Consider the following 68,727-nt stretch of genomic DNA (forward strand, 5'->3'; position numbering starts at 1 on the left):
GGTCGACCTCGTCCTTATCTGCTGGTGCAGAAAGGCAACTTACTCACATGAGTGTTTTCCACTCTGGACGGGTACCTTAGTGCACCAAATGCTCTTTATTTGGCTTCCTTTATATTTTACTTTGAGGTTTTCATAGTGAAAGCAAGCTGGAAATACACTCTAAAAACTAATATTGTAATAAATTTGGCAAAAATAATCTCTAAATGGGTCAAAAATGTAATAAAGCTGCATCTGTTATAGACTTAAAGTTAGTCTAGTGTACCTAGTGATGGTATTTCAAAAGCAGTTATGCAGTCAAACACAGTGAATTACATTTTTCAAACAGAGTCATCATTTTATAAAAGTGTGATTCATTGGTATTAGTCAACAGTTTACAGCCCATTTGATGTAACAATATGTTTATTCATCCTCCCTCAACATATTAAGATCTGCTTTATTGATTCCAGTATTCAACTGGTTTTGTTTAGCAATCATGGTCCTATTGTTCAGATTCGTCCAGTAAAACAAAAAAAGTGTTGCAATAACATTTAATAGCAGTTAAACTCTACTCGACAAAATGCTAACTTTTAGAAAGTCATTGGAGATAAACTGGAGGAGAGATTTGTGCAGCTAGTATCTATAGATCAGTGAGAGTCAGAGTGAAACAAATGTAAATCTGCGATTCCCTGCACAGAAGTGGCAGCTCTTTAATTTGTACTTTGTGAAACAGAACCAGACTAAATGAAAATAAACCTAAAGTATAATTTAGTCTCTGATTGGGAAAACCAAACCGGCTTTGGCTTGTGAAACGCTTTTAGATGCAACTGGATTAACCTTCATAGGATTCAGCATCTCACCTCAGATGTTTTCAGAAAACACAATTAGGAACTTTTAATAATTAATAATTTCTCTAATTGTAAAAGTGAGCGTCTCATCCATTCTCCACATCACAATCAGGTTAAATCTGCTACTTTCTGTAAGAAGACATCCTCCAAATGTGTGTTTTTAAGATGCTGTGTGACTATCTGTCACTAAAGCCAGAGTTTGGAGGATAAACCGTCCTTTAAATGACCTGCAGAGAGAGAGAGAGAGGAGAGTTCTGGGTAGAGAGGTCGGTGAGAGTTCTGGACTCCCAGTCAGCCTCGCGTCCGACTGCAGAAAACCTCCTCCGGCCTAACAAAAACCCGCTATCAGAGGATGACACCAAACGCCAACCCGCCAGACATCTTCCTCCTCCTCCTCCTCCTCCTCCTCCCTTTCTTCCTCCTTCCTCCACAAACGCACCAGTGAGCTTCACTTTAGCTTGTTTGCGGCCATGTTGAAGGCAAGGTGACAAGAGCAATACAAGAGAAACATTCCTGTAATTTCCCCCCAAAAAGAGCTTAAGGTGGAATTGTTCTCCAAGGGGGGAAGCTGCCACCTCTCTTTCTTCTCCCCCTCAGTTTATCTAACTCACCAAGAAAAAGAGGGGAGATTAATCCACACACACACACACACACACACACACAACACACAACACACACACAAACACTCACACAACCCTCCTGAGGAATGGCTGGCGAGCAGAGAAGAAATGCGCCCTGACAATCTCCTCTTCCCTCCGGCGGCTGGATGCCAGAAACGAGCGCCGTTTCTTCTGAGAGATCTTTTACCGAAGATGCCAGGGATTAAGAAAGAAAAGACTGCAGGACAGTGCTGTGTCACCTAGCATTAAACAGCCCTAAACTCTCCGGTTATGAGATACTCTGTGCAAAATAGGCCAGAAGAGAGAGAAGGAAAAAAGAGAGGTTTTGATTTCTTATCTTTTTTTTTTTTTCTCGCGTCGTTTTCCTCCGAGCCCTGATGCCCCTGGTCTCTACTCTTGGTTGGTGCCTTCACACACACACACACACACACACACACACACACACACACACACACACACACACACACACACACACACACACACACACACACACACACACACAGTCATGCACATGCAAATCAGAGTGAGCTTTACTGGCAAACTACTCATAATAGATCATTTTATGAGGAAAGATGGAGGAAATAGTTCAACAACGTATGTGCATAAGACCGATAACAAATTAAGGTGCCGAAGAAATGTCTTCAAATTTAAAGATCGGGATCTAAAGTAAAAAAAAAAGATGCAAAAAGGTTTGATTAATATAAACCGTAGAACTGAAAGATTATGATGTGGATATTTAAGAGCTAGAATACATTTGAGTGTGTGAAATGTTTGACATAAAGAATGAGATCAGCAGACAAACAGGATTCTAGGTAAGAGAAGGAAAAGAGTAAGCTTTAGATTTAAATGAAGGGCTGATGTTATTAACTGCAGTGTTCTACATCTTAGATTGACTTCCTGTTTGTAAGCGTAAAACATCTTCACTGGATACAGCTCATACATCAGGTATTTATAGATTAATATTCATCAGGTCTGGTGACAAACGGCTCCTTTTTAAAATCAGCGTATCGCATAAATTTGATTTGTTGGTTGAAATGTAATATTTCAGGTTCTGCAGGTTGATTTAAACAAAAGGAACAGTACCAAGTCTCTTACATTAGCAGCTTATACAAATATAAGAAGAAAAAATTCAGTGCTCGCCCTTTTCGCACGTGTGTTTACTGTCGTTGAATTCAAGTTTTGTTGGACTAACTGTTAAACCGGTTTTAAAAGTGCAACTTTAAAATGCATTCTTGCTTATTGTTGTTTCGAAAATTCAAGTTTCCTTTTCTGTTTTCTGCTCCAAGGCTGCAAACAATGATTATCTTCTCTATCTATTCATTTGCGTATACGTGAGTATTTTCTGACTTGAAAAATAAATTCATTGATGGTCTTGAAAAACGCCAGAAAACAGTGAGAAAGGCCGTAGTTTCCTGCATCCAACGGTAACGTCATCAAATGTTGTGCTTATTCAAACCGTCGATATCCAAAGAATCCTTTTGTTAGAATGCAAGACGATGAAAAGACGCCAATGCTCACATTTCAGAACCTCGAGCCATCAAATTTCAGCATTTTTCGAGTTATCGGCCAGTCGATACTGCTTCTCTTCTTAAACTGACACCAGGAGACAGCTTTCTGGATTTAGCTACAGCCATTCTGACTCTTTGCATTTTATATATTTTGGTATTTCCGGGTTGGGTCCAAAATTGAACAAAAATGTGGGTTTAATTTTTCCCTCATTTAATGGATGAATGGAGGGTTGAAGTCCAGGTTTTTGCAGTGTCTGCATGCAGCTTTGCCTGAGAAGTAACACGAGTGAAGATTGAAAAACTTTTTTCTTTTATTAGCTAGTTTTGAGTTTTGAGACAGCCTGGAGTCGTGTGGCTAATAGAGCGGTGCGTCGTGCACAGAAGGTCCCCGGCGGCGGGCATCAAACTGCAGCAGATACACTGTAGGCCACCAGGACGCCCGAAAATAAAGTTGGTCGTCACAGACGTCGTCGCTCTTTCAAGAAGTGTCTGGTCTGACATTCTGAAAGAAAAGCGGCCAAAAGTTTCCCGTCGTCTTTGTCATCTTTTTTTCGAAGCTTGCTCGGCCCGCTCTGAATAATTCAGCGGCTGCCTGGTCGAATGCAAACAAACGGAATAAAACATAGATAGTTATGAGGCATAAATATGAACAAACAGCATCTAAAAGCATTAAGGAAACGCAGAGCGTCTGGGGTTTGGAGCGACAGATGAGGACAGTGTGTTTGACTGGCTGGACGGAGCCGTTACCCCCCCACATCTCGTTCACCCCCCTAATGATGTGTGGCCTGTCAGAGAGACGCAGCCAAATTACATTCAGGACTACAAAGCCTCCGTCCGAGGTTTTCTCTCTCTGTGCAACACCCTGCAAAACAATAACTGGGATTCAGCAGCTGCAAATTGCACTAAAATTTCCCATTCTCTCTCTGTGAATTATTAATGAGAGCCAAACCAAAAAAGACAAAAAAAAAAGAAAAGGAAGGGGGGAGAGGAATATCTACAGCATGCCCGAGCAGTGGAGAATGCTATAAAGCCGTAATTATGCCAGAGAATGAGAAATGGAACAAAGTTGTTGGAGCCAGAAAAAGGCGAGGCAGAAACTGAAACTAAGAGCTCAGAGGGTGAAAAGAAAAGTACTTTTATTACATATGCAAAACGCCAAAGCTGCAGGATCGACACACAATTAAAACGGGGATGAACAACAGCATTTGCATCGGGTCCGTTCTGTGAGAAAGTGGTACCTCAGAGTAAACAGGATCCGTTTGGGAATGAAAACAATTTCATAAACTACAGCGTGGTACATCAAATGTGAACCAGAATCTACTGCTTATGGGATTTCTCTTGAGATTTGCAACATATTGCCTACCTTTTGTTACGACATTAACATTTTTAATGGTCTCGTATCATAAAACATGTTGCAGCTTAAAGCAAGACAAGGCGGCTTCACACCACACATTTATTTAATGTAGTAAATGTACATTAAAGTGCATCCAGCAGCAAGTAGCATACAAAAATCTAATATCAAAATCAGTAATTAATAATGAATGATAGATGGACAGACAGTTAGTCAACAGACCGATCATGTATTTTATTAGATATCCGTTAGTGTCGTACTCACATCTTTTACTATTAATAACTGAATTATAAAAGTGCTTTTAAAATATCAGCAGTAAAAGTGTTCATTGTGCAGAAAACGTTTATTATCATGTTTTACGTTATTGGTTATATTCTTAATAATGCACTAATGTGAAAATAATTATGTTTTTCATAAGTTTTCTGCAGCGTTGTGTAATATTTTAAAAGCTGATTTTAATTATTTAAGATAACAATTAAAGTTTTGCACCAAAGATGCTCGGTATACGTAGCAAGTAAAGCAATAAATACAAGTTAGTAAATATATACATAGCGTATGCATCCTATCTATACATACATGGAGAATAAAATAAAAATGAATTTGAGAAAGTCTGCTATTAAGTAAATGTAAAAATGAGTATTTCCCTCTCAGTCGTAATGAAGTGTAAAGTAGCATAATAGTACAGGTATTGAGTACATTTACATTTATATATATATATATATATATATATATATATATATATATATATATATATATATATACCTGTCATTCGTGGTAGAAATGAACTAATATAAATTGTATATAATAATATGATTCAGGTTCCAGCTCTGAGATACCTTAATTTCAGATTTGTTATCTTATCAATTGATTCTTAGGCTTTAAAGAGCAACTCTTTACTGAATTTATAAGTTGTATAAGCTTAAGTTTCATATAAATGATGCTTTGAATGTAAAAACATGATTTTATGAGTTTTACAAACCATGATAAAGGAAAATTCAGCAAAAAGTAAACATTCAGAGAAAAAAGAGTTGAGGCTCCATAGTTTTAGAAATTATTAACCTCAAAATATATATATATATTATTTTTTATGCAGTAAAAAAACTATATGTTAGGATTGGTCCTGTGCTTTGACACCAAATATCAAACCTGTTCAATAACTATAAACTTATTGTATCTGATGGATCACAGCTTCACAAAACCAGTCAAACTTTTAGTAGATATTGTCCAATAGATGAACTATGTCTGCTTCAAGGAAAGTGTGTAAACTCTGTCCCAAACACCGAATATTTGTCAATCTTTTCCAACTTCAAAATGCTCAGATTCCCGGAAGAATCTCTTTTCATACAGTGTTTGTGTTGTTTTGAACAGACACCACACACATCATCCCTGTTGTGGTCTTTTACCGAATGTTTGAGAAAGTGCCAGCCAGAGAATGTCTCTCTCACACACACACACACACACACACACACACACACACACACACACACACACACACACACACACACACACACGTGGTTCGATCGAGGACCTGGCATGGATCCTCTGCTCACAGGAGGCAGCAGCGTCCCTCAGGGATCCATAACCGACCACATAGCTCTGAGAGAGAACATCTAGCTCGCCCAGCTGGGCCTCTGCACTCTCTCTCTCTCACTCGTGTGTGTGTGTGTTTTTGTCGTGTGTGTGTGTGTGTGTGTGTGTGTGTGTGTGTGTGTGTGTGTGTGTGTGTGTGTGTGTGTGTGTGTGTGTGTGTGTGTGTGTGTGTGTGTGTGTTAGGGGGGAGGAGGATGGTGGACCAGATGACACTGTGGTTGATGTGATCATCTGATCTGGAGAGAGGCAGCTCAGGAGTTGATGAATATATGTACACAAGTGTATGTATCATATAAAAATATGTATCTATAATACATATTATATAATATATATTATGTATATATACATATATAACATTCCTGATGATAACAACCTCAACTCTTCTGGTTTCAGGCGCTCCACCAGATGTTGGAACCTGGTTCTGTGCTCCGGTTCATCCCAACCGTGTCGGGTGGAGTTGAGGTCAAGTTTTTTTATTGAAAGTGACTTTGTAGAATGGAATGCCTTATGGTTTTTTATGAAGTGTTGACGAGGATATTTTTGTGTTTTTGCACAAAGAACAGGCCGCAAAGACAATAAATGGCGTTTATTTTTGATGAGTCAAAAAAACATATTTAATGAAACAGTTTTTATCATCAGTATTATCACACAGAACGTGAATATTGCTTATATTATTATAAATGAATCAACCAGTCATGTTGTGCAGAGCGAGTCCAGTTGCGTCTATATTTATAAAACAACAACACTGAGGCTCCAAAACCAAGACGTCAAACTTTATTACTCCCACCACACACCAAATCAAATGCAGTTCTTACCTTTCACAATAAAAGCCCTGGGTATATGGTATTCACAGCTGAGTATTTCATATTTTTGCAGGCCTTTAGATGATCAACTTTTTTGTTTTCCTTAATATGACTCTAGAATAACCTTTTACATGAATTGATAGTGAAAATAACTTGAATTTCATGTTAATGCAGAGCAACATGTCTCATCAGTTTTATCAAATGAAGACAGCACAGTTTAAAAAGAAGAGACGCAGCCAGACACTATGGTTTGATTTTAGGAATAAATTAGGTTTTCATGGTTCAAACTGAGCTTTTTGTTTAACAGCTAAAACCATTTTTTGTCAGTACGTTTATTTAAATGACGTTATTGTCAGGATTATAATATATAAGGAGTTTTAGTATTTGAGGCCGACAGTAATCGTCTTTACAAACCAGTGACTCCTTCATGAAGGCTCCTTTCCATCGTTTCCTTTTCTATAATCTGTCTCATGACTCTCTTAGCTCAGTCTGTTGAACAGGTGAGAGTGTTAACGCCACCTGGTCGGGGTTAAAGGTCATGTGTGTGTTTGTGACTTGGGATTGAAGAGGATTTATGGTGGATGATGATGCTGGTTGCGGTGGATTAATGTGTTTCGTGGTGCTGTGCTGCCCTCTGCTGGCTGCTGAGAGGAAGTTACTGCAGGACGTTTGGAGTAAAGAAATGCTCCTTTAAAACAGGAAATGTTCAAAACCAGGTCTCTTATTTTTAACACATTCTTGCTTGTGTGTCTTTAACTATGCCTGCTTATACATATGGTATACATATAATATTCATGCTATTTACTGCGGTTGTTTCATGTTGCTTTTGGGGTATTTCAGTTTTTTTGTGTAGAAAAACCTTGAAAAAAGATGTTTAGATTTTTTTATCTCCAATATAAGGTCCTCTGTGTATGCATGAACCGGTGTACACTCTGTGTCTGTGTGTGTTTGAGAGCTCCCATCACTCCCGTCTCCTCCTCCTCCTCCTCTTTGGAGTTCAAGGTCGCCGTGCGTGGTTATTTCCAGCTCGTCTTCACTTTGATCCGTGTCGCAAAATGACAAGGTAACGCAACTCGGGGGGTCAGCTGTGTTACAGGAAAGCTTCCACGGATCGGGAAAGAGGAAATCAATCCTGCCTGACAGTGTCTTCGGGATACTCCGACCTGACTGGACCATGACAACTGCACTCTCACACACACACACACACACATACACACACAGAGGAAAGTGGATGGATAAACACTAAAACTCACACAAACAAACACTCGTAGTGCACACAAACACCACCAAATATAGCACACACACACATGCGCTCCAGCTGCCTCTCTGTCTGACACGACGACCTCTGTCAGCACCGGTTTGTCTGGCGTCTTGTCAAGGTGCATCAGAGAGTCGAGCCGACAAAAAGTTCATCAAACACAAAAGTTTGGAGGATAGATGGAGATCGAGGTTGGTATAAAGTCCAAAGTCCCTCACCCCCATGAGAAACCCACCGGCAGCCGCTTGGCCTCCAACGTTCTCTGCCACCTTTTACCTGGTGGTGTCCATATGAGAGGATGCCTCCATGTTTGTCACATCTTGACCAGGTGGCAATGACAGAGTCTGAAAAGTAAAGCAAATGAGCATGTGTCTGAAAGCTGCATTCTCTCTAGTGTCCATCAGGGGGCGACTCCTCTGGTTGTATAGAAGTCTATGAGAAAATGACTCTACTTCTCTCTTGATTTATTCCCTCAGTAAACATTGTAAACATGAGTTTATGGTCTCAATCTCTAGTTTCAAGTCTTCTTCAATACAGCATGATGTTCATTTAGTAAATGATGACCGGGGCGGGGCTACACACTGATTGACAGGTCTCTACCACGCTGCTGTCTGCTCTGGGAGTTCCAACTTTAAGCCTTTCACAGTGTGTTTTCAGTTCATGAAAGATCATTTCCACTTCCTTTTTAAAGTCTTTGGTCGGGACTGCTTTTGAATTTCATTCTTACCTCTTGAATCTAAGTCATTTTAAATTGAAATAGAAAAGAACCTGATGGTGGAGACGGGTGCAACTGCCACAATACAGAGGATGTAATGTCTGCTGTTCTGTGGCCAAACAATGCCTGTAAGCACTCCTCATCACAACGGGGCCTGAAGTATCTGCACTGCTGCCCCCCTTCCCTCCCTCTGCTGTCTGGAAGCTAACGGGCGTCTGTGGAGGACGGTGGGAGGGTCACACAGGGGTTGGGAGGGAGACATATTTCTGACGAATGTGCCATCTCAATAATTAGCTCAGAAGCAACATATGAAACGTTAAACACGCCAGGCGCCGACGACAATCAAAACATTTCATTTGTTGTCAATTATTCATTACTTTGAAGGTTCTGAAGGGGTCGTTAATATGGAAATAAGCTGGCGATGCTAACAAGGTTGTAGTATCTGATTCCAAATCATCTGAGCACAGACCACCCTATTTATTTTTTGATTTTTTTCTTTTAATAATATTCTGCTTTTTCTTGTCTTTTCTGTCCTTTTTTTATTGTGATTTATTTTCCTATTTCATAGCGCCTGGTCTTCAAACAACCATTTTCCGACTTAAAAACAAGCTGCCATTGTCCACATGTATTTGATGGAATTCTTTGATAGCTTCATGTTCAGCTCGGCCTCAAATCAAGTTAAACCACCCAAAACTGTCCCTTTGATCTTTTCATTTTTAACGTTTCCTTTTTGCACCTGGTATAAATACCTGCCAAGAGAGCAGAGTGGCCACTAAAGTTCCTTCTCTGTAGGTTTTTTATAATTAATTAACAGGATGAAAGATCTCATGCAGCACCTGACTGCTGCAGCTACCCTTGCCAGCAAATTTGTTATTATATATATATATATATATATATATATATATATATATATATATATATATATATATATATATATATATATACACACAGCCTTTTATATGAAAGCCATTTAACACTTTACTTTATTCCAAACACAATTTTGAGTCAATTTAAATGCTCCAGTTAGTATGTAACGAGCTGTAATAATAGTAAGAGAGATTCTGCCACCTAGTGGTTGATTACTGGAAATATTGACTGGCAGAACAAAACTTACAATTTAACTTTGAATACAACTTTTATTATAAGAAAAATCTCAATGCATTGAACCACAAGCATAATGTATACCTATTCTTTATGCTATTCAATTCCAACAAACAATTCTTAAACAGTTATATGAAGCCTCAGGACAACATAATTGTATTCAAATTATTAAAAATAATTATTGACAAAATCAACGGGAATTTGATTAAATGAAAGGTAATTTATCAGCGCAGTACATATTTCTTTATTTTTTTTTATTTCATAAAGGTGAGGAGAGATTGACTTGAAAAACAGTACCATCTGTACACAGCTAAAATTACCTATTATTATTATTTTAATTATTGTGTGTCTGTCTGTTTTATACCATTAATAGTAGTAGTAGTTTAATAATGGTGGATAATAGTATGAAATACAAATGTTATAAAATTATTGATGATTATTGATGATTATTATAGTATGTCAAAGTCATAACATGTCATAAAAATATAGTATAGTATGCCATTAATAGTTATAGTATATGATGGATATATAATGGTTAAATAGTCAAAGTATAGCTTGTCAAAATATGAATATTAATAACGAATATAGTATAAGTAAGTAAAAACAAATTATAGTATATCCCAAAAATCCATGGTCTCTTTTGTTGAAAAAAGGTTTTAAAAATACTTTTTCGACATACTACACTATGACTTTTTTTTCCTACTTTTTTTTTACTTTTTTGAAATACTTTACCATAACTTTTTTTTTTACTTTTTCGACATACTATAGTATGACTTTTTTTCGACTTTTTTTTTTAAATACTATATCATGACTTTCTTTTTTTTCACATGACTTTTTTTTTAACCGTTTTTTTTTTTACTTTTATCGAAATACTATACCATGACTATTTTTCGACTTTTTTTAAATACTATACCGTGACTTTTTTTTACCTTTTTCGAAATACTATAGTATGACTTTTCTTCGACTTTTTTTTAAATACTATACCATGACTTTTTTTTTTTTTTTTACATACTATGTTGACTTTTTTCGACTTTTTTTAAATACTATACCATGACTATTTTTTGACTTTTTTGAAAAATACTGAAATACTTAGACTTTTTTTTGCCTTTTTGAAATACTTTGACCGTAACTTACTTTTTTTTTTTCTTCTATTTTTTTGAAATACTTTACCATAACTTATTTTTTTTACTTTTTTTGAAATACTATAGAATTACTTTTTGTGGATTTTTTAAAATACTATACTATGGCTTTTTTCGACATACTATAGTGTGACTTTTTTTCGACTTTCTTCGACATACTTTAGTTGGGGAAGCATAATTAGGTCTCTTTTTCTCAAGTACAAGTACATCAAATTTGTGCTACTTTATGCGTCTACTGCAGAGAGAAATATTTCCCTTTTTACCTCATTTAATGTGTCAGCTTTAGTTACTTGTTGCTTTAAGATTTTTCAGAGAAAACGTGATGAGATAATATAAGTTGTTAAAACAAGTGTATTTTAAAGGAAAGTCTATGTAATTAACAAAAATTATAAGGAAAGTAAAGACAATATTCTGGGTCAGTAATTTGCTTTTAATTAGTTGTGTTGGGTTCATGAAGAGTCATTGACTTGTTAAAGGAACTTCCATGAACATAAACTATAAATAATGAGTCTTATACAGACTCTTCTTCACCTTCAGATGAATTACAGTAACTTTCTAGGAATTACAGGAAAGTTAAATCGTCCCAGGATAAACTACAGGACATGTATTTACAAAAACCTTGCCAAGCACTAGTGGCATCCAGACCGCTCCGTCTGTATCTCCGTCCGCTCATCATACACCATCCATCTGATCCGGATCTGCTCCGCGTTGTGGTTCTGCTGGGAGACAAAGGCCCGTTTCAGAGGAAGCGTCTGGCCGTGCATGTTAATGAAGACGCTCTTTTCAGCGGTGGAGTTGGCCAGACGTGTGCCCTCTGCAGCCTGAAGAGAGCTGCTCACACTAACAACCACATCTGATCCGGCCAAACAGGCAGAAGAGGAGACGTTCTGATGCCAGGTTTCTGCTCCCAACAGGCTGTAAACAAACTCTTCTCAGAATGTGCAGCATCCTCTAACTCCTTACAAAAGACATATAAATAGACTGAAAGGAGAGGAGACTTAAAGCTGCTAAAATATAGAGAATATAACACAAAGTTCTGACGTTATAACAGGTATTTATATTGTTAATATGACGGGAAAGATCTCAACAACGTCCCAGATGACCTCCCTGACCTTTGACCTCCCCTGGGACCCGTGTCTTACATGATAAACTGCGTCTTTGTCTCGGTGATAAATACACTCACTCACGTGGACGACGACAAACCGCCTCATTGTTCGCTTCAAACACTGAAACTCTGTGAGGAATAAAAGCAAAGATCCTGGAAGTCATCCATCATTTCTCTCTCTGTTCTTCTGACTTCTGTTTGTCTGCTCAACACACCTCAGGAGTGAGACCTCATTGTTTCTGTGTGTAAAATATTCATCATTTTGACTTCTGTTCACATAGTTTTAACTTACTATCTCAAAATGATGACTATACAAATGTATCTTGAGCCATTGTTTCTTTGTTGTCTCATCATATATGTGAAATAATACAGTAAATCAATATTTTCCTCATAATTTGGAATTATTTTTGTGCAAAAGAAAGAAAAAATAAACCGTCTTATTTTAATTAAATTTAATTCATTATTTTGTGGTTAATACAATTTTTGTCATGTTTGAACTTTTTTGAATTATTAGCCTAAAGTATACACATCTTTATTTTCATGTCATAATTTACACTTAATACGCAAATATTAGGAATTGTACAGCAATTGTTTTAGTTATTATCTAATCATTTGTGTAGAGTTATAAAATATATTGTTTCTTTCTCTGGCAGAATATCTGTTCAGATATTTGGAAGATGAGGGTTTGTAAATAAATAACAAAATAAATAATAATAACAAAAAATAGAGAATAATAATAATAATATATATATATAAAATATATATATTAAAAATTATAAATAAAAAAAAAAAATAAATATATAGATAAATAAAAAATGTTTTTGGTGTATTTAATTTACAGCTTTTAAGTGTTGGATGTTGTTTTTCTGATTGTCATATGACATATATTCAATATATTATTATTAAAAACTGTATTCAGACAGCTTTTACTTTTAGAACCTTCTTTCTTTCTTTCTTTCTTTCTTTCGTCTCCTCTGTTGTGTCTCTTTCACCTTTTTCTGTGTCTCCCGGGAGACGGCGTCCTCAGATGTCCGAGGCGTCCTCACAGCGGGCCCCGGGGACCCTGAGCTGAGCTGTCGCTGTGGCAACCTCTGAAAGGCTTTGCCAGGCCGCTGAGTCATCGGCTGGCAGCCGGTGTTTAACCTGAGATATACACGTTTGCTTTGGGGCCTTTTCATTTCTCTCTTTAAGGGCTTTTTCATTACATTTTATTATTTTTATTGATTGTTTGGTCTGTTCTTAAAATCAAAGACGTTGCTGCATTTACAGTCAACCTACTCTGACCTCTGACCTTTAAGTATTCAACCTATTTTTCTAGAAGTGAGGAGAGGAGGCGAGGAAAAGGAATCAAGTATGTTAAAAGTAAGAAGAGAGTAAATCTCTGTGGGAGGAAAAAACAATGTTAACGCCTTAAAGTAACTTGTAATGCTCATAAATCACCACAAGAGGGCAGCAGTTCATCATTTAACCTCATCTCAGATCTATATCCATTTTAATGTCTTTAAACATATCAATAATCCATATCACCATGAAGCAAAACACTTTTTTCTCTTTGACTTTATCAAAAAGTCACATTTAAAACAATAAGCTTTAAATGTTTTATTATAGAGAAGAAATACAGGGGTCTTATGCACCTCTTGATAATGATTTACAGGTTTATTAAGGTTTAAAATGACTGACACTCCAAAAGGTTTATACATTAATGCCGTCTAGAAGGATTCAACTATAATATTATTTGGAAATTAGCATTAATTAGGAGAAAATATATGTTTTGTTGTTGTTGTTGCTTGTTTCAACCTCTAGGGGGTCAAATCTGTTCAATTATCTCATCTATTGGTCGCATTGATTCCTTTTAGTCTCCCAGGAAGCATTCAGATGCTTTACTGCAGTAAAAGTACTACTACCACTGTGTCAAAGTACTACTACCACTGTGTCAAAGTACTACTACCACTGTGTCAAAGTACTACTACCACAGTGTAAAAGTACCTCAAAGGTAAGATTCATCTTTGCGGACAGCATGAATTCATAAAGTTAAAGATGAATATCTCCTCCAAAGTCAAACCAATGCTGCTGGAGACAAAAAACTACAAAGATGGTGGATCAAACATCCCCCAACAATCTGCTGCCGAAGGAAGAACATCCCGTCTTTCTCTTGGCGTTGAAACCAGGTTTGGCGTTCCGCTGGATTACTTCCTGGCGTTGGTGTCCGTTCGCCTGGCGTACGATCACAGCGTAATCTGGGCAGATCCTCAATCTGTCCAATCCCATCTGGCTCATTTTGGTTGATCACACGGCGGCGTCGGACCATAAACCTGGTATATAGGAAGGAGGAAAGTGTGTTTCTGGAGGGTCAGGGCCACTCTGAGCGTTAGCGACCCGAGTTATGGCGGCAAGCAAACCTCAAGGTCGGCGGTTATCTCCACAACCGCTATCTGCAGAAAAACATCTGTTTTTATCAAATCTAGAAAATCTTTTTAATGCAAATATTATGCTTTTATTTCAGCTATTTAAACCACTTCATCATTTTGGATTATGTATTTTGTCACCACTTTTGTCTCGTATCAATGCACATCATTTAAAACATGAGTGGATTTGAACCTCTCCGCTCAGTAATGCAGCTGCAGAGTGGCCATCTCATGTCGCGTCTAATCCCATAATCCTCTCCTGTCACCACTCTCACCCCCCCGTCTGTCCATCGGATTAGAGGCTCCTGGATCAGAGCGCCGTTTCCCCGCCACACGGCCTACCTGATGGCCTACTTCCTCTTTCCAGTTCTGGCTAATCAGACTGACGGGAAAAAAGAGAGACAATAAAACGGAGCAGATTGAGGACTGAAGGTCAGCGATGAATCAGATCCCACTGCTGGTGGAAGGAAGCGTTCTGGTCTGGTTTATCCGTTTAACCGGAGCAGACGGGCTTCTCGGGTCCCAGAGACGAAGGTGTCTGATTACATTTATCATGAATTCACAGATGATTTCCGTCTGATTTCCTCCTGGAAACGTTCATCAAAGTCAAGAGAAGAAGACAGCTTTCAAAATAGTTCCAGCAGAACCAGAGAGAACATTTTATTCCATGCGTCATGTATTCTTCCTTGTTATAAACTGCATTACCCACAATGCAACTTGATGGCACATAGTTAAACTGGAGATTCAGGTGTGTCATGCTAGCAGCAGCTAATCATGGATGGATTATGCAAAAGGCCTCTTCTGCAGAGAGGAGAGAGACTCAGACTTTCTCGTTGATAAGCCTCTTTGTGTTGTTTGTCTCTTTGTAGGCATCATGCATCTTTTTGTGTGACCATCTGTGTCTCTTTAGGCTTATTTAGTCTCTTTTTGGGTGTTTTTTTGTATCTTTTAAGTCATTTCATGTCTCTTTTTATCGGTTTTGTGTATTATTGGTCTTTGTACTCTTTTTGTGTGGCTTTGTAGCCAATTCGTGTCTCTTTGACATCGTTTGGTGTCTCTTGGTTGTCTTTTTGTCTCTTTGAGGAAATATTACGTCTCTTTTGTTGTTTTGAGTCTCTTTGTAGTAGTTTTGCGTTTCTCTGAGGTCAGTTTGTATCTCTTCCTCTTCCCTGACCCCCACGTCTTTGTAACTCTTAAAAAGTGAAACATCAGGAGAATCGAGAGCTGAATGATAACGATCACTCTCTAATTTCTTGTCTCCGTCCAACAATCCATCACCATCAATCTCTGCTTTTGTTTGCATCAAACTAAACTACAGGAAGTCTTTGAATGCAGCAGTGAAGGCGTCTTCTCGCTCCGTGTTTTGACAGTTTAGCGGCGAGCTCCCAGCGTGACGGCGACCACACAGAGCTAATCTTTCCCCCCACGCACACACAAAAACAGCTCCTCACAACCACAACACCATATGGTGAAACGCTAAGCTGGTCATAACAGCAAGGCTTCAAACTCCGAGTGCACCGGAGCCGTCAGAGGGGGATTACTGGTGTCGAGCTGCACTTCATCCAGCTGAATAAAATACGGTACAAGAGCCGGAAGACGTGATCCTATTTCTGAAAGGATCCGGGGTCAAATCAGGAAACGTTAGGAATTTTTATATTTCATCCTTTCCCATGAATTTAGATTTGACGTAATGATGTAGTCTTTGGTTGCCAAAACACCAGTAAGGTGAATATTTAGTGGGTGAAAGTAAAACGACTCATGCTGTGACTCAATTCATTGATTTGATGCTGAAATTAGACAGGAAGTGTTTCGCCGCCTCGCTCAAGGACGCGAGGATGAATCGTGACCCTTCATCAACAGGAAGTGGCCTCCGTCCTCTGATGTGAGCGTTCAAACGTCTGCGGCGTCGAGATGAGAGAGCTCATTATGATAATAGGAATCTGCCGAGTGGGGGGGCTTTTCAACCAGATTAAAAACAGTCACGCAGACAAACCGTGAGCCGCTTTCAGATCCTGAGAGTGAATGAGAATCATCAGATAGCAGCTCCGTGAGGAAACGAGCCTCTTAATAACTGACTTTATGTTTTTAAAAATCCTGAGAATACAAACCATGATGTCCATTTAATAATCATCTCTCCTGCAATGCAATTTTGCATTAAAACTTCAAATCTCACCTTCATTTCTTTAAATCATTTCATAGACATTTGTGGATTCTCTCATAATTTGGATTCCCAACTTAATCTAAAATAAAAAGGGTTTCCACAATGTTTGTAAGCGCTGAAACAGCACTCGGTTTGAAGAAGTTTTTAAAAAGATTATTCAGTATTTCTTTATGACTCGGTGGCGTATAAATGACACACGAAAAGCCTGAAATAATGTCACCCAGAAATTTTTGAAATGTCGTGCAATTCACATAAACTCTCGTGGGATCGCAAACGAAGCGAAAGCTTTCCGTTTGATATTTTTTTAATGATTAGGAATCATTGTTTGGGATTAAATTATGAGTTTGATTTCACCCTCCAAACAGATTGAATATGGAGTGAAAAAGATCTCTAACAACACTTCTAGAGGAGTTTATTCATTTAACATTTTATGCACTAAATGGCTCAAAGTGTGTCGATACTTCTGCTCTTCCGGTAGCCTCCATCCAATCGTATCTAAAAGTGGAAAACTTCCAGACCCTTGTTCTACTTCCTCTCGTTAAGTCCTAATCTCCATCTATCAGCCGTGCTGCTCGCTCAGTCAGGGTACACGGTTCCAGAGGTGAAACAGCCATTTAACCTTTTTATGGAGCTTTAACTCTCATTCGGTCTTCCAGCGGGTTTCCACGCTTCACCAGATTTATACGACTTCAGGAAGGCCTGCAAACTGTCACAAGCCCAGTTCGATGACTTCAATCACGTCAGGTGATCGTGATCGATGGGGGAGGAGCTCGGGGTAAATGAAGGCCGAAAAAACATTTAGCCGAGCACGGCGAGGAGGTGTGAGATAAACGCTGACGGAGGCGGGTGGAGGTGCACCGTGAAGCTTTTCAACTTCAGTAAATCATCGTCACGTCAACACTGAGACGTCAGAGAGGGCCGCGTGACACCGAGCAGCAGACTCTGCATCATGTGAAACCTGCTGCATTGCTCGTGGTGGAAGAAGTATTCAGATCCTTACATGCAGAAGTACTAATACAACAGTTTACCACAGTGCATTACAAAACTCAATGATGTAAAAGTATTCTTAGCTTAGAAAAAACTCATCGTAAAGTCACGATATTCTCTCAAAAAACTCACAAATTTGCAAGATTAAAGCGTCGTAAATTTACAAGAATAAAGTGGAAGAATTTACTTCATTTTTCTCATAAATGTATGACTTTATAATCTCTCATATTTGTGATGTTTTTCTGTTACTTTCATAGAATATCTGAGTTTCTTCTCATTAAATTACCAGCCTCCCCGGCTCAGTAATTATTATTTTTCACCTATAGGACGATGGCTTAAATACCATGTGTCAGCTAAATGTACTTGAAGTACTTAAAGTGCAGTAAAATGTTCCCTGTCAGTGTCTCTGGATTAATGTTACTGTGTGTGCAAATGTTTTTCCACTTTATCAGTGAGTTAATCAACATTTCTGTCTTATCCTCCTTCTTTCCTGTTAAATCCTCTTTATGGTGCTGCTGCTCCCCTGCAGCTCAGCGACTCTCTGCTAAAAACTAAAAGAGAGAGAAAGGCTTTTGATTAACTGTCTTCAGATTAACTTTGTAGATGATCTTAAATCAACAAGACTTTTATATTTGTTTCTTTTATGTAAAGCTTTTTATGTCTTCTTGTTAAAGTAAAGGGTGATGTGTAAATGTGTCTCCCTGTGATTCACACATTTAAATCAGACTGTACAATAAACCGGTGTTAATGAAGACACGCTCAACCTTTCTTAAAAGTCTCCCGTTGCCATGGGGACCCTGTGGACAGAGGGGTTTGTGGGTAATTGCGGTTGAGCTGAAGTGGGCGACAGCGAGGGTTCAGAGATAATGATTTCTTTTACCAGAGGAGACCTTGTAGAGAGGATCCAGCTCCGGTTCAGAATGACATTACTGGGCAGACCTGCTGGATCCATCTGTGCATTGATCGATCGCTGGCCGTCTTTGTGGAGCCCAGGATCAGATTTAGCTCCCAGCTGTAAGGCTGCACCCAAAGTAATCACCTCAGACGGGAGTGGAGCTCTCAGTCCAACACGTGCACGTCTTAAAGCTGAAGCAACTCAGATGTTTCATGTAGAACTGAACTTAAAGCCGCGTTCCTTCAGTTCCAAAAGACATTTACAAACTGATTCTGTTTTCAGTCGTGTTTTCATTTGAAGCTGAACATGTCATCTCATTACATTTGCTTTCTTTTCACTTTATAAAGAACCAGAGAATCTTTCCATGCACCGAATTACGTCTTGCAAATTTATTTCCTTTTTGTTCTGTTGTTTTTTATACCTTCTTCCTACGTAAAGAAACTATTTTTTTAAAAGAGACAGTTTTCTTGCTGCTAAATGGACAAATACATATTTTTAATAAACTGTTTTTTGTTGCACTAACAAGTGTTTTTATTTGCCTGAACCTGGGAGAGTTAGGTGATATTTAGGAGTTTAGTTTTGAGCATTTTTTTTCAGAAAATATAGATTTAGGAGAGAACTCTAACGAAGACAAACAAAGATCATGTAAAGCTTCACTCTGCTGCAGAAACAGTGAGTTATTAATAAAAGCTGTTTATCCATCAAACACATTAAAACTCGTGCATCTAAAAATGTCCATTCACAAGGTTATTGTGTCTATTTTCAGAGTGTAATTTGAATTTAGTGAGCTATAAATCACTCGACCTGATCAATGACAGACATCCCTCATTTTCATTTTACAAGATGAATTTGCATCATCTGCCAAAACACTGATCTGTGAAGGAAAGACATCATCGCCCTCCGCTGATCATCCTGCATCTCCGTCCTTGACGCTAAAGCCCTCCTCGCTCTCTTTGTTGGTTTCTCTGGATGGAGCAGCAGCAGATGATGCGGAGGATGCAGGCGGTGGAGTGCTGATCATCTAGAAACCAGGGGTTTGAGGGTTTGAGGACTGGAAGGCCGTTCTTCAGAGAGCAGCGAGTATCTTCAGCTGCACGAACGTGAAAGAAAACAAAGCTTTTTCCTAAAACTGACCAAACCTTCATAAGATTTATGGTTTGCACAAATGCAAATTTTATACATTTATCATCAGGAATTAACAGGAACCCCTAAAACACTGCCTCAGGGCAGAAGAGACTTCAGGTGTGTTTGCCTGAAGATACAGCCGGCTAATCCGTGGCCTTTTTCCCGCTGCTGCAGCCGAGAAAATGATGAATAAGTCATTTTCCTGTGAACAGGTTGGGGAGCCTCAAGTGTGGAGATGAAGTGAACGGACAGATGGAGGCGAGAGGAAGAGGAGGAAGAGGGGAGAAGAGGAAGAAGAAGTCTCCTGTTCTGTCTGCAAAACTCCTGCAGCTTCATCTGAACATTAATGCTCTTTTCGACCTTTGACCTTTGCTCCAATGAAGCAGTCCTTTAACGGTTCAAAATAAGAGAACCTTTTCAGACTTTTGTGAATATTTGTTTTTTGAGAAAAGGACATGATTGCATTGTGATTCCAGTCTTATTTTCTGCCAAATTACAGTTGTATTTGTTTGGAGAGTATTTTGATGACATTTAACAAAGTATTTTACTTTTTGAGTGAATACATAAGTTGGAAAAATGTGAAACTTGAAGTTCCATTAATAGAAAACTGTTGATTTAAAAGCAATCAGATTATAAATTACATCCGATTTAAGTCATTTGTGTTCATCTCACTTGTTAAATATTGTCTTTTCACAAATGCTGCAAATTCTCTTCCTCATCTGACAAGAAAGTTGTTTTAAAGAGCAAAAATAATTCTCACCACCTTCTCTAAAATTCCCCTATTTGCATTCAGGCCACATCTGAGATACATTCCTTGCGTCTCTTCCCATAACCAACCTGGCTGACAAGCGGACGCTCAGTTATTCTGATGCAAAGCGGGCCGGGCTGATAGCGAGGGTCCTTGGTAAAGCGCTGAATAGAAGGGCTTCTTTTCAGACCCCACAGTTCCCATTCAGCCCGGATGAATAGAAGCGTAGAATCCAGTCTGAGCCTCCAACAAGAGCTGAACTTCGGGGCAGCAACGGCTCCGAACATTTACCTCTTTATACAAACCGTCTGCTTCTCCTGTTCTCAGGAGGCGTCTGCATTCCAGACTTTACCTCTTTGTCTCTTTTTCTCGAGATATGGTCAAAGTGCACGTATAAAATAGCATTAAACAGCATCTTCTGCAGAGACATCGACGCACAAAATAAATATCTTCTTCTGTGGTAGGATGATTAAAACATGATTACCACTTGGCTCAACATTCCAACTCTTATAGCAACAGCTATTGGATGGATTGCCATGAAATGTGGTGTAAATACTCTCGGTCTTCAGAGGATGAATCCCTCTGACTTCAGGGATCGTCCGACTTTTCCTGCAGCGCCAACATCCGTTCAAAACAGTCAGAAAAGCAGCAAATCTTCACAGAGAATATTTTCCATTTCCTTTTGATTAATACTCAACCAACACTTCCAGGGAAGGAAAAGCAAATAAATAAAGGAGGAAGTTTGACAACTTTTACCAACTATTAACAGCATCTTGTGTTCTTCTTTACAGATGGAGATCGTATGATAATAAACGTGTGTTTTTAATGGGAGAACACCAGTTTTCAGAGGACGTTTTGGAGTAAACATACAAAACAATCCTACAAATAAAGACGTAGCTGACTAATGCATTGTGCAGACGCATCGTTCAGCCTCAGTCTGTTGAACGGCATCGGGCTCTTCTTCATGTGGAATAAATGAAAACTTCAGCCTGTGTGATTGAGCTGCTGGTCTCTGCAGCCTGAGAAGGCGACAACAGTTGAGAAATCCTTTTTCTAAAAGCGCAGGTCCAAGGTGACTCCGCACTGCTGGATGGATATCAGAGCCCTGCGCTGATCTCCAGTCAGTTCATAAGTCGCCTTGATATCCATCATAGGAGCATGTGCAGGGCCGTCGGGTAAATCACTAGCTTTCACTTTTCCTGTAGCATTCATCATGCAGGAGGAGAAAGGTGGAGAGATGCCTGAAGCTTTTTATGAAACTTTTGACTGAACCGTCTGAGGCCAAAACACACAAGCATGAGCTGCATAAGATAATCATGAATTGACAACAAAAAGCGAGAGAAGAGGAGACTTTTTCACCCTTGATGTCCAACTTTTAAAAGCATATATTAGAAGTAAAATGCAGGAAAAGTTGTCGAACTGAATTGATCCAAGTTGATGAGCCGAAGCTGCACTGGCACCTGTTTAGAACGTGATGAAGTAGGACGAGGTTTTAATTAGAGCTGTAAAAGGAGTTACTCCTCTCCTGTTGGTTCTCTCCAGCTGTTACAGTCGGTCTAATTAGTCGCCATGTTGGAAACTTTGGTTGCTGCCTTTAAAAGCGCCCTGAGGCGTCGCTGAGAGGGAGAATCAACGGCAGCATGTGTTGCAGACGTTTGGATTTTTACAACTTCCACGAGTAGAGCAGAGAGTAACGTTTCTTTCAGCTTCTTGATGTCTTTCAGGTCATTGCATTCGGGAAGTGTTTTTCCAAACAGACAATCCGACTTTCTTTCTCAAGCTCTCTTTTTTATATTTGAGAGATTTGGGAAGAATGCAGCCAAGCGGATTTTAGTTTCCGACTTCTGCACACATCCAAATCAGAATCAAGAGTGGGAAACGTTTTTGCGGCCGACTGTGCAGAGTTTAAAAAGACAAATGCAAAGTAACAGAGGTCAGAGGTCAGGACTTTTTTGACTTTGCAGGGTGACAGCTGCAAAGCTCGAGCTCTGCTGCTGTCACATACCTGGACATAAGCCCTTCCACTTAAACAGCAGATGCATAAATCTGAAATCTCTTTGTAGTAAACAGTCATGGAGTCGTCTCTCCGGGCCCCTCTTTCGGAGCTTATTTGGAGACATTTGGTCTCCATCTTGTCGTCTTTTAGTCGAGTCGTCGTCAGCTCCAGAACAAGTTCCCCGCTCTGCACTGACAGCAGCTTACACAGCGGTGAGGACAAATAGTCTGGTTTCATCAACGCGGTGAAAGAGGAAGGTCTGTTAGACTGAAGCAAGCTGGGTTCTTTTTGAGCGTTGAAGAAAGAAAATACTCTCTTTGAAATAGTCATTTAAAGTGAATAAATCTCCATCAGATACCAGAGCTGTAGAAATATGATATATTCAAGCATTTAGAAAGATTCTAGGATAGTTTTATTGTGAAATTGACATCCTTTCTGCAAAACATTTTCATAAATATCTCCTGTTTTTATTCATATTGTATTAATAATGGTTCAGCCCAGGTCACAGTGGTCGCAGAGGCATTTAATCACCAAACCTTCCTTAATGAGCGCCTCATTAGCAGAACACCGACCTTGTACGAGTCATGTCCCCTCAGCTTTGTTTACAGGGCCACGATGCGGTGAGCGTTACGCAGGTTTATTGTGTTTATTTGCTGCTTTAATGCTCCGTTTGTGTCCGTAGCTTCTTTATTGATTATGCAACAATAAGAAGCAACAAAAAGGGTTTGAAACTTGACTTTATTGTCTGTGTTTTTCTCTAAAGGAAAGTAAAGGAGTGAATTTAATGACTAAAATAGTGCAAGATATCGACAAGTAGAAGAAGAAATGGGATCAAGAGGACAGTCAGGAAAGGAGCCAGTTTGACCTTTGAACTTTGTCACGCAAATTCCCTCCGTTGACCTTTTAAAAGGAGGGAAAGACATAGAGTCCAAAATAGTGGCAGCTGTTGTTGCTGCACTATTTACTGCTGCGTGGCTTAACCCCTAATAATGCATGTGATTTATATTTTGTATTAATAATTACATTACATTACAGTCATGTAGCAGACGCTTTTATCCAAAGCGACTTACAGGAAGTGTATTCAACATAGGTATTCAAGAGAACTACTAGTCACCAGAAGTCATAAGTGCATCTCCTTTCTTAAACAAGCATCTTAAAGCATAAACCAGAGCAAAAGTATAGTGCAGAGGCAAGTTACTACGAAAACAATAATTGTAACAAACTAATACGAATACAATAAGTGCTACAAACTACTACGAATAGGATAAGTGCAGTAAACAAATATGAATGCAATAAGTGCTACGAGGAAGGCTCAGGGTAGTACTAATCTAAATCTGCAGAGTAATACCAGATAAATGCATTAAAAAGTGCAGTTTTCAGTGTTTAAGTAAATGAACTTAGCTGTAAGTTGTGTTTACTCCCAGTGATGGACACTGGGAGTAAACACATGGAGGTGTGTGTGTGTGTGTGTGTGTGTGTGTGTGTGTGTGTGTGTGTGTGTGTGTGTGTGTGTGTGTGTGTGTGTGTGTGTGTGTGTGGCCACGCCCCCTCCCAGTGACGACACTCCTCCATCAGAGCAGCCCTCCTCCAGCCCTCCTCCAGTCCTCCGGCAGACCGGAGCAGAGGAGGAGGCAGCGGCTTGTCTGTGCGTCTGTCCCCGTTAAAACAAACTTCTCTGACTGAGGATCTATAATCTTATTTTAAACCTTTTTATTACTTATTTTTCTTCCTGTGAGCTTTGAGGAAAAAGAGGAATAATAGAATAAATGTCTCCATCAGCTGCTCATCTTATTCCCTCAGAGCATCCTTCCAGCAGCAGCAGGTCAGTGCACATCACAGCCCATCTCTTAAAACAGGCATTTCATTATTCTGTTGGCTAATTTGGCAGATAAATGTGTGGGAATGAATTTGGCTACTCTAAAAATATATAAATAAATAAATCATATCTCCAGTATGTATGAGATATTTCTACATTTACTACTCTGTTGTGATTATTCACACTCTGCTGCTCTACACTGTGTTTATTGATACATTTATTCAACCTTTTATAAGTATTTCATGACATTTAGAGGTTTTCTGTATTAGTCCAGGTTTATGGTTATGTTTTAGTGTTTTATGGGGCATTAAATGAAAAGCCTTTCTGCTCCCTTTTACATTCTTCTCCTCTTTTTATTCATCTGTTGTATCTAACTACTAATAACTAGTCATATTTATTGAATAATTAAATGCAAACATTGAGCAGGAAAGTAGGAAAAAAAGACAAGTTTGACAATTAGCTCTAAATTGTCACGTGTGCCTCCTCAGCCAGTAAGGTCATCTGATAAGCTGAACCCCCCCCCTTTCCTTTCCACTATCAGGCAGCCTCAGGTTTGAAGCACAAACTCCTCTTCCTCCTTTTCTTCTTCCTCTTTCTCCTCTTATCCCCTCCTCTTCCTCCCCTTTCTGCTGCCTCCTCTCCTCTTCTTTTCCTCCCTTACTCCTCTTCTCCTCGCTTGCTTCCTCTTCCTTCCTTCTTCTTTTCCTTTCCCTTGTTCATAATCCTTCCTCCTACTCTTCATCTTCTCACCTCCTCCCTTTTCTGTGTTTGTCCTCCTCCTACCTCCCTTATCTGCTATCTCCTCTCTGTCTCCTCCCCTCCTTCTTCCTCCTCTTCCTTTGCTTCCAATGCTTTTTTACTCCTCTTCTTCACACACACACTCTCTGTTGTCCCCCCCACCTCGAGGCTAAGCCTGAAAACTAGCATGTCATCGTTTTCAAGCTCCGCGTGAAGGTGCGCTCCATTTTGTAATTAATGGCTGCTCAGCACACACACACTGGCCACACAAACAAACACACACACACACTGGCCACACAAACAAACACACACACACACACACACACACACACACACACACACACACACACACACACACACACACACACACACACACACACTAAGTCTGCACACACATTTTTTGCAAATGTATAGACTTGAATCACCATTCTGTCCTTTACACACCTTTTGCACGCTGCATTGATATAAAACCCATCAACAAATAACATCTTGATTACATAATTAAAGTACAGAATATTTATGTTTTATGAGTATTTATACGTCCGGGCTTCCAGCCAGCAGGAGGTCGGTTCATATAACAATTACATTTACACTGAATTCTTTTAAACCAACCGTGTGCTCCTTTTATTCACTTATTTAGCAGAACAATGTGCAGAAACCAATTTGGCTTCACTCAAATTAAATATCTCGACAGTTTTCATGTTGTTATTCCTTCATCTTTATTTTTTGGGCGTCCAATTTTCTGAAGTTTGCGTTCAGTCTTTTCAAAGGGAGCATTGATGCTTTCAAGGACTGTAGGAAAAGGATGCTGTCTTCTCTAGATTGCATTTGATCAATCTTTATGGTCTGCATGTTGGTTTTCATAAGTAACACATTGACACAAACTAAAAACAAACAGATGAAAGTAGATAATCCAAAAACTTTGTTTGGAAAAAGATAGGAATGTAAAACATCACTGAAACACACTGAAAACTTTCGCTTCTTCAGTTCAAGTCCATCTGTTAAATGCTTTATGAATCAAATTAAAAATAGATGTAAATCACAGCATTCAAAACACAAAATGAACTTCTTGCTGTTGATGCGTCCTCTTTCTCTTCGCTCGAGGAGTCTGGGAGGAAGAAGCGACACTAAAGCGACGTATTCGGCTCATTAACCTGGGAATTCATCCTGAGAGGAGAGAGAGGAGCGATTGTAATGTTTTCACAGATTTGGCCGTCGACGAATGTGCTTGACCACATGCCAAGCCGAGAATTTATTTATTTATTTCTGCTGGTCTGCAGGGTGAAAACTAAAACCATGAACGTGTCACAAAGCTGCAGCAGGACACCAAGAGAGAGAGAGAGAGAGAGAGAGAGAGAGAGAGAGAGAGAGCATGGCGGCACATGACACATCTTGTGTAATCTAAAAATCTAAAATACTTTCAGAGCAATTAAATGCCACTCACAGAACTCCTAAAAAAAGAGAGGAAACTTGTCAGATTCATAGGAAAAACTCAGCATTAATGTTTCATAATTCACCATAAATGAATAACTCGACGGCCCATCAGTGAGCGAGGCCATCCCTCTCACACAACTTGATTGTTTCATCGCCAAAATTAGAAACTTAGTGCATATTCTCATTGTTTTAAGCATGCAGGCTGCATTAACTCATAAAGGTATGTATTTGCAAAGCTTGTTTTGAACATTGAGTGAGTTGACACATTCTTAAATCCAACAAAAAACATCCTCTCGACAATCGATGCATCTTTAAGTGAAAACACGGACGTTTGTTTGATTGTAAGACACGTTTAAAACTGCGTCAATAACAAACTTCCAAGGACGTTCTGCATCACAGTTCTAAACACATGCCCAAATGCATGCTGGGAGCAGAGCTGCATTGCCGCGGGCCACAACAGGGCAGCCAGCTACTGTAGGAGCCCTAATGCTTTTCTGTCCCTGAGGTCGGGACTCAATTAAAGCCGCTCTCAGGTTCCTGCAGAATGGAAGAAAGCGCTGACCTTTAACGGCCGTTAAAGGCAAATGAAGTCTCTGGTGTTGGTGCAGCTTGCATTGTCACATTTAGGGTCATTTATTTTGTCTCTCGAGGGACTGTACAGAGAAAGACAGAGAGCCCATGCAGATCTAAATAACCAATAATCACAAGACCTTATAGAATCCCATGATGCAGTAGATAAAGCATGCACCAGCATGCAGCATTTTAAATATTAGGGGAGGTGTTTATTCCTACTTCTGTAGAATCAGCCAACAATCCTTTAAAGTTGTTTTAATTTCCTTCTACTAAAGTGATAGCGATGAGTCTGTCTTTGGTTTGATGATTTAAGAGACTTTAAGCCCTTCAGCCTCCTCCTTTGAACTGGGATCATACTGCCTGTTTGAATGCTCCCACAGGGAATTCAACAAGTCTGAATATCACACACTACCGGTGAAGTTTTCCAGCCCGACACTAACAGAGTCCTCTAATCTGCTCATTTTAAACAGCTGCGATGGAGAAGAGATAAACTCTCCACCAACATATGGCAGCTGGAAATGGTTATTACAGGTTATTACAGCGACATTCATCCGGGGATTAGGACCGGCCGACTCTCGGCTAATTAAACTTCCGACTCACTGCTCTGTCAGCCCGACTGAGGTGAGGTAATAACGCAGAGTATTTCACAGACTCGGATATTAACGCACCATACTGCTGTTTCCAATTTTGAAGACGGGTAACCCACAAGCCCTGCAGCAGTGTGCCGAGATCTCCTGAGAGCTTCTCCTTTTTAGCGCTTCCTCTCCGTCTGTAAATAGAAATTCATCTGCCAACATGAAGTTAAAACAAAATAAAATAATTTCGCCAAATGCTTTCTTTACTTTCTGTTGTTATTCTCTAAAATAGAAAGAATCTAGTCTGTAACAGAGGTCACATTGGGTCGTTCTGAGGAATCCATTACCTCCCGCTGAGTTTCAGCAGCTCCCAATTCCTCTTCTCTTTTCTCCCCCCCGCCTGTATCTGTCAGATACCTCCTGCTGCACTCAGCGGGGATCTCCTCCATGTTATATCAAAGCCAGCGACTGTGTCTTTGTCCACTGGGCGGTTTGTTATTGATGGTGGTGCTCATTATTGAGCGGGGGGGAGGGCTTTCATCGACGGGCGCCACGCTCCCCGATGAGAGGGTTCAGAAAATGAAACGTTTGACCGGCCTTAAGCACCAGCTCCCATTTCAAGAGATGTTCAACAAGCCCATGCTCTGCGTCCCAGAGTGCACCTCTGCTCTGCAACAATCCCAGTCACTTTGAGGCACGAGAGACTAAATATATCTGCTGTTCAAAAAACTGCAAACTGAAGCTGCAGAGGTTTAAATAAAGACTGAAGTTCTGTCGTGCACTAAAGAAAGCAAGAAAAATCAAGCAACTGTGTCATTTTGGATCATAGTGTTCAAACTGAAAATGGTGAAAGGTGTCATATAGATGAACCAGGAGTTGCCACTGTTTAAAGACGTTGTGATAGTGTGAGGAACATGCAAATAATGCACACTAATACTGACAAATGACAATACCCTCGATGTGATAAGGGTCATGCAAACATCTCGATTGTTCTTGTGCATAATCGCATAAAGAAAAGCTTGAAGAGCTCAGTTTTGCAAAAGACGGATTCACCACTGGAGCTACAAGACTGCAGCTGGAAAATGAAAGTTATTTAAAGCGCCTTGCCGGAGGATGTACATCATGGGATTGTTTGTGTTATTTAGAGTATGCACGGCTGCATGTAAACAGGGATATTAGTGGAATATTGTATTTGCATTAGCCATGAAGACAGCACAATGTGAATATTGTCTTTTTCGAAATAAGGGCAAAAGAATGAATATTTTGTGCATGTAAACAGGATTGAAAACTGCATTTCCTCTATTTATTTTCAGATATTTGTATTATATGTGCAGAAAGAGTTAGTTTAACACTGTTATGAAGGAAGTTCTGACCATCTTTAGACAGAGAGCTCTGCATTTAATGCCTGTCATCTCCTTGCTACTTATTGCTAATGTTCTGTTTGTTATTGAAAAAGAAGGTGCAGTAACATAGTGAAGTGATGTGTTTTATGAAAGCAAACATCTGAATCAATATCCCCAGTGTTTAATTCAGCTCCGAACATCACAGCTCTAATGAAGATAATCAGCGAAAAAGTCATTTATATGGCAGCTTCTGCATTCTGCGTTGCTTTAATCAGATTATTACGCCATCATTAGTGTGGAAATGTTCCCACTGTCGCTGCAGGAATAATAAAAAGTCTGTTGCGAGTGAAGGACATCGTTCGGCTGCAGGAGAATTTCTAGCTGCTTCATTTATCAGACTGCATTCCTCTGATGTCTGTGTGTTGGTTGTGATTTCACACACAAATTGAATCTCAATTCCGACAAGGAAATGGGAGACTTGCTTGTCACAATCAGAATACTAAAAACACACAGAGCAGTCCAAATACTTGGGCCTGGGCTCTTAACTAAAATGACGAAGATTTGAATAAAATATTCACTATATTCTGATAGAAAAGTACATTTGACAGGAAAAAAATGAAAGATCTCTGCCAGAAATTAAAAGAGGAAACACTTGACTAAAAGTTGACAAAAATGTTGCGAGTTGTTGTTGACTAAAAGGATAAAGTTAATTATATAACTTAAAATATTTTTGTTTTGTTTCTTTATTGCTTATCAATTTCTATCTTTCTATCTCTATTTCTCCTTCTCTCTTTGTTCAGCCAAGAATCATTTCATTTCCCTGCTCATCCTTTTAAAAAGCAGTGAGATTTGTCAAGCTTATTTTCAGCTGCTGCAGCTTTGACCTTTGTAGCCTTTAACTGTGTTAATGATCTAGCAAATGATCATTACGCATCAGCTAAATGCCTTGATGATGTTTTTTTAATTTTATTTAAATGTGGCTGGTTGCTCCCTTCCTGAAAGGCTTTGTTTGTTTCCCATCCAGATGAAAAGCTGCCAATGAGCGAATCGTATTTCAAGCACTGGCAATGGCTGCCCATCGCATCATCAGAGTGACGAACAACAATCACGTCCTCCCTCGCTGCAAGTCTGAGGGGACGCTCATCGACCTCAGCGAAGGGGTCACCGGGGCCAGTCTCAACGATGTTAAAGGTCAGTGTTTCACTGCATCCACTCACCTTCATCTGATTACCTGATTGGTCAAAGTTCCCTCAATATCTCCAGAATCTGTTGTCCTTATTTTGTGCTTTTCCTCATTTCTAATTCAGTCATATGTTGGATATTATCATTCTTTTTCTGGCTCTTTCACTTCACTGGCTGCGCTTCATTACAGCTATGTTTACATGCTCTATATACGCTAATGATCCAAACTAAAAATAGAAAATTATGCAGTGAATTATGCCGTTCATCTCCTCGTACGTCGACTCAGTGATCTGAACATTATGTCGTCGCTTTCGGAATGATTTAAGGTAATTTTGAGGGCTATTTGGGCTACCTTCCTTTTTTTTCCAGCATTGAGCACATCCTGTATAGTTTTAATGCAGAACCACTTCCCATCACCTCATTATTCCTACTGACCCATTACATCTGTGTCTGACTATGAGATAAGCGCTCTTAACAGCAGTATTTGGAGTAATCAGCCATTGAGTGATTACCGTGAGTGCACTTATCTAAAATAGTGAACAACCAGTTGCAAAACCACTTTGCAATCAGCGTCAGATGAGCACCACTAATAGATTTAAGAGATTCTCTGACATCTTTTTCCTTTTTCAGTGCCTTCTCCCAGTGCCTTGAGGCTGGACACGTCAGCCTCCTACGGAGATGCGCAGGAAGTGGTCGCCATTAAGGATTATTGCCCCAGCAGCTTCACCACGCTGAAGTTCTCCAAAGGCGACCGCCTCTATGTGTTGGACACGTCGGGGGGAGAGTGGTGGTACGCCCACAACAACACGGAAATGGGATACATCCCATCCGCCTACGTCCAGCCGGTCAACTTCAGGAACTCCTCGCTTAGCGACAGTGGGATGATTGACAGTCTTGGGGAAGGATACGAGGACGGGTCGAAGGAGTTCGGAGGTTTGGGGGAGTGGACAGGAATGACCCTTAGGCCTTCACCAATTTACAACAACAGCCCCTTCTCTGCCGACCCCTTTATCCGTCCGTTAGATCAAAACTGCAAAGATGTAAGTGTAAGGAACTCAACAGACCTTATTCTGTTTGATGCACTGGCGTCTCCATCGTCTTGCTCGAACTTTAACACAAGTACAATCATGACCAATGGGTTCAGCAGCTGCCACATTAACGCCACCACCCCCAGCAGCCCAAACAAAGAGGTTGCACCTAACCTCCACAGGGATAACCCGTTCTTCAGGAGTAAACGTTCCCACAGTCTCTCAGAACTGTCAGTGCTGCAGGCACAGTCGAATTCAACCTTACCTTCTTCGGGATTCTTCACAGGCCTTAAGGCTCCTTCGCCGGAGCAGTTTCAGAGCAGGGAGGACTTCAGGACTGCGTGGTTGAACCACAGAAAGCTAGCCAGGTCTTGCCATGACCTGGACTCCCTGGGCCAGAGTCCTGGATGGGGCCAAACACAGCCGGTGGAGACCAACATCGTGTGCAGGTTGGACAGTAGCGGAGGAGTTGTTCAGCTCCCGGACACCCAAATCAGCATCCACATTCCCGAGGGCCACGTCAGCCAAGGAGACCACCAGCAGATCTCCATGAAAGCCTTACTAGACCCTCCTCTGGAGCTCAATGGTGACCACTGCTCCACTGTTAGCCCCGTGGTGGAGATCAAGCTGAGCAACATGGAGACCAAGTCCTTCATCACGTTGGAGATGAAGGTGTTGGTCGCTGTCAAGAAGGAGAATTGTCACACCGCGGAGGTGCTTTGTGTTCGAAGTGACTGCAAAGAAGGGCCTTACACGCCCATCCCCAATGCTTACCTTTACAATGACACAGTCCAGGTGCAGCTGGATAGTCTAGAGCCTTGTATGTATGTGGCTGTTGTGGTTCAGTCTCAGTACATCAGCCACAATACCACAGTTTGGGACCATGTGCATAGGAAGGTAACTCTGGGCGTCTACGGACCAAAGCACATTCACCCTTCTTTCAAGATAGTCGTGGCCATGTTTGGGCACGACTGCACCCCAAATACCTTGTTGGTAAACGAGGTGGGCCGACAGGCTAGCTCCAGCCCTCCAGTGGCCCTGCAGCTGTGGGGGAAGCACCAGTTTGCGCTGAAGTTCCCTCAGGACCTGCAGGTGGGGTTGTACTCCAACATGTCCAACTACCAGGTGAAGACGAACGAGGGTGCGGGGGTGATCCGGGGATTTCAGGTCAAACTGGGGAAGGTCAGCAGGCTCCTGTACATGATCACATCGCACAACCCTGACGGCATTTCGGACTTCACTCTCAGGGTCCAAGTCAAGGACGGTCTTGACTGCATCCTCACCCAGTTCTGCGTCCAAACGCCGCCACCGCCGCCGACAACCGGAGCGAGAATAACAGGCCAGAGGAGGTTTCTGAAAAAGAAAGAGGTGGATAAGATCGTCCTCTCCCCGCTGGCCGTCACTTCCAAATACCCAAAGTTTCAGGACCGGTGCATCACCAACCTTAAATTCGGCAAGTTGATCAAAACAGTGATCAGGCAGCACAAGAGCACTTATCTGTTGGAGTACAAAAAGGGGGATGTTATCGCTTTGCTTAGCGAGGAGAAGATCAAACTGCGAGGGCAGCTGAGGACCAAAGAGTGGTACATTGGATACTATCAGGGGAAGGTGGGCCTTGTCCACGCCAAGAACGTTTTAGTTCTGGGTAAGGTCAAGCCCATTTATTGGTGTGGGCCGGACCTAACGACCACCATGCTGCTGGAGCAGATCCTGAAGCCTTGCAAATTTCTCACTTACATCTACGCGACAGTGAGGACGGTTTTAATGGAGAATGTGGGCAGCTGGAGGGCGTTCGCAGACGCCCTGGGGAACGGGAATTTGCCACTGGACTACTTTTGCCGGACGGAGCTGGACAACGAGCCGGAGAAGGTGGCGTCGGTTCTGGAGAAACTCAAAGAGGAGTGTACGAACGGGGAGAGCAGGGAGAGGAAGTCCTTCCAGAGGGAACTCATGATGGTGAGACCAATCATGTTTTTATTTCTCATTGATTTCTATTACTAACTTTGACTTGATCCTATTCGCCATCCCACCAATGTTGTGTTTTCTGGAGAAACAAACCAGTCCTGTTGGATTGTGGAATGAAAATATGTCACTGCCCTTTAGAAAAAGGATGCAATGCTGCCCAAATGAGGTCTTAATTTCCATCCCTAAAAACAGCTAAAAGGTCTAAATCAAGTTCTTAGAGCCTGAAGATGATCTCTTCAGATAGCTTGTGTTAGCTGACCAACAGTCCAAGTCCAAATATATTGGATTTGATGATAGAGAACAGAAAAAAGCCGTAGATTCTCACATTTTAGAAATCCAAAACAGACAATATATTGCATTTTTTATTTCCAAAATGACTTAATTTTATTTTAATTAGTTTGACAGCTCATTGGGGGTGTTTTTCTTTGTATTCTAGGAAAGGGAAATTTTAATTTCCTATCACTGATTTGCACTTGAACAGAGGAATAAATTGCCATTTGTCCTTGTCTGCCAACTGTTACGTTGCTGCAAAAACAGTCAAGCATTACCGTAACACTGCTGCAAAAGCTATTATGTTCAAATGATGAACAATACAAACAAGAGAAGACGTTTGTCCCTCTGATGGTTGCTGCATCGTTAGTTAAGCTTTGTCGAAGACAAAACGACAAAAATGTAATATCCCAAACAGTCAGACGTCGATCGCCGTCTTCCATTTGATTTCTTTCCACTTCAGCCTGTGTTGAGTGTGAACTGGAAGCATTGGAGTCCTTATGCTCAGTCACATGAATGGTAAACAAATTGTCTCATAGCCTGAGGTGGCTCACAGCGGGAACATGAAAAATGAAAGGAGGTTTTTGGAGGAGAAAATCCTGTAAAGGGAAGCATAGAAATAAAACGTAACATCTGCGGTTTGAGCGAAAACAACTCTGTCAAGCAGACGCACGCCTGCCTTGATGTGTTTTTCTCCACCAGCAGCGACGGCTCCCTGGGGGGGGCGGACAAAATAGTCCTGAGACATTTCCCTCACCAGACGCCATTATTCAAAAAAAGTACTTTCTCCAACTGCTGTTTATCCAGGCAGAGTTGATGAAGCGTGCATGCGACATGCTCGTTGCGGCCACCGGAGCAGCTGGCGGTAAAGTGCCTTGCTAAATGGAACTTTGACAGTCACTGTTAAGGTAAAGGAGTGTTGCTCTTTTGCTGTGCATGCTTTTTGACCTTGCACTGTTATCCAGAAAAACTCACCTAGAAAATAACTTTGCCTGTTCGGCTGTACGTCATGTGACACCGCCCATAATCTCTAAAGGTCTAAAGGAGGCATGCTTTTATGTTTTATGAAAGGCTTTTATTCTGGCGGGTATACCTCCAACTCCTGCTGAGTCTTTTAAACTTACTGTGTGCACAAAGAGCGCCTTGGCTTTCTTATCTCTCAACCAGGCTCCATCCCTCTGACTCCTCTGAGCTCCTTTCTTTTTATATATTTACTGGAAAAAATTCAACCAGCACACACTCCGATGTCCAGAACAAATCAAATTTAAAGTTATTTTTTGCTGAAAGTGAACCGTGTTGACAAAACCAGCAGGTGACAGTGACTTTCTCTATATGTTACAACGGAGCCTACATTTATGATTGCCCAAGTGTGTTTTTCAGATGTGTATCTATTTATTTTTGCTGAGTCAGGCCAGTATTTTCTTTTTTTATCAGTTTTCCCTGAAAAGTAGATGGATTTTTTAAAAGATCAGGTTTTCTCCTGGATATTTTTGTGCAGACGCATCTAAAACTTGCTCCCTGCTACAGAAAAGCAATGCTCTGTTTGCTGCTGCACTACACCATGTTGTAAAGCACTCCAGAAATGTGCGTGAATGCCTGTTTGTCCCCTGCAACATTTTCCCCCAGAGAGTGGTAAATTGTCATCGGGCTGCAGGGAACAAAGTCCAGTGAGCCACACAGGCCTGAATGACTAAATCTTCTCCTCAAAGAAAGAAAGAAAAAGCCTTTCTTATATAACTGTTACTCAATAAAACATTCCTACGTTGAGAACCTCTGGCTACAAAATCCTCAATTAGCAAACAAGGCATTCATTCTCTTCATAATGAGGCTTTTATCCAGTCAAGACCTGCTCTTTGTTTCCGGACAAAAATACACACAAATCTGAGAAATGTTGCAAATAAAAGTTTCTTATTCAGGCATCACAAGGAAACGTTGCACACAACATGTTGGTCTAGTCTGAGACCACAACGCTTACCAATGCAGATTAGTTGATTGGAAAGCAGGGTTAAGAAAGGACAGGATGAAATATTGATCAGGAATGGAAGAGGAGTGTAAACTGGAAGTTGTCATGAGACTTAAAGTGGCGGCATTTTCTCAACAAGAATGCTTCATTTTCACCCTGTGGGTTCTGTAATGAGAGAGGAGGCAGAGGAAATGGGTTTGGTGGGAGGGTTGTGAGAACTGAAGTGGAACAGAAAGAGTTTAGAAACACTCGATATACTGTTGGTAATATGAGCAAGGTGTGGTCTTTGTTTCCCTGACTCTTTACACTCACTTTTGTTCGTTTCTTCAAACGTAGATACTTTGAAAGTCAAAGTTTCTGAACCTAAATTAGGTAAATACATTTCACCGTGGTCAGACTCATCACTCCTGCAAAACCCACAATGCTACGTGGTTCTGAAAGTCCTGTGTTTGTTTTACCCGACTTACCCGACTTTCTAAAGGGCAGCATGTACCTGCAGCACGTCCAAACCACTGCGCTTATTGTCTTCCTGCTGCTTTTCAGAATTGAAACGACACTTCAGGGTATGCCACAGCGTTATTTCTAAGTGTCACTGTGAGAACATAACCTTTTCATAGTCGAGATCATTATAGGCTATAACACGGAGTAAAAGAGAGAGAAGGAAAGTTCCCTTTATATATTGTTTCTTTTTGATTCAGTCTGTTCAATATAGGGCAATTTATCACTTTATCCATAAAGCTCACTTCCTAAAGTAGTTTTTCATTGAGCCAGGTAAATAGTACACAGCAGCAGCTTACAGGCTTCATAATAAAAGATGTCCAGGTTTATTTCATTTGTCTCCTGGATCAGTACATCCTGTCCGCCATACCTCGACCTTTTGTCTAAATAATAGTGCAGGAAGACGTGTTCTTTTAGCTTGATGGTCTGCACAAATCTACATCTTACCAGTTCACATTTGATTTCTCTTTGCAATAATAAAAGCCATATCTTAATTGTTACGGAGCTGTAGCACCAACAAAGCTCCGCTAATCTTCAGCTAGTCTGCAGCACAACCTCACATGAGCTGAGCTGATCAGTTTGGCAGCAGAAGCTTTTTTTTTTTTTCAGATAAAAGCTTAAATTCCTGCTTCTGCAAAAGTGGAAGCTGTAACCCTGCCGGCTTTAGTTGCAGCTCTGGACAGTGTGAAACATAGAAAGTGTTGCAGCAGGAACAAGCGCTCATGGTTTTGTCTCCCCCTCTCTCGTCCACACTAGCCGACAGGTGTTGTCATGAAATGTGAGCATGCATTGATCAGGACGGAGATGGAGGACTCGGGGAGCATCCGACACCGCCCCGGGCAGATCTTTTAACGCCGGGGCTTCGAGTTACAGAGGCAGAGGACAAACGAGAGAGCCAGTCTGTCGGTGCCTGAAAGGCCTGGAGACTGTTGTTAAATTATAGATCTGTGCAGGGAGACGTCCTGCAGGGGACGTAATCAATCCCCTGCTTGTAGACTCCCATCTTAAAGCAAAGGTCTTTAGTCGTCAGCAGGCTCAGGAAATAAAATTTCGATATCAACGTACAGATAGTAGAAATCAGCATCAGAGCTCTTGATCAGATGAACTGTTTGAAGCAGCTGGAATAGTTCCAGATCCTGCAGGGACGTCTGCTCCTCAAAGTGATTGATCTAAAAGGAATCCAAAAGTGTTTTCTCAACAAGTGAGAAAGCTGGAATCACCTTCTTCCTTCCAAACGCCCCTTTATGGGACATTTAAACCAGCTAGGAACCAAACTCGTGAACAAATCAGGAAACCTTGAAGAGAAAATGCCTCTATCATGTGGCTTAATTGTACTTTTAAAGGTCAAATGGGAGATTAAAAATACCAGAAGGGTTGTTTTTCTTCTTTTGCACATAAAAAATGTGCCAATTTAGGTGTGCTTTTACCTTTTCCTGCTTTTTTAGACAATGCATTGTTGAAACATGAAGAATGTACTATTCTAACGTTGGTGCAAACCTTTCAGAAAGTTCTCCTTTGGGACATTTTGGGACGGATCTTTTGACGTTTTCTCTGGTAAAAACGCAGGTCATTGGTTTTTGATATAATATCTCAGCTCCCAACATATGCAATGTAAGTTTCAGGAGCTGTATTTTTATATTTCACACTAAAGGGATGTGTTATCTTTCACTCTTTCTTCTGCCATTTTGTTTATCATTTCCATCTTTTTTATCTGTCCCTCTTTCTCTTTTCTACCTGTCGGTATTATCATCTGCCCTCCTCCCTCCTCCCTCCTTCCCTTCCTTCCTTTTGGAAGTGAAGCTCATTTAGTTGACAGCCGCCTGGTCAGCTGTCAGCTCCGTCTGTCCGTCTGCTTCGGGGCTTCCTGCAGGTCGCCGCCATCCCTTATTTTTTAGACACTTTGGTCTCTCGCGGTGTAGGCTGTTTTCTATTTTTAGAGCAGAAGCATAATGGTGGTTAATAATGTGGAAACATAGACCAAAGCCAGGCTGGAAACAGAAACATTGTGTTGTGGTGAATTCATGTCTTCTTTTCACAAAGTATAAAAGTATTCAAGATAAATAAACCGTAAAAAAAAAATATATATTAAAGTGCAAGTGAGTCTCCACCTGTGTGTAAAGGATGAAGTCCCAATTAATGAAAGTGAGAAATGTAAATGACTCAAGCTGCAACAGAGACCTTTGACCTGCTGCAGTTTGATGATGCGATATGTCGTTCTTCCCACACTGACAGGATTAAAACCCTACAGACCAGTTTAATATCTTTTTTGGAAAATCACACTGAAACAAAATACACAAACATTAATATTATCCTAGTCTCTGTTTAATCACAAACATATTAAATAAATAATTTCCTGTGGCTTGAAATAGTTACAATTTCCAATTACAAAATAAAACCAAAATGACAACATGTAGAACGTTCATAGATACATAGATTAAATAATGTGCTCATCTCCTTTTAAACTAACTATTTGGAACTTCTAAAATCAAACTGTTTCAAAACATTCAAATAAACGATAATGATAAGTCAGTAACATGACAGCAAGGGTTCAACAATCAATTATTGTGAAAATATTCCCAACTGACCTCAAAATCTTTCCTTCCTAGCTTTTCGGGAGGCAAATATTTAGACTGAAGTCCACTTAATCTTTCCTGAGCCATCGATGATCTCAGGTGAAGCCTGACTCACGTCACAGGCGAAGGTCACAGTGCAGAGTGCAGGCTATCGGGCCAGGTGCTACCCAAAAAGAGTAAACCTCACACATCTCGAGGAGGATGTGAGCAGCTCAAGGGTGTCATGGTTTGGGGAAATTCAGGAAGACCAAGTAATCCAAAGAAATTGTTCCCTACCTTTGATCGAGCTCCTTAAAATTGAGCAGCACTCCAAAGTTTTCTTTGTTAGAGAATGAAATCTATCCTCCAATGACTGAATGCTACAGCAGACACTGCCTCTTCATTGCAGCGGTTCAGCCTGCTTCTCTTTTAGACGCCCTGCTCCAGACCTTTATTTTGAATCACAAACTCCTTCCTGTCGTGCTTTAAGAAATAGACGTAGACTCCACATTGTGCTCATCTCCAGATAGATGAACCCTGACCTTATATTTAGACTGAACCCTGTGTGAAGCCTGACTCACGTCACAGGCGAAGGTCAAAGTGCCGATCGGCCAGGTGGGAAAGAGAGAGGAGGAGGAGGGAGGTGAAGGGTGTCAAAAACCAAGTAATCCAAGAGAAACTTGCACGCCAAGAGTTTGGCATAAAAGGTTCTTCTGGAAAGTACAATAATGTTAAAATACTCCATTACATGTAAAAGTCCCTCATTAAAAATTCAAAAAACGTATTTGAACTTGAATACATAAATTATTTGAATCATAAATAATAATATTTGCTCGTGCATCTGGTAAACTCATGTTTACAATGTTTACTGAGGGAATAAATCAAGAGAGAAGTAGAGTCATTTTCTCATAGACTTCTATACAACCAGAGGAGTCGCCCCCTGGTGGACACTAGGGAGAATGCACGTTTTTTGTTATTGTGGCAAAATACTGTTACTTAATGGGAATTTTAATGTGAGTGTGAAAGAGAAATTGTGTCTTTTTTATTCAGATTAGAGCGTTCTGGTGATTGTGTAATCGAGCTCCATGAGATTAAGTCGAGGCTCCACAGTTTAAAGATGTAAAGATATTTCCTCAGAGAGCATCTGGGAAGTCTCTGACATGATTTCTATGAAAGCACAGAACCTGAAATACATTTTTATTTGTATATTCTCGTGGCTGTGAGTAATCGGCAGCCAGATGATGAATCACATCATGTGACATCCAGGGTGCTGCTGTTCTGTCTGTCTGAAGGCCATTAAGACAGATCTGTCCTGAAGAGCTTCATGCATCTGATCTGATCTTATAAAGCCATTAATAGACTTTTTGAGTTGGAAAGACAAGAGCAGAGACATAGTTGTTCTTTTTTCATACAGCAGCACACAACTAAGGAGTTCCATTACAAAGTTGATTAACGCTATAATACACAGCAGAAGTACTTTTTCCACAGGACAGCATGGTGCAGTCAGGAGATGCAGATCATGATTGTATTGTTTCATTCATACTGCCCTTTGTGGTCTTGCGTGTGCATTTCCAGATCCCAACTCCGTTCCAGTTGGAAATGCACGATGACGTTGTTTGCCAGGAGTTCTTCACCATTTGACTGTCTTTGTATTACTGTAAGGACGAAATAGCCAATCCTTTCGCTTCTATTTAAGTTCACACGTGTGAACGTGGAATCCTCCACTCAATGCATCTTCTTAAACCCTCATTGCTGTTGGACGTAACGCCTTGAGTCGTGGTTGATATTTATCTGTAACCTCTTTTGAGTTGAATTAATATCTTAAAGTAAAATCCCTCAAAAAGTTTTAGCTGCACCCCTGTTAGAGCTTGTTCTGGTCACACATATGGCTTTCTGTGGCCGGCAGCAAAGACAAACCTCCCTGCAAAGAGCCGGAAAGGTCAGAGCATCACTTTGAAGTGTGTGTGTGTGTGTGTGTGTGTGTGTGTGTGTGTGTGTGTGTGTGTGTGTGTGTGTGTGTGTGTGTGTGTGTGTGTGTGTGTGTGTGTGTGTGTGTGTGTGTGTGTGTGTGTGTAAGACGCCTGATCCCTGCTTATCTCTGCATGGACACACACACACATTCACACAATGCATTTTTTGGTCTTGATAAAAAGAGAATAAGAAAAGCAGGTAAGACGAAAAAAATAAAATCTTTCCTGCTGTGTGTTTTCACCTCGGCTGCTTTTATTGATGCTCAGTGTTTTCTAACCTTCATATAAGCGGGTGAGCCGAGTGAGAACGTATTCACAGCCGGAGGTTCACGACTACTTAGAGGAGGGGGTTTAGGATTATCTCTTTAGAAACATTCAGCCCCTGTGGCCAATTTAAAGACAAACTGTAACAGTGGTTTCCAACCAGATGCATCATGTGATGATCAACAGAGACTTCTCAATACTTATTCTATTTCTGGTGAAATAGTGGATGTTTTTAACCCACTAAGCTTTTTAAAATAAATTAAATTAAACTGTCTGAGAAGAAAAAATCACACGATAGATGTTAAACCGGTGAAGACTTATAACACATAGATACTTTGTTGTTTTAAAGGAATTTAAGACAGAAAGGTTGGAGAATAGAAAAGGAAATCGAAGTTGTAGCAGGATGGGTCTAGATGTGTGATTCACATGGCTCCTGTGCAGATTTTCATTCATATCTTTACTGATTAATGGCTTTATTGGGTTGAAAGGATCAACTTTTTTTAAACTATGCTGTTTTTAGCCATAACGTAACGATTGAACTCCACTTTGTGGGTAATGAATGAAAGACTGAAATGAAACAATGAAAGCATCAAAGCTGATTGATTGAATCAAAGAGTAAATGGTTGAAAACACAAGTGAGTTTCAAGTCGTTTATTTAAGCAGTAAACTGTGGTTTACAGTTTTAATTTGACAGCTAATGTGTCTTTAATTTAATACTGACCTTCCTATAAAAGTACCACATGAAAAATAATTATTTATGCTGCGTTTTGGAGAAAGTTAAGAAACAAAATCAAAAAATGTAATGTAACGGCACATTATTCTTATTCTGAAACACATTTTATCTTTGATAAACAGTTTTAAATCTGTGATAAACAGTTTTAAATTTTGAAAAATACTGGATGCACTCATAATAAATATAATTAAAACATAGGCAGGTAAAGCCCTTGAAATTTTGTCTTTTCGTCAAAGTCAGAACATTTCATACATAAATGTTTCTGCTCGTGATTCAAAAAAAATTCTACATACTTCCTTTATGATTGAAACCCCCATTCAGGCGCTGCTGAAGATGGACTGCCAGGGTCTGGTTGCCAGGCTGGTCCTGGACTTCATCTTGCTGACCACGGCGGTGGAGGTGGCGTTCCGGTGGAGGGAACTGGCCGAGAAGCTGGCTCGAGTGTCCAGACAGCAGATGGAGGCTTACGAGGCTCCGCACCGCGACAAGAACGGACTGCTGGACAACGAGGTGAGAGAGCCGGCGTCTTTACGTCCACAGGAATAAAAGAACCACCACTGAAAGGTTTCCCTTCATTCCTCTTCTTCTCTTTGACCCCTTCAGTCCATGTGGAAGCCGGCCTACGACTTCCTCCTGACGTGGGCCGCCCATGTCGGGGACAGCTACCGAGACGTGATCCAGGAGCTCCACCTGGGCCTGGACAAGATGAGGAACCCCATCACCAAGAGGTGGAAGCACCTGACCGGCACGCTGATCCTCGTCAACTGCCTGGACACGCTCCGCGGCGCCGCCTTCTGCCCCACCGGATACGGAGACTTTGCTGTGTGAACTTCGTCGTGACATCGTCACATCTGGACTTCCCGTCTCTTGTTTGGCGCCTTCGGTGGCCAGATAACGTCGATGTGAAACTGGAGGATCTGCCTCGTTTGTTTTTTTTACTCCTGCTTTCTTCTTCATCTCTTTTTGTTCTGTCTTTGTCTCTTTAGAGACATATCTTTAACGACGTATATATCTTCTCTATTTTGCTTCACATTGTAACTTCCTGTCTCTCACTTTTATGTTTGCTCTAATCGATAGAGTTTTTTGTGATTTTGTTCATCTTCCTCAGGACAACATCAGAGACCTCAACCACTGCAGTACATAACCACACATGCTGTGAACTTTGACCTTTCCGCCATCTTTAAAGCCGATTTGACTCCCCGTCCAAACTGAACAGAACCTTTTGTCTGCAAGCCAAAAACAAAAACGACTTTTCCCTCCATTTCTGACTCAGATTTTATTCCTTCATGGAAAAGAAGGCGGAGCAGATGATTAGATAAACATTAAGTCAGTAATCAGCTCGCCAAAAGCAGTTAGCCCAATGCTAACTACACAGGTGACTCAGTGTCGTTCATGCAGTAAAGGCACATCATATTTGTTCATGCAAGATATACTTCTATTTTTGTAATGCTTGCAGAACAATACAGACAATGTTTTATCACCAGTGTTGTTCTTTCTTTCATTGGTTTGGTTCCATATGCTACATGTAAATCCAATTTCTTTTTCAAGCATGAAATCTTGCATTTATTATAAGAGCATCCGGCATTTTCCAAATTTTAAAACTGTTTCACAGAAAAAAGTGTTTATCAAAGATGATGAGATGAAGATTGACTTTAATTTAGTTTCAGAATAATAATAATGTGCAGTTACGTCACATTTTTCATTTTATTTCTTATCTTTCTCCAAAGTACAGCATAAATATAATTAATTTCCTGTTCTACATTTTACTGGAAGGTTAGTATTAAAATAAAAAAAAACATCAGTTGTCAAATTAAACCTGTAAACCACAGTTTACTGCTAAAATAAATGACTTGAAACTGTGAAACTGTTTTTGTTAAATTTATATTTAAAGAAGCTTTTTGTCTTTGATTTGTGATCTCAGCAAATATAATCAATCGACTTTGAAGCTTTCATTGTTTCATTTCAGTCTTTCATTCGGTGTTTGTTCCTGTTTTGTTTCAGTATGTTTTGTGACTGCTGCAGTGTTTATTTGTCTGTTTTGGAATATGAACATGCTCTGAACAGAAAATGCGCGAGGACTTTATATATTTATATACACGTTCTGTTTCTGTTCAGATGGTTTCAATAAAACTGAAAATTTAAAACAACTTGTGTGTGCAGAAAAAATATGATTTTCATTTGAGAATGTTTGACATTAAAACACTTTTGGGATATTTACTTGTTTGCCATCAAACCCAGAGTCAAATGAAATAATCTAGAATTCATATTCTTGCAAGAGAACCAAGAAGGGTTGTTGGATAATTATATTATTGATAAATGACTTTCACTAGAATTATAATCCCAAAACTATGATTATATTGTCTTATTCTTGAATCCAAAAACAAAGAAAATATGTTTTTTTAATATAACTTATTTGCATTGTTCGTTGGCTTGCATACACTTTGTGTATTGTTTTGCAAAGAAATATTTTGACATTATTGTTGTACATTAGCACATTTAACAACAATTACTCGATTGTAGCTTCGCTAAGTTAAAAGTTAAAATGCATGTCCAAAATCTCCAGAACACGAAGCCACAATGTCTCGTTATTTGTCGCCCAAACTGTGATTCTTTCTAAACATGCAAACTCATAAATTAAATCCTAAAACAAGGCATATAGCTGCAGTTTGGTGTTACACTTTCTAAAAATTGACTAAAGAAAATTAAAGTGCAGTAAGGAAAAAAACATTTTGACCGTCCATTCAAACAGCCAGGGGCGTGCACGACATTTTGGAGGGTTATTGCTCTAAGTCGAAGAAAAAAAGCCCTAATTCAGTTAATTTCTATATAAAAAAAGCTTTTATTCCTCTCAGGGGAACAATAAGTCGCTTGGCATACTAAATAAAAAAGGACTGGAAATAGTCAACATAATAAAAACAGCATAATGAGTAAAGTGCAAGGACTGAAAGCAGCAGATAAAGGGAAAAAGTAATGAGAGGTCATCCCATTCGTTGTACAATTCACCACAATACAAAAATATGTTTTATTATGAACAACGTGTCTGCTTTACACCAGACTCCATGGCAGTTTCCCCTCTTTTGGCCTCAGTTGAAGTGAGGCAGCACCTGCTTGTAAAGAAGCCTGTCTTGTTTTCTTCTAACCTCTCTCGCCATCTGGCAGTCTGCTGGTCGTCTGTTACATCAGAGGCAAATCAGTGAAGGAGGCTCTTGTTTTATGGATGAGAAGACTGTGTGGGTGGCGGGCCAGAGGCATTCAGGTGACTTGTTAGAGAGAGGGAGAAAGTCAGGTTGTGTATGTATGTGTGTCTATACCCTGTTTATCATTGATGTCACACACACACACACACACTCATTAGCAGGGAAATCAATGGAGGAGGACGGCAGAGAGAACAGTTAGTGAGGTCTTGATGACTCAGTGTTGCTGTGTGTTCGGTTTAATGCTTCTTAAAGGCCCTGTAAATATCCACGCAGGTGTTTTAATTCATTCTGGCCAATTAGACCTCGTCACAAGTTTGATTTGTGTATTTGGAGCTCGGTTGGTAGTTTGCTGAGGTCACCAAATGTAATGAAAATGGCTGCAAGGACAGTGGATCCAGCTGAAATGGAGACATTGCACTATAAACATGTCTTTGTGTGCAGCCATCTTTGCAGAGGGAGTATAGTGCATTTACTTTGTTTGGATCATAATGAGTCGTGTTTTCTGGTGTGTGCTTTTTATATTTTGTTTAGTGACATTGACTTGGCGTGAGAGCAATATGACATCAAAAAAAATATATGGCTTCAACACGGTGTTGATGGTTGCTTTCCTCCCACAATGCAATGCACAAAAGAAAACTTACAAGTAGCTCGCAGCTGGAATAAAAAACGTATCTAATGCATTTTTGTAAAAAGATTCAGCTGTCTTTGTGTTAAGTTTTACTGGCAATGTGACTCATTTCCTGTTATAAAACGGTTAGTGTGTTGATTTCTTATTGTGAAAGCAACAAACAATCTACTATAAAGATTAATATAAAGCGTACTGTATGGAATTCTGTTTCTGTTGAACCTCAAACCCCAAAGGAAACATTATTCAACACCTGCTGGTTGCAGATGCATAACATGAGCTGTCAATCAAGCCTGGTCTGACCACGCCCACATAGTCAATCAGCCAAAGAAGAAAACACCTGTGTGTCAGGTTAATGTCATTGTTTGGCCTCAGAGGTCTTTAGAATGCCTCCATCCTCTGATCTGGATGAGGACTGGAGGAGAAAGCTTCAGAGCTGCAGAGGAGGATTACATGTGCTGTATGTGCTGAACTCATTCACAGAGTCTCCCCAGCAGGCTGTTGAGTTGTGTTGAAACTCTAAACTGTGACCTTTAGTTTGTTGTGATTGCAGAGGAACACTTTGCTGCCATCTTGTGGCAGTTTTTTTAAAGGCACATGCCTCTGATGATGCTTGGCTTAGCTGCATTATTTGATTTTTTTGCGTTTACCCTTTTCATAATCATGCAGATTTAATCCCCATCCTTTCTTTGTTGAGATGTTGTTTTTTGTTGTTGCATGCAACCATGCCTTGTAGCTGGTCCAAACAGCATATTCAAGTTAATGTTTTCCCCAAAACAGTTTTTAAATGATATTTGCAGAACAATTAATGACAAATAAAACCCCTCCATGCCCTGTTATTCTCTCCGAAATGTGCAGAGGGCATACAAACACCTATGGAAATACCCAGTATCTGTAAGAGCATAGCTCATATTCATGGACCATTTTTTATTTTTTATTTTTTACAAAATTACCTTTACAAGCCCTTTTTAAAAACACGTCAAGTATTAAATGCATTTTAAAGAAACAAAGGTGTACTATCTTGTAAACTATTTGATTTGGCTTCAAAATATTAACTTTAATGTAGACTGTTAAGACCTCCTGTTTCTAAAGCATGTAAAAGTGAATCAGCTTTCCTTCTATATATATATATATATATATATATAATGTTTATAGTGTTTTATCAGTGAGTTATTTATGACACACGTTCAACTGAATGTGGTGCATTTTTAACTCTTTCATTAATATTTGATAACTTTGTTAATTTTCTGCTCCAACATTTTTTACCTGTAGTTGCAGTTTAGAGTTTTATGTAATTAATGACAAAATGGAATTCTGAATTCCACTGAAAATGTATTAATAATAGATGATTTAATTAAAATGTATTCGACCTGAATGCCTTTCTCTTTTGGAAGTACAGAATGTTCTAGGAACATAACTCTGCTCTGCATATTAGCTTTCTGAAAGATAGTGACAGGTTGTTTGTCACAAACCTGTTTTAAAGCATCTGATAATTCCAGGACAGAATGCTGAGGAACCTGCTCAAAAGAAATCAGGTTTTATTCAAATCAGCATGTCTCTTATATGTGTGAATACCTCAATAAAGCATCATATCCAATAACCACCTCATAGGGAACTTGAGACAATAGTTACATTTAATGGGAGGCTTCCTGTTTGATGGAGTGAGAGAAGACTTCTCTCAGAGAAACATTTGCATATAAGGGAGGAATCTTTGGCACGCTAACTTCACCCATACGTGCACCCGAAACCCCCTCAGGATGAAAAGCTGCTCTTTTTTATTATTATTATATAAGAATCTAGTCAAGGAAGATTTCTGTAGCTTTTGATTGACATTTGAAAATGGAAAGACAACATGGAAGTTTGAATTTAACAGATTATTTATTAAAAAAAGATGAATTAACATGAATTTCTTTACGTTGAACTTTTTAGAGCGATTACCTGCTCTCTTCTCAGTGCTAAAGTGTCTTTGTAGGTACACAGAATGTGATTAAAGGGTATTGTAAGAGTCATTTTGTCATTGTTTTGTCTTGTAAACCTCCCACCACTTGGGGGCGTAGTTCTGCTCTCAATTAGGCCAGAGGTCAATCTAATCAGTGAGGTCACCTGAGGCAGGTGCTGCTGAAAGGGGAAGGCAGATCCTGAAGGAGGATGAACAGTGTGATTTCTTTTCACTGTGATTTAGCAAAGAAACTTCTGACACAGAAGCTGGCTGTGCTCTGTATGTTTTATGAAACCCTGTGTTTGTAAGTAATACATTTATATTGGAAGCTGAACATTTCTTCAGTTGTTGGCACGCGTCTGAACAAACCAATCAGCAGCCCTAGTGTCCTTCATTGAGGACAACGGGACGTCAGAACACCTGAATGCCGGCCAACACCAAGGTATGTGCAGCACTGCCTCCAACAAAGGACTGCACACTGTTTGAAATGTTTGAAATGTGTGCACACATGACTTTGCACATAAAATCCATCGGTGGTGACTGTATGAACGAACTGAGCGCATATTTGAATATGCCTAACTGACTATGAAAAAAGGACTTCCGATGCTGAACTCTTACATTTGGCTTGGAATAGAGGTAGAGATTACATTTGAAAATACTCCAGTAAAGTGCAATAACCTCAAAACTGCACTCCGTTCTTAAAAAACTAAAATATAATCTACAATTGTTTCTAATAATTTATCTTGTGGAGCAAAAAAATAGAGCCGAGCTAAAACCAACAAAACATCCATATTCTTCACCAAATCTGAAGATTGTGTAAACTTTATTGTAATTGGTGGGGGTGGACGGTTTAACTTCAGATGCATGTTGACAAAGACATATAAAAGAAGGATAAAACGAACATGATTCAATCCAGTTGAATAGCAGATTGTTTTTCAAGTAAAAAATCCCCCTATTTTAACGGTTTCACAAGTTTTCATTAAAGCAAAGTTTGCAGCAGTCAGTCAGAGTAAACGACCCTCTCCTCGCTCACTGGCTGTTGGCAGTGAGAGCTGATCCCAGGGTTTCTATGAAGCGATGAACGTCGCTGAAGGAGTTGTAGAGCGGCACCGGAGCGACTCGCAGCACACTGGGCTCCCTCATGTCACACTGAACAACACAAACAAAGTTCATCAGCAGATAAATCTATCATGTTTTATGTTGTATGCCCATCGATATATAATACATCCAAAAATGTGTTTGCAGTTCAAATGATGTGTATTTCAAACATTTTCTTTATTATACGTATAGATAAAATGAGTGCTTTCTTGTGCGTTCTCTATTTTTTAGTTTTCAAGCCTACACATGTCACTCTACTATGCAGATCAGGGTCTTTTTGTGATAGGAAACTGGTCTTTTTGATTCATATGGACATAAAATAGCACGTCCCATCCTTTATCTTACTATGTATATTAGGACCGTTATGCACCAAATATGTACGTAAAAACCTACTTGGAAGTTTCTTAAGATCAGTGTTTTGTTTTGTTTTTGTAGTTGCTGTATCACATGAATAAAACGGTATGATTTAATATACTGTAGAGGTCACGTAGCACTGCTTCTCATCTCAGATTGGGTTTTCCTTCCTGTTGGTGCTCTTCCATCACAATAACTCTCCTCGACTAAAAGCTGTTTGATACTCACAGCGACGCCCCTCTTCTCCAGCTCCTGGAAGATCTTTTTGATGGGGATGGAGAAGCGGAGTGAGAGCTGACAGCCTCTCTGCTGGGGGTCCGAGGGCGTGATGATGTGGACGTGAGGTTTGTGAGGCTGAGTTGGGTCCTCGGCGTAGTAATGCTGGATCAGATACTCCAGGTAGCCCGTCAACAGGACGGACTTCCTGCGCAACGCCTGCATGCTGGTCATCTTAAACACCTGGAAAAGTATTGAAAATCACTACTCACGTTGTTGACGTGACGGAAATAATTGGGGGATTTTTTACACAAACTTAAAGTTTTTCTTAGTGGGTCGAATGAAAATTAGTAAACCATATAAAACACATTTAATAATCCTAAATGAAATGCATCGTTAGAAAGCTGAAAACGGCTCATCTTCTTGAAAAGATGACATTTTGGAGATTTTCACAAGATTTAAAAAGAAATTATGGAGCAAATTTCTAAATCTGCTCCATAATCTGCTATGAAACCATTCAATCTGGGCATAAATGAACGCACTGCAGTACCTCCAGACTGGCCTGCAGCGGGCAGACCAGCAGGATGGGCTGGTTTGACAGTCTGAAGCCGTTCACTCCAGGCTGCAGCTCCAACACTGAGATCAAACACACCCAAAAAAACACAGTCGCAGTTTGTATTTAAGGCATTTAAGAACAGACAAATGTTGAGATGCATGTATCTGTATTTGCAATGCAAAGTATATGAATTATAGATGTAATGCTCATTAGAAAATTACAACTTTGAAATCTCATCAGCGGCTTCAGAAAGGTGAAGCTTATTGTCGTATACAATCATGACAGGTTAAGTGGGAATTGGTAAAAACTAATATTTTCTTTACCGTTATTCATCTGGAACCGAGTTTTAAGGTCATGACCCCACCATCCCAACAACCTGCAGGAAACCGAAGATGTAAATGATTTAAAAATCATATTTGTATATTTAGAGACATTAACTGCTCGCTTCTTTTAGTGTTAGACAGTCCACAGAATGTGATCAAGCAGTTTTGGGAAAAGACATTTCTCAGCAAATCTTTCAGAGAATGTTGGTAAGAAAAGATTGACATCATTTTTGTTCGTTAGTGAGAGCACAAAATGATATTTAACATATATTTAAAATGATAAATATAAGTATATACAGAAAAAAACAATAAATATATAAAAATGGAAAGTAAAAAGAGAAATAAATAAAATAATAAATTACCCAATGAAACATGGAAATATAAAGAGAAATAAATAATTAATAAGTATTTTAATTTTATTAATTATAAAATTGTTTTTTTTTTGCATATACGTTCCTAAATCTTTTTCTGTATATCTTCTAAAATGTATTACATTTTTTCAATTTCATTTATATTTGCTTCCATGCCCATTACTTCATTCTATTAATTTTTTCTTTATATTTCCACATTTATTTAATCGTTCTTTTGCAGATTCATTGTTTTTTTTCTATGATTCCATTTACATCAATTAGCCTAAGGTTATGCTTTAGCTGGTTCCTGAATATTATTGTATTTTTTCTAACCATTAAATAACCCTGACTGAGAGTAACAGTGTAAGTACTCACGCAGGTTTGATGGTGTATTTGTGTTTCTCGTGGATAAACGCCCCGGCTAGTCCTCCAGCACCTGAGTTTACATACTGTGAAAAGACAGTCAGTCGTCTCAGTGTGCAGTCCAAATGATTTTTGTTCTCATATTCAGTCTTGTGTGGAGAATTCCCTCAGTACACATTTGATAACGCAACACAGTCTCACTGCAATTCGTGAAATAGTCACAAAATTAAATCTATTGGTTTTGTGTTCGTTTAGGCAACAAAACCAGGATTGGTTAGGTTGAGGCAACAAATCCACGACCGTGAATCCTAAACGTGGAGTCGAACACCGGTCTCCTGGTTGACAGTCTTGTTATTGGTTATTGGACCCACCACATCCCCTCCAATGCATCTCCACTGTGAATTAACATCCTAATTCTATTTCCATTGGCATTATTTCCGTGCTGTGCGACATGGAACAGACAATTCCTGTCCCTGGACACGAACCAACACATTGCATTTGGTGAGTATTTACTGAACTTCTGGGCTGCATAACCTACTGACCTTGTAGGAGCACCAGCAGGCGAAGTCGACTCCCCAGTCGTGCAGCTTCAGCTCGACGTTCCCGACAGCGTGGGCGCAATCAAAACCCACAAAACAGCCCTGACAGACAGAAAGGGATAGTCTAAGTCTGAATAGTTTTAAGGATCAAGACTTTCAATGTGAGAGGGGATGAGACTAAAACATACATTTTAGAACAATTCATTTCTGAGCAATTTGAAACGTCTGATTTTTAAGCAAAGTAAAACAGTGTTTACATGCAAATGAGCATGTAAAAAAACACTAGTCAAACAAAAGTCCTGCATTTAAACTTTTCATTCACAAAATGATGAGCATGAAAGTAAACTAAGTGTTATTAATGCATCCATCTGTATCACTTTAAGTTGCAGCTTGTAAAGGTGGAGCTAATTTCATCATATTCTGATGGATACCTTAATATGTGATTATATCATATCATATGTATATTTTCTATTCATAATCTGATCTAATCTGCAAAGTAACTAAATGCCTAGCTAAATCTGTCAAAATAAATAATAAATACAGCCCTGTAATAAAACGAAGTAAAACTTCAATATATCCCTCTGAGACATAGTGCAGTATAAAGTAAAATAAAATAGAAATACTCGAGTAAATGTACATTCCACACCTGATGAACCTTTGCAGGGAAATTGTATTTCTTGAATGTATGTTTGAGCGAATGATTACTACGATATTTAAAGTATGAAATAACAAAACACTATAATAATAGAATCTAGAATAGATGTGTCTGTTTGTTACCTTCCTCTGGCCGGCCTCAGTGATGGCGGCCATGTTGAAGAGCTGGCCGGTGTAGTACTGAACCCCGCTGAACATCACCACAGCAATGGAGTCGCCCTCCTTCTCGATCACCTCCAGGATGTCCTCCGTTCTCAGAGTCTCTTCTCCCTGATCAGACACATTATTTCACTCTTCCTCCTCAGTTATTACATGAAAATATAAAAAACATTAAAGCACTTTGTTTTCCCAAAAAATCATGAAACAGTACCAGTCTGGGTTGAAGCATCAGCATGCTCTTCTGAGGGTCGAATCCTCGCAGCCGGATCTGAGACTCTACAGCATACTGAGAGCGCAGAGAAGAAACATTAACATTCAGTTTTCTACTTGACACAAGAGGTGATATCTTATAATATATCCTTCATATGAGCATCACAATAAACCATTTATCTTCTTTTATTCTTATGGTTTGCAGAAAATGCATTCCAAAGTAAATAAATGTGATCTGGGGTAAATTCTGGATTTGCTTAGACCATATATCCTCTACTTTTGATATCTTACATCCTTGTTCTATATTCGCATTGAAGAAGCCTTCCTCTGCGTTTTCGTCTCTTTCTCAGATGTTACATTTGCACTAGCGTTTAAACATCCAATTCATGTTTTTCTTTGAGCCGCTGGGGTCAGAAGTGCAGCAGTAGTACAACCATGTAAAGACATTTATCTACATTCCAGCAGCAAAGGAAGGATTTTCAATAAAACTGGTGTTTTAGTGTCGACGTGTGGGACCTTGACCCGTGCAGAACCTCTGCATGTTTGCTCACATGGTCTGACGGAAAGGCCTTGTCCTCCAGAAGGATTTTGTGCCGAGCTGCTGTGGGTTTGTAGAAGGAAAGCTGCAGAATAATGACATGAAAGGACAGTTAGTACTGAACTTCATTAAATGTCCACAGTGGATTCAAATTAATTCATACGACACATTTGCATGGCAATGTTTCAAAATGTTGTTCTCCCTTTTTTAATTTGTAATTTTCAATCATCACTTTTGGAGATAAAAACAGTTTTGGTGAATGTAAAACGTTACCAGTAGAAGGTGTAAATTAACTGTCAGGCCGTTCATCAGCGCCACCTCCTCGGTTTTAGCTCCTGTAAGAAACATTTCATGTTTTTTTTCATTATATGATCATTTTTGTTAAAAATGTCCATCTCCTCAGGTATTTCTGAAAAAGTTTTATTTTCAATGTCATGTTATCCTGTATGTCAGAAGATGACACATTTTTCACCACTACAACAGTATTATGGGTGTTTATGTCCATGTTGGCTGTACTGATCTATAAACTGTTTGTGCAAGACACAGTACAGAATATGGTAAATGGTAAATGGACTGTACTTGTATAGCGCTTTTCTAGTCTTCCGACCACTCAAAGCGCTTTTACATTACTAATCATTCACCCTTTCATACCCATTCATACACTGATGACAGGGGCTACCATGCAAGGTGCCACCTGCCCATCAGGGTCTCTCTAATCATTCACACCCATTCATACACCGATGGCACAGCCTTCGGGAGCAACTCAGGGTTAAGTGTCTTGCCCAAGGACACATCGACATGGACTGCCGGAGCCAGGGATCGAACCGCCGATCCTCTGATTGGAGGACGACCCTGCTCTCCACTGAGCCACAGCCGCCCAATATAGATAACCAGTTTACCCTGCACAAAACTTTTACACATTCAACATTTGTATTTTCTTGTTTTGGATTATGGAACCATAGGAGTGCCATAAAAGAGAATAAATCCGGAAAATACATGTGGAAAAATAGAGAGAAATTATTAAAAGGGGAAAAGGGAATGCATATACAGTATATATGTTTTATCAGTGAATTATTTGTGAGTCACGTGACGCACGTTCAACTGAATGTGGTGCATTTTTACAAACTCTTTCATTAATATTTGATAACTTTGTTAATTTTCTGCTCCAACATTTTTTACATGTAGTTGCAGTTTAGAGTTTTATGTACTAAGTGACAAAATGGAATTCTGAATTTCACAGAAAATGTATTAATAATAGATGATTTAATAAATATGTATTCGACCTGAATGCTTTTCTCCTTTTGGAATTACTCAAATCTGCATGTCTCTTATATTTGTGAACACTTCAATCAAGCATCATATTCAATAACAGCCTCATATGGAACTTGAGACAATAGTTACATTTAATGGGAGGCTTCCTGTTTGATGGAGTGAGAGAAGACTTCTGCTCCGGCTACATATTATTTTTATTATTGATAATATCATTTTGTAATTGTTGTTTTCCTGTAATCCTTTGAGGTAGAAACATATGACTTTTCTCAGAGATTCGGCCAGCGGTTTCCATGGGAACCGGGAAAAACGGCGAGAAATGTCCCCATAGAGATGAATACGTTTTGGGCGTGGAGAGAGAAAACACTCAACTTTGGGCCCAGACTGAATAGTCATACTTTAACGTAAAAAAATGATTCGAGGTTTAAAACGTGAACAAAACTCTGGACTATATTGGGCCAAATGGGCATTTTGATAGCTAGCACAGATTTCATGACATCAGAGTTTAAGTTTTCAGGAAAACTTAAATTAAAGTTTGGTAATTTTCTATATTTTTCTTCCTGTCCGCAAATCTCATGTTTGAGTCCAAACAAATAATGACCTGATGATGAACAACGGAAGCCTGACATATATATTATTCCTCTATTCTGTACAGATCGGTAATTGGTCAAAAACTGAGACAAGAGAGTGTCACTGGGGGGAAACACATGGGTGTCGACCACAGACTGTATATAAGAACTGGACTCAGACATTGTGATGTCACCCATTGGTTTGTGGCATGCCGTTTTGAAGTCTTGAGATCGGCGAATTGGCCGTCGCAATCTTGGATAGCGGTCGTCGCCATCTTGGCTTTTAGCAACCAGAGAATGAAAGTTTCCATATTTTGAATGCGGAGGATTGATGTACAGACACCGTATGCAGCTCTGGTAGTGGCAGCGAACCATCAATCACAGTATGCCCTAAAGCATATTTTGCTTTATGGTCTATTTTACTCTAAAAGGCACCATAATCTACCAAATGAAAGACTTGAAACTAGGGGTTGAGACCATAAACTCAAGTTTACAATGTTTACTGAGGTAATATATCAAGTTAGAAGTAGGGTAATTTTCTCATAGACTTCTATACAATCAGACTTCTTTTTGCAACCAGAGGAGTCGCCCCCTGCTTGTCAGTAGAGAGAATGCAGATTTTAAGAAAGTTCTGCATCACATCAGAACCGTAGGTTGCCACCTAGTGTGCGGACACCAACCCAGAGCAGCAGAGGGGTCTACATCACTGGTGAATACAGGTTAAAACGCTTCAAACTCTTTTTTCCACTTCTAACCTTCATAACTTCCTTTATTCTAGAGCCAGTACCTCTTAGTAGCATATCAAAGAAGAGTTTTTCTTATTTTTAATTTATGCCGTACCTCTTATGGCACCAACACCATGGATCAAAGCATTAGTTCTGTGATATATGATTCGATTTGAACTTAATTGAACCAGGGCTCTAGACTGCAGTTACTCTGAGAGGAAAGACCATTCATCTTTAGACTACTGCTGGACTTCAACAGCCACTTTTAAACCAAGCTCTTAAAGGAAGATCACACATTGTCCTATTCTCATAAGTCTTTATTATGGGAAAGAACCAACTGTCACAATCACAAACACAAAAATCTTTGACACCAAAGTTACTTAACACTTCGTCATCTTCACACTTTGAAGAATACACAATAGAAATCTATCATTCAGTAAGACACTCAACAGAACTCATGAGTTGTCCTTAAACAGTAAATAAACACCAGCTGATCCGTTCCAAGGCCTCAGATGTTTAGAATGTATGTTAACAGCTGAAAGGGTTCTTGGAGCAGATGAAGCGGTAAGCAGAGCCACACTGGGTGTTACCCCAACCATCTGAAATTTCATTTAAAAAAAGAGAAAAATAAGTAACACATTTTTGAGTAACAAATGATAAACCATAATGTTTATGGTACTATCACTCGTACTCCAGGCTCCTGAAGTACAAGTCAGTGACCCATATCAAGATAAAAATCAATATAAATACAGTCCCTGAGACCAAGACAGAAATCCAGGTTCAAGTATTGAAAAGCTGAACTAGTAAAGCTAGGCAGCCAAAGCAAACAGGAGGACTTACAGGAGCTGCGTAGGTGGATGCAGGGGTAGCTGCTGGAGGAGGACTGGGAGTACCAGTTGGTGTAATAGAAACCCTCACGGTCAATCCACATCCACCGGCCCTGAGAGACAAAGAGCACGAGAGTAAGGAAGTGTTGTCTTAGTCTCTTCATTAGCTCTTGTGTGATTCTGGACGCCCTTTGGACCAGGTCCTGGGCTTGATCTGGGCCGGCTACCGGTATTTCTTTATAAATTCAGACCTGCAGGCTGAAGCCTCCCATCCATGCGATGCTCTGACCAGCTGTCTGTGTCATCTGCTGGAGGAAGCTGTACTCTCTGGGGTTGGTGGCCGAGGCCAGGTGGCCACCCAGATTGTTGCAGTGCTCCTGTCGGTCAGAGGAAGAACATAAATAGTTAGGTAAATTAATTTCTTCATGTTGCATTCATCATTTGCGTTGACGGTAAGTTCTAAAGTAGCTAACTTATTGAGCTGCTCATAATAACAACACAGAAGTGTAAAGGTGGAAGTACCTCAGCGCTGTACCAGGTCATGGGAGTACTGACGAACAGGAAGCAGCGAGAGCCATGGCTGAACCAGCCGTTTGGACAGAAGTTATAACGAGCTACAGACAGACAGACAGAGCAGAGAGAATGTTGCCTTCAACAGAGCATTTTGACTAAAACACACTGATAATAGGTCCTTTCTAATCTCCCTTCTTACAGCCTCCTACAGCAGAAACAGCTGCTCTAATGACACCAACATCTGTCTGTATGTATCCGACATATTTTGGAGAATAGTTCTCAGAGGAGTAAATCTAGACAGGTTATAGTAAATAGCCTAAGAGCTGCAAAAATACTGCTACGTCATCTAAGCACGTCATGCTTATATTTTCTCCATGACATTTGTGATATTTGGAAACAGGAGTTTGACTTTTATTCTACTGTCTCTCTCATTGTTATTGCCATGAGGACCTCACTAATGAAGACACATAAAGGAAATATTAAAACAGTGATGTGGCACTTACATTCAGGTGCTGCTGCCTCCTCAGGTGCTGCACAAACAGCAACAAACAGTCAACACAATGGTTAGTATATGTATCCATGTTATATAATGTATATACTGTATATATGTATATATTGCAGTACCAAAATGTGTCAATATGTGTGTGCTAAGTCTTATCATTGTGCGCATAACAATTGTTTAAAAATGTCTTTAATCTAATTGAACTTTCAGGATCAACTAGATAAATTACAACTATGATAACTCAAATATGTAATTCCCCCCTTTGTTAACTATAAGCAGCCACAGGGTCTATTGTTAAGAATGACATGTGTCCTTTCTCATTACCGTTTCTCGGAACAGCGACAGAATCTTCTGGCACAGATACTTCCTCATCTTTCTTCATCTTCTCCTCCAACTCTGAAACATGTGCAAAAGTTCCGACTTGACAGAACGTGAAGGAAAAGGTAACGAATGTCGGTCTTAAATATCAACAAGCATGAACAACACCAGCTCTATTTTGAAGGTCATGAGTTGTCTGGTTTCTGCTGGTTTCGACATCATGTACCAGGCTGAGTTGTAATTGTTTCACTGTTGAACCTGTTGCTGTTAACATGTGCCCTACAGTGGGGTCAAATCCAACACAACTATCTACCCATCTGAGCTTACTGGTGGAACTTGTTTTTCCTAACTTTGGATATTAGTGGACAAGCTGCGCTATTTTGATCATTTGTTTAGGTAATGTTCTCACATGTTTTGTAGCTGTCACAGTGCAGGCTGAAGAACATGAGATTTAAAGAGGACACTCACCATGTACAGCTACTATCTGTTCCTTCAGGGCCTCCACTGCTGCTTCTGTGAATGAATCACATCAGAGGTGGCGTTACATAGATGAAACTCTTACTGTCTGACTGAGTGTGTATTAAAGCAAAGACTTTAGAAACTGACCTGGAGCCTTCACTTTGTCTTCAGCCGGAGCTGCAGAGAAAAACACAACACTGTCAGTAACAGTAGTGATCTTGTTACTCCTCTGTCCCTCACTGTTCACTGCTACACACAGCTTTACAACAGAGTTCACTGTGACAGTGGCTTGCTGATTGACTCATGAGCACATGGATTATGTAGGTGTGTTCAGTCTAAATTGTCTGTGTTTGTGTTGAATATCACCTGCAAATGAAGCGCAGAGGAGAACGGAGAGCACCAGGAGAGTCTTCATGGTGATGAACAACGGTAAGTTCTGTGTAGAAGAAAAACTGCCAATAAATATACGGAGGAGAGCAGAAGGCCCCCACGACCTTCACTGAATGAGGAGAAACACAGCCGGTGTCTTACCTGTCAGGTAAATGTGAAGCAAAGTGTTTCAGGTATGAGCCGAGCGATGCAGTGATGATGAGGAGTTCTCCCTGCTCTTTATATACACACTCTTGAACCGAGTGTTGATGGTTGTCTATGACTCAGCCTCGTCTGCAGGAAGATGATTGCACATAAAGATATGAACCTGAACTCTGATCTTTTTCCTGGCAGCATGTAAAGAGTTTATTGTTGTGATTTCTGGTCAATGCTTTAAAAAAGTGAAACTGGACTGGATATTAAGATACAGTATGTGTGTCAGCTGTGTGTTCTGCATTTGTATTTTAAAGGTGACTACTACGTCGGGACCTTCAGTTCGCGGCTGTAGTAACTTGAGTTCAGCTAGTGCAAACAGCAGCACCAGGGGGTCTGATCCTGGACTGTACTGACACTCCTGTCTGATCTGGTCTGGCCACAGGCCGCTGTGACTCCACTTTGGATTTAATCAAATAAACAAACCAGGAAAACTAACTAACCATTCAGCCCCGGTTAGTAGCACAGTAAACACACAGATGGCGAAAGCTCTCGGCGAGTGACTTTGGACTGGCAACATCTCAGGTTGGCTATTTATCTAAACATATCATTAGTGCAACTAATGACAACACTAACTTACTGACAATCATTCCAAATGGCATCAGTAAATGTTTTTGATGTGGCTGTTTTCTTGTTAAAGCTGAGCTAAGCAAGCTTTAATGTAAACTATACTATACTGCTGGTCATTGTAATGTTTGACTGTGTATTTTATAGCTGCAGCCACTGTTCCACTAACTTCTGAAGCCAAGGGTATGGCTTGGTTGGGCTACCACACAACCAAGAATTGTGTTAACCCATGGAACAACAAAGACAATGACTGAGCACAATAGGCCGCACTCTTCCATTTTCATGTAGGTTCACTTATGAATTATGTGTACAGTAGCTTCACACATGGAAAAGACAGTCTGCAGACATGGTGATTGATCAGTTAGTGAAATTAGCCTTGAAGCCTTGAAGAACTCAAACTCTTTCCTCATAATGTTGAGCTCTGAAATAAAGGTCATTATTTTAGGCCATGCCCTTCCTTCCCATCAAAAGATACTCATGTGGCTGTGTCCACATCTGAAGAATCATGGTGGAATAAAGAAAGTCTAAAGTTTGTTTAGTGTTCCTGTAAATCCCCAGATGATCATAAATACCTTTACATCACTGCCTCAAGGACACAATATGCGTACAATGAAATAACACAATGTTTTATTGTCTGTTTCTCAAGAGTTTACAGACATGAATGAATACCCAAATGAATAAGTCATTAACTACACTAAAGTCTGGCTGCTGGGAATATTACTGTTCATACAGTGCAAAAGAGCATACTGGTTCCTAGCTTTCTGTCATGATGATATTAAACTTAATTTGTATAGCACTATACTAAAGATGTTAGAAGGTCTTTCAAAGCAAAAAAAAATGAAATGCTATAAAACAATAATCATTGAACACAATATAGATGTATGGCAATAAAATAAAAAAATGTCTGTCATTATACCCATTCAGATATAATGACAGACAGCTACAATATGTTTGACCCATTTTTTAGTCCATACTTGAATTGGCTAAACACTGAGACACTACCAAATATCTCTTGCTGCTATACATCAGCCTGATGGAACACTTCCTTGAGTTCAGACGAGTGGGAGGATGAAGAGCTCTTTTTCAGCATTACTGTCAGTAAATGTATGGAAATACCTGAGAAGAAAAATATGATGTAAACAGAATGTAAACAAAAAGCCAGCATTAATGTACCAGCCATTGTTACACAGTGTTTTCTTCGAATGTTATCTGAAAGGTAACTTATAAAAGGTATTTATGAGTGAATCTATGGTCCCTTCTGTTCCACTGAGGTCTTGACATGGCAATGGGACAGGATGCAGCGGTGCAGGTTGCTGGAAGACGCAGTAGGTGGAGCTGCAGCTGTCTGGAAGAATCTTAATGCTTTAACACTTGCAACGAGCTCAGCTGCTGCTGATTCGGTCAAGGCTGCAAAACTGAAAATAAATAATACCTTAAACATTCTAGTTTAATGCACGTAGCGTTTTGGTTGCCTGGCTATTAATGATGCAATGTCCATCCTGTCTGTCCTCAGAATCAGCAGCTGGCAGTATGTTCTCCGTGCAGAGCGTTTGATTTTCTCTCCTTACCTGACCTCAACCACTTCCTGACCCTACCATTCTGGCAGGATACCAACAGGATGGTTAATTTGATTGAATATCAAATGGCTAAAGGTGAATACATAGGTTACTGCCTAGCTCCATACAGCTATCTCTCAGCAGCTGACCAACGGGCTTCCACGACCCTAACATTCAATTTTAATGTCTAATTTCAGCCATCTCCACTTTAGCGTCAATCTTACCCTAAATCCAATCCTATCCCCCTCAATAGTGGGGGAGATCTTTTCTGTGCGCACTAGAGGACACTGGTGGCGCCATTGTGGTAAACACAGCAGCCCGGCACAGATTGCAGTCAAGTGAGCCGGACCAATGTATAAACCTTCATAATGTTGAATAAAGTGCCTTCATACAAGCCAAGAAAGTGTCAAGACAAAAACAATCAAGTATTAAATAAGGTCAGTCATCTAGGCCAGTGGTTCTCAACCTTTTTTCAGTGATGTACCCCCTGTGAAATATTTTTTCAGCCAAGTACCCCCTAACCAGCGCAAAGAATTTTTGGTTGAAAAAAGATGGAATACACAGCGCTGTGCCATCAGTGTCTGACTTATTAAACTGTCAACACTGAAGATTGCATTGTTGCATTGAATTCAGTTCATGAACTTACACTTATATTTTATTGAATATTTATTAAATAACTATTTTGAAAGGATTTTTGAATGGATGCTAATTTTAAATATATTCTTTAAAAATCTCAAGTACCCCCTGGAGTGCCTTCACGTACCCCCAGGGGTACACGTACCCCCATTTGAGAACCACTGATCTAGGCTGTAGTGCAAGGAGTACAGATGAAAGCTAGCCTTCTGGCTAACTGTCACATTGACAGGAGTGCTTATGATGTGCACTGTTCCGGTTATCAATAAAGTTCATAATAAAGCTCATTCCTGCTCAGTTCAGCGTTTTAAGGTCATTCATGTGTAGACATTGTCTGTTTTGTCAGATAACACTTTTGTGGCCTGGCCGGAAACCAACACTGCAAGGACAACACTATGTAATCAGTAATAAATACATCATCTACAAAAAGACTTGTAATGAGCCCCCTATTGATTTTCAACAGGAGGCATGCTGCTGGTCTTCTGGTTAAGACACACATAGATAGATAGAATGATAGATAATAATAATAATAATTAAGCCTTTATTAGTCCCACAATGGGGAAATTATTTCTCTGCATTTAACCCATCCCGGAGGAGCAGTGGGCTGCAATGAAGCGCCCGGGGAGCAACTTGGGGTTAGGTGTCTTGCTCAAGGACACCTCGGCATGTTGGTAGAGGGGTTTGAATCACCAACCTTGTGGTTACGGGACAAGCGCTCTACCTCATGTGCCACAGCCGCCTAGATAGATAGATAGATAGATAGATAGATAGATAGATAGATAGATAGATAGATAGATAGATAGATAGATAGATAGATAGATAGATAGATAGATAGATAGATAGATAGATAGATAGATAGATAGATAGATAGATATTTATTTATTTCCGTGTCATGCACAAAAACCTGCCCAACCCTCATGGGTTTACAAGACACCAACAGTACAGCTGCAGTGGATCCACATCTCATCAGGTCACATTTGATTACAAAATAACATGTTGCTTCACCGCTCCATCTTAAACAAAACATTCTTTCTTCTCTCCCAGGCCTGGCAAATAAAAACTGCTACAAAGAAGGTTCCTTTCCTAAAACACAACTCATGCTTTTCGTAATCATCCAGCCAAAAGAAATCAACATAAATGGAAGTCATTTTACTGAAGAGGACATCCCTTATGTCCTCGTAAACAGGACAGTAAAACAAAAAGTGCACCTCATTTTCAATTTCCCCGAGCTCACACAACAAACAGGTTCCGTCCTCCTCTGGAGTGGAATGAAACCTCCCGGTCTCTAGGGCTAATGCTAATGTTCCTGAGCGTAACTGTGCACATAGGGATCTTTGTCTTTTGTTTAAATTGTACTTAACATAAAGTTCTGAATTGAAGCTGAATTCATTCATGTGTTTACAGACATGAATGAATACCCAAATGAATAAGTCATTAACTACACTAAAGTCTGGCTGCTGGGAATATTACTGTTCATACAGTGCAAAAGAGCATACTGGTTCCTAGCTTTCTGTCATGATGATATTAAACTTAATTTGTATAGCACTATACTAAAGATGTTAGAAGGTCTTTCAAAGCAAAAAAAAATGAAATGCTATAAAACAATAATCATTGAACACAATATAGATGTATGGCAATAAAATAAAGTTGTAAATACACAAAATGTATGCACCCATTCAAATATAATGAAAGAAGAACGCAAGGAACGAGGCTAATCTCAGTATCCACTTTAATGTCTGACTCAGCCTGTTACACCAACCTGTGTATGTACGTTGTACACTTCCTGGTTAAATACACATTTTATCTTTTCATTTTATAGCTATGATGGCTGATAGGCTGCAGACCAAACTGTATGCACAGATATGGTGATAGAAAGTAAATAAAAAACAAGCTTCAAAACAGTCACAAACTTTCTGAGAAGGTATCCAATTATCATGTCATTAGTTTAATCATTGCTCGGTGTTCCGTGGTTGTGAAATGTTTCGCGTCTATCTACTCTTGATTCCTTATCAAGGTTTCCTCTCTCTGAGCTGAGATTGACACGACCTTGAACTACTGTAACTCTTATATGATATCTTTTGTATGTTTGGCCATATTGGAGACCAATTCTGAAATCCTTACAAAAGGTGATGTGAAGGCTTCAGTGCTCAGAAGGGCAAACACATTCTCACTCTCAGAATCAGAATCAGCCTTTTAGCCATATATGCATAAGCATACAAGGAGTTTGACTCCGGTTTTCCATTGCTCTCAACGTACATACACAGAAATAGACAAATAAATAAAAAAACAAGGACAACAAACTCAACTTAACAGAGTCCCTACACCTCAAACTATGATGCTCTATGTACCATCCAGCAACATACTTACTCAGTATGTTGGTAATAGACATCGAGAGGCACTGCAAGCGTCCACTCGGTCTGACAAGTTGGGAGTGAGAACAGGTTGGTGTAAAAGGCTGAGTCAGACATGAAAGTGGATACTGAGATTAGGCCTCGTTCCTTGCTTTTCTTACAATGCATTCTGGATATTTTACAGAGAGGTTATAGGCAATTTGAGCGTTAGGACACCCAAAAATGACCTGTCTTCCAGACTTGTGAACATGTCTGATCAGAGACTTACAAAAAAGATATTTCATTGGGACATTTTGCATGGCCATCCATGGGCTAAGGGTTTGAAATCTCTGTTTTATATGATTGACCTGTCTATTCCAAAGTTGAAGCATTTGACATTTATGTCGGATCTTTGGTGATTCCCAACCCATGTCCCCAGTAATGGCCAAAACTGATGTTGATTTCTTTAACAGTAATGCCCCTGTTTGACTTTGACCTTTGTTGCATGTCAAGCCCGTCTCTCCATCACAGTGTTTTCATGATCTAATGAAGGCAAAAAGCCGTCAGTATTAGGTGATACCACAGTCTAAGGTGCTACTCTTAAAATCCTGTCCCGTATGAAGGTCTGGAAGACAGGTCATTTTTGGGTGTCCTAACGCTCAAATTGCCTATAACCTCTCTGTAAAATATCCAGAATGCATTGTAAGAAAAGCAAGGAACGAGGCCTAATCTCAGTATCCACTTTCATGTCTGACTCAGCCTGTTACACCAACCTGTTCTCACTCCCAACTTGTCAGACCGAGTGGACGCTTGCAGTGCCTCTCGATGTCTATTACCAACATACTGAGTAAGTATGTTGCTGGATGGTACATAGAGCATCATAGTTTGAGGTGTAGGGACTCTGTTAAGTTGAGTTTGTTGTCCTTGTTTTTTTATTTATTTGTCTATTTCTGTGTATGTACGTTGAGAGCAATGGAAAACCGGAGTCAAACTCCTTGTATGCTTATGCATATATGGCTAAAAGGCTGATTCTGATTCTGAGAGTGAGAATGTGTTTGCCCTTCTGAGCACTGAAGCCTTCACATCACCTTTTGTAAGGATTTCAGAATTGGTCTCCAATATGGCCAAACATACAAAAGATATCATATAAGAGTTACAGTAGTTCAAGGTCGTGTCAATCTCAGCTCAGAGAGAGGAAACCTTGATAAGGAATCAAGAGTAGATAGACGCGAAACATTTCACAACCACGGAACACCGAGCAATGATTAAACTAATGACATGATAATTGGATACCTTCTCAGAAAGTTTGTGACTGTTTTGAAGCTTGTTTTTTATTTACTTTCTATCACCATATCTGTGCATACAGTTTGGTCTGCAGCCTATCAGCCATCATAGCTATAAAATGAAAAGATAAAATGTGTATTTAACCAGGAAGTGTACAACGTACATACACAGGTTGGTGTAACAGGCTGAGTCAGACATTAAAGTGGATACTGAGATTAGGCCTCGTTCCTTGCGTTCTTCTTTCATTATATTTGAATGGGTGCATACATTTTGTGTATTTACAACTTTATTTTATTGCCATACATCTATATTGTGTTCAATGATTATTGTTTTATAGCATTTCATTTTTTTTTGCTTTGAAAGACCTTCTAACATCTTTAGTATAGTGCTATACAAATTAAGTTTAATATCATCATGACAGAAAGCTAGGAACCAGTATGCTCTTTTGCACTGTATGAACAGTAATATTCCCAGCAGCCAGACTTTAGTGTAGTTAATGACTTATTCATTTGGGTATTCATTCATGTCTGTAAACACATGAATGAATTCAGCTTCAATTCAGAACTTTATGTTAAGTACAATTTAAACAAAAGACAAAGATCCCTATGTGCACAGTTACGCTCAGGAACATTAGCATTAGCCCTAGAGACCGGGAGGTTTCATTCCACTCCAGAGGAGGACGGAACCTGTTTGTTGTGTGAGCTCGGGGAAATTGAAAATGAGGTGCACTTTTTGTTTTACTGTCCTGTTTACGAGGACATAAGGGATGTCCTCTTCAGTAAAATGACTTCCATTTATGTTGATTTCTTTTGGCTGGATGATTACGAAAAACATGAGTTGTGTTTTAGGAAAGGAACCTTCTTTGTAGCAGTTTTTATTTGCCAGGCCTGGGAGAGAAGAAAGAATGTTTTGTTTAAGATGGAGCGGTGAAGCAACATGTTATTTTGTAATCAAATGTGACCTGATGAGATGTGGATCCACTGCAGCTGTACTGTTGGTGTCTTGTAAACCCATGAGGGTTGGGCAGGTTTTTGTGCATGACACGGAAATAAATAAATATCTATCTATCTATCTATCTATCTATCTATCTATCTATCTATCTATCTATCTATCTATCTATCTATCTATCTATCTATCATCTATCTATCTATATCTATCTATCTATCTATCTATCTATCTAGGCGGCTGTGGCACATGAGGTAGAGCGCTTGTCCCGTAACCACAAGGTTGGTGATTCAAACCCCTCTACCAACATGCCGAGGTGTCCTTGAGCAAGACACCTAACCCCAAGTTGCTCCCCGGGCGCTTCATTGCAGCCCACTGCTCCTCCGGGATGGGTTAAATGCAGAGAAATAATTTCCCCATTGTGGGACTAATAAAGGCTTAATTATTATTATTATTATCTATCATTCTATCTATCTATGTGTGTCTTAACCAGAAGACCAGCAGCATGCCTCCTGTTGAAAATCAATAGGGGGCTCATTACAAGTCTTTTTGTAGATGATGTATTTATTACTGATTACATAGTGTTGTCCTTGCAGTGTTGGTTTCCGGCCAGGCCACAAAAGTGTTATCTGACAAAACAGACAATGTCTACACATGAATGACCTTAAAACGCTGAACTGAGCAGGAATGAGCTTTATTATGAACTTTATTGATAACCGGAACAGTGCACATCATAAGCACTCCTGTCAATGTGACAGTTAGCCAGAAGGCTAGCTTTCATCTGTACTCCTTGCACTACAGCCTAGATCAGTGGTTCTCAAATGGGGTACGTGTACCCCTGGGGGTACGTGAAGGCACTCCAGGGGGTACTTGAGATTTTTAAAGAATATATTTAAAATTAGCATCCATTCAAAAATCCTTTCAAAATAGTTATTTAATAAATATTCAATAAAATATAAGTGTAAGTTCATGAACTGAATTCAATGCAACAATGCAATCTTCAGTGTTGACAGTTTAATAAGTCAGACACTGATGGCACAGCGCTGTGTATTCCATCTTTTTTTCAACCAAAAATTCTTTGCGCTGGTTAGGGGTACTTGGCTGAAAAAATATTTCACAGGGGGTACATCACTGAAAAAAGGTTGAGAACCACTGGCCTAGATGACTGACCTTATTTAATACTTGATTGTTTTTGTCTTGACACTTTCTTGGCTTGTATGAAGGCACTTTATTCAACATTATGAAGGTTTATACATTGGTCCGGCTCACTTGACTGCAATCTGTGCCGGGCTGCTGTGTTTACCACAATGGCGCCACCAGTGTCCTCTAGTGCGCACAGAAAAGATCTCCCCCACTATTGAGGGGGATAGGATTGGATTTAGGGTAAGATTGACGCTAAAGTGGAGATGGCTGAAATTAGACATTAAAATTGAATGTTAGGGTCGTGGAAGCCCGTTGGTCAGCTGCTGAGAGATAGCTGTATGGAGCTAGGCAGTAACCTATGTATTCACCTTTAGCCATTTGATATTCAATCAAATTAACCATCCTGTTGGTATCCTGCCAGAATGGTAGGGTCAGGAAGTGGTTGAGGTCAGGTAAGGAGAGAAAATCAAACGCTCTGCACGGAGAACATACTGCCAGCTGCTGATTCTGAGGACAGACAGGATGGACATTGCATCATTAATAGCCAGGCAACCAAAACGCTACGTGCATTAAACTAGAATGTTTAAGGTATTATTTATTTTCAGTTTTGCAGCCTTGACCGAATCAGCAGCAGCTGAGCTCGTTGCAAGTGTTAAAGCATTAAGATTCTTCCAGACAGCTGCAGCTCCACCTACTGCGTCTTCCAGCAACCTGCACCGCTGCATCCTGTCCCATTGCCATGTCAAGACCTCAGTGGAACAGAAGGGACCATAGATTCACTCATAAATACCTTTTATAAGTTACCTTTCAGATAACATTCGAAGAAAACACTGTGTAACAATGGCTGGTACATTAATGCTGGCTTTTTGTTTACATTCTGTTTACATCATATTTTTCTTCTCAGGTATTTCCATACATTTACTGACAGTAATGCTGAAAAAGAGCTCTTCATCCTCCCACTCGTCTGAACTCAAGGAAGTGTTCCATCAGGCTGATGTATAGCAGCAAGAGATATTTGGTAGTGTCTCAGTGTTTAGCCAATTCAAGTATGGACTAAAAAATGGGTCAAACATATTGTAGCTGTCTGTCATTATATCTGAATGGGTATAATGACAGACATTTTTTTTATTTTATTGCCATACATCTATATTGTGTTCAATGATTATTGTTTTATAGCATTTCATTTTTTTTGCTTTGAAAGACCTTCTAACATCTTTAGTATAGTGCTATACAAATTAAGTTTAATATCATCATGACAGAAAGCTAGGAACCAGTATGCTCTTTTGCACTGTATGAACAGTAATATTCCCAGCAGCCAGACTTTAGTGTAGTTAATGACTTATTCATTTGGGTATTCATTCATGTCTGTAAACTCTTGAGAAACAGACAATAAAACATTGTGTTATTTCATTGTACGCATATTGTGTCCTTGAGGCAGTGATGTAAAGGTATTTATGATCATCTGGGGATTTACAGGAACACTAAACAAACTTTAGACTTTCTTTATTCCACCATGATTCTTCAGATGTGGACACAGCCACATGAGTATCTTTTGATGGGAAGGAAGGGCATGGCCTAAAATAATGACCTTTATTTCAGAGCTCAACATTATGAGGAAAGAGTTTGAGTTCTTCAAGGCTTCAAGGCTAATTTCACTAACTGATCAATCACCATGTCTGCAGACTGTCTTTTCCATGTGTGAAGCTACTGTACACATAATTCATAAGTGAACCTACATGAAAATGGAAGAGTGCGGCCTATTGTGCTCAGTCATTGTCTTTGTTGTTCCATGGGTTAACACAATTCTTGGTTGTGTGGTAGCCCAACCAAGCCATACCCTTGGCTTCAGAAGTTAGTGGAACAGTGGCTGCAGCTATAAAATACACAGTCAAACATTACAATGACCAGCAGTATAGTATAGTTTACATTAAAGCTTGCTTAGCTCAGCTTTAACAAGAAAACAGCCACATCAAAAACATTTACTGATGCCATTTGGAATGATTGTCAGTAAGTTAGTGTTGTCATTAGTTGCACTAATGATATGTTTAGATAAATAGCCAACCTGAGATGTTGCCAGTCCAAAGTCACTCGCCGAGAGCTTTCGCCATCTGTGTGTTTACTGTGCTACTAACCGGGGCTGAATGGTTAG

General features: G+C 39.8%; 3 protein-coding genes across 3 annotated transcripts; 1 reads left to right on the top strand and 2 right to left on the bottom strand.

The window, feature by feature from the left end:
• Positions 1–29,877: 29,877 nt before the first annotated feature.
• On the top strand, positions 29,878–42,397 carry LOC129111935 (SH3 domain-binding protein 4-A-like). Its single transcript, XM_054624098.1, has 4 exons — positions 29,878–30,001; positions 30,623–32,976; positions 41,557–41,745; positions 41,839–42,397. The coding sequence occupies exons 1-4, from the start codon at positions 29,878–29,880 to the stop codon at positions 42,061–42,063; spliced, it is 2,892 nt and encodes a 963-aa protein (XP_054480073.1). The 3' UTR covers positions 42,064–42,397.
• A 5,391-nt stretch (positions 42,398–47,788) lies between these two features.
• Positions 47,789–52,704, bottom strand: LOC129112008 (kynureninase-like). The gene is made up of 10 exons (XM_054624180.1): positions 52,630–52,704; positions 52,370–52,441; positions 51,820–51,894; positions 51,573–51,719; positions 50,799–50,897; positions 50,269–50,342; positions 49,544–49,596; positions 49,215–49,300; positions 48,677–48,907; positions 47,789–48,145 (listed from the first exon to the last, which is right to left on the bottom strand). Exons 1-10 carry the CDS (start codon positions 52,702–52,704, stop codon positions 48,026–48,028), a joined length of 1,032 nt encoding a protein of 343 aa, XP_054480155.1. The 3' UTR covers positions 47,789–48,025.
• Positions 52,705–55,219: 2,515 nt separating this feature from the next.
• On the bottom strand, positions 55,220–58,122 carry LOC129111924 (ladderlectin-like). Its single transcript, XM_054624084.1, has 10 exons — positions 58,070–58,122; positions 57,905–57,974; positions 57,686–57,715; positions 57,548–57,592; positions 57,086–57,157; positions 56,763–56,789; positions 56,269–56,360; positions 55,998–56,123; positions 55,760–55,859; positions 55,220–55,518 (listed from the first exon to the last, which is right to left on the bottom strand). Exons 2-10 carry the CDS (start codon positions 57,951–57,953, stop codon positions 55,448–55,450), a joined length of 612 nt encoding a protein of 203 aa, XP_054480059.1. The 5' UTR covers positions 57,954–57,974; positions 58,070–58,122; the 3' UTR covers positions 55,220–55,447.
• Between the last annotated feature and the right edge of the window lie 10,605 nt (positions 58,123–68,727).

Source organism: Anoplopoma fimbria, chromosome 22 (assembly GCF_027596085.1).
Source record: "Anoplopoma fimbria isolate UVic2021 breed Golden Eagle Sablefish chromosome 22, Afim_UVic_2022, whole genome shotgun sequence".
NCBI classification, from domain to species: domain Eukaryota; kingdom Metazoa; phylum Chordata; class Actinopteri; order Perciformes; family Anoplopomatidae; genus Anoplopoma; species Anoplopoma fimbria.

Excerpts from the sequence above, each read along its gene's own strand:
- LOC129111935 (XM_054624098.1), top strand. The coding sequence starts at position 29,878 with ATGGCTGCCCATCGCATCATCAGAGTGACGAACAACAATCACGTCCTC. Across the intron at positions 32,977-41,556 it reads TCCAGAGGGAACTCATGATG|GCGCTGCTGAAGATGGACTG; the intron begins GTGAGACCAATC and ends ACCCCCATTCAG. Across the intron at positions 41,746-41,838 it reads ACGGACTGCTGGACAACGAG|TCCATGTGGAAGCCGGCCTA; the intron begins GTGAGAGAGCCG and ends TGACCCCTTCAG.
- LOC129112008 (XM_054624180.1), bottom strand. The coding sequence starts at position 52,704 with ATGTTTCTTACAGGAGCTAAAACCGAGGAGGTGGCGCTGATGAACGGC. Across the intron at positions 51,720-51,819 it reads TGATGCTTCAACCCAGACTG|GGAGAAGAGACTCTGAGAAC; the intron begins GTACTGTTTCAT and ends GTGTCTGATCAG. Across the intron at positions 48,908-49,214 it reads CGCTGCAGGCCAGTCTGGAG|GTGTTTAAGATGACCAGCAT; the intron begins GTACTGCAGTGC and ends ATACTTTTCCAG.
- LOC129111924 (XM_054624084.1), bottom strand. The coding sequence starts at position 57,953 with ATGAAGACTCTCCTGGTGCTCTCCGTTCTCCTCTGCGCTTCATTTGCA. Across the intron at positions 56,790-57,085 it reads TGTCGCTGTTCCGAGAAACG|CACCTGAGGAGGCAGCAGCA; the intron begins GTAATGAGAAAG and ends CTGTTTGTGCAG. Across the intron at positions 55,519-55,759 it reads CATCCACCTACGCAGCTCCT|ATGGTTGGGGTAACACCCAG; the intron begins GTAAGTCCTCCT and ends ATGAAATTTCAG.